The sequence below is a fragment of the Sarcophilus harrisii genome, chromosome 4 (genome assembly GCF_902635505.1).
Source record: "Sarcophilus harrisii chromosome 4, mSarHar1.11, whole genome shotgun sequence".
NCBI lineage: Eukaryota > Metazoa > Chordata > Mammalia > Dasyuromorphia > Dasyuridae > Sarcophilus > Sarcophilus harrisii.
Window position 1 is genome coordinate 415,438,165 of NC_045429.1, and position 72,089 is coordinate 415,510,253.

Consider the following 72,089-nt stretch of genomic DNA (forward strand, 5'->3'; position numbering starts at 1 on the left):
TTTAAATTTTTTCTTGTGTTATTTCTTGCATTGTGTTTTTCAGGTTTCTCATCTGACATGTTCTTCTGGGAGACCAATGATTATCTCTTTACGTCCTGTCTTCAAGATCAGTATGGTTTGCTTACATGCTTGTTAGAATTCTTACAAGGTGCTACGTCAGTGGAATTGATAGAGACAATGGTTGTTGAACAGGGTGCTTAACAGTTCTCTAGACTCACACCTTTAAGAGAGCATATATAAGGAGCCCACTAAGACACAAGCCCACTCTCGGAGGCAGAGACAGATTCATTCCATCTTCCACCTTTGTACTGGCTGGAGGCTGAAGCTGGCCGAGGCAAAGGACTAGCGGCAGGAGCTCTTGGAACCAAGGAGAAAGCTAACTGGCCCAAGGAAGACAATAAAGGATTTTGGACTTTAACTCCTGGCTGCATTTGAGGTGATTATTACACCGAACTGAAACTAAGGCTGCCTCCGGAAGCCCCCCAAGGACATTATATTTTAGAGAATATTATACATGTTGAGCACATTTTCTTTTAAGATTTGTTAGTGGGTTTTTTGCATCTTTTCATCTAAATTATTCTTTAATTCTCTGTATTTGCATTCTCAATAGTTCTCTTTTGTTTCTTTGGTGAGAATTGCCATCACAATTTTTGTTTAGACCATGAATTCTTTCACGATTCTTATTTCTTGCTTGAAATCCCCAGAAACAGTATGTGTTATGGTTCTCTTCCCATTCTAAAGGATCCTCGGTCTGATAAAAATGTTGTGTTTCTTTCCTGTATTTTCTAGTATTCACAGCTGCCTGTTTTCTTGAGATCTAGAGGCTTAAAAAAAATCTTGTATTTTTGTGTCCTTAATGGTTTTTCTTACTGATTTACTTGCTTATTTCAAGGTCTTTAATTCTCTTCTTCCTGAGATCTTTGGCAATTTCAGTCCCCTTAACTTCCCCTAATCATTTTGTGATTCCTTCCCCCAAGTGGTATTTCCTTGGGAGGCTCAATTGCAAAAGCATTTCAGACTTCTTCCAGGCTGGGGAATTTATTCATAGTTTCCACATAGCTCACTTTGGGTGTCATCAGTGGGAAGATGGGTAGGGTGAGCTAATATATTAACTTTTTATAATCTACTTTTGGATTCCGTATCCTAAACCATGGAGACAGATGAAGTTGCACATAATTTCCATTTTGGAAAGGTTCCAGAGATTAGACATTTGTCTAATCTACCACCTCGTTGGTCTTGTGATCTGGACGTCCACCTTAATTTTCACTTTATTTTCTGCTTTTGCTCTTCTTTCATTATGCGAGTTCAGGAGGGGAAGAGAATAAACATTTACCTAGAGCCTAATATGTACCAGGCACTGTGCTAAGCTCTTTATTTATATTAACTCATTTGATCATAACAACCTTGTAAGATAGATGCTGCTAATCCCATTTTATAATTCAGGAAACTGAAAAGAGGTTAAATGAATCTTAATGATATTTTTATTGTCCTTGGTTGTAGTATTTGTTTATCCTTTTTATATTTTTGTTACAGATGTTTGAGAAGCAAATAATTTCTTCCAATGTGGTTTTATTTCTATGATTGTTTTGAACACTTTTTAAAACTTTAATATCCATCATTTTTCATTTGTTGGGATAAGGGCATTTGTTTGCAGGGCAGACCACTCTGGATTGCATCCTTTAAAAATTTAAATTCATTAAAAAGTTTATTTTCCATTCCAAATTCTCTCCCTTTCTACTATTCCTGCTATCCCTCCTTAAGAAAGCAAGAAAAACAAAATCTATTACAAATGTGTAGTCACACAAAACGAATTGCAACACTAGCCATGTTAGACCACTAGCCCACCACCAGAAAAAAAAGGGAAAAAATACACTTCAATCTGAACTGAGTCAATTCTCTCTCTGGAGTGGGCAGTAACTTCATCTTGAGTCCTTTGCAGCTGTAGTTGGTTATTAGAGATCAGATTATCAGGTTATTAGATTATTTAGGTTACTAAATCAGAGTTCCAAAAGTCTTTTAAAATTGATTAACCTTACAATTGGTTATGTAAATTGTTGTGGTTTTGCACACTTGTCACTTTATCAATACAGGAATCCTCTTCATCATTTCTTATAACACTATTGTGGGGTATTCTATCCCATTCACATACCATAATTCGTTCAGCCAGTCCCTGATGGGCACACTCCCTCAGTTTCCAATTCTTTGCCACCATGAAGACTGTGGGTCTGTTTTCCCTTTTTTGGATCTCTTTGTGAACCAGATCTAGTAGCAATATTGCTGAGTCAAAGGGTAAGCGGGTAAGCAGTTTAATAGCTTCTTGGGTAAAATTCCAAACTGCTATCCAGAATGGTTGGATCTGTTTAAAGCTTCAAGCCATTAAAATACCTATTTCTCCCACACCCCCTTCCAGCATTTTGTCATTTTCCTTTTTTGTTGATTTTTACGATCTTTGGCTGATGCGGAAGGTCATATTTTCTATTATTAATCTCTTCCCTGTTGGGGAAGTTTGTCTGCTTATTTTCAAGGTCTTTTTTCTTACTTCAGGACAAAGGAAGTAAACAAAACTGACCCTAACTGGGTGTTGGGCTTTCCCTCAGACTTTGTGGAGTACCATAGAGCTACACAGACCTTAACCCAGTTTCTCCTGTTCTTCAGTTCTTTAGCTGATTTCCTTCATAGCACTTTTGCTGTGGCCTGACCAAACGTCTGCCTTTTGGGTTTAAGACACTGAGGAAGAAGTAGACTGTAAAACAGTCTGGCTGGAAGCCAGTGGATTGGTTTATGCAGCCCTACTACCAAAATAGGGTAGGCAATAGGGTGAAAGGCAGAATGAGCAATTAGGGATTATCCTCCTTATTTTTGTTTTTTATTGTTTATTCATCTAGCTTTTACCTAATTTGAGTTTTTGTCCCAGTGAAGTCAGTTGAAACGATGTTGTCTCCTGCACATAATTCCTATTTTGGAAAAGTTTGAGAGGTCATGAGGATCAGAGAAAATGGCTAGGCCTTCATTTGGTTTTGGTTATGTCTGTAAAAAAACTCTCACTTGGGTCTCTCTGCTTTCAATCTGTCATATGTGGGTGATGAATTAGAGGCAGGAACAAAGTCTTCCTAAAGCACAGATTTGACCATGCCACTCTGGTTCAAAAATCCTCAGCAGCACCTATTGTCTTTAGGCTAAAATGAAAACTATTTATTTTAATAGTTGCAAGTTCTCACATCTGGGTCCAACCTACTGTTTAATCCTTTAGGCATCCTATTCTAGCCAAGCTGTACTTTGGCATGAAAATCTCTCATACACCTGGCTGCCACAGCCAAGGGTCAGGGGATGTACTCAGAATCCTTTTCCCACTTCTTAGGGAATCAGCTCAGGTATCACATCCCTACTTTCTTCCTCTCAAACCCCTCTCCACCTCCTATCCCCAAGTTGTTCTTCCTCTTCAAACTGCCTTGTCTTTCTCCATCTAGATACATGTAGCATATTCTTCCTTGCAGAAGTATAAGATAAGAAGTATTTTTGTTCTTAGAGTCTTAGGACCAGTAGGTACTTAAAAATGTTCAATAGTGTTATTTTATAAACACAAACTAGCTCACTAGGAAACTGATGATATTGTTCTGCAGCAACCAACAACAATTAATTCTCTTAAGAGGACTCCTATAAATGTAAGACATTTATAATAAAGGAGATCAGTATAAGCATAGATAAATCAGCCCACCCTGACACAACTATATCCAAATATATTCCCTCCAGCATAGAGTTCTGGAGCCAAAGAGGGCAGGCATTTGATCATTTAAACCAAAACTTCTCAAACTATGGATCTTGACTCCATACAGCATGATGTAATTGAAAGTAAGGGTTGCAAAAAACTTGGCAACAGAACATGCAGAAACCTTTTACTATCTATGACCTGCAGTATCAAATATTTGGCAAGATTTAATTCTTTATGTAAAAATAAAAGAGCACATCTATTCCATTAGTATGAAAATTTGCTTTCATCTTTAACAAATAATAAAATTATATGCATACTAAAAAATCATTTTACGATTTGTTATCAATAAATGTTTGATTTGTATATCTAATTTTAAATACCTATATGTCTGGGATCGTGTAAAAATTTCTTGGGCAAAAAGGAGTGGTGAATGGAGAAAGTTTAGGAAGCCCCGATTTAAACTTTTTACTTTGAATTTTCTATTAAAATGATTAACTTTAATTCAATTATTAAAATTAAACTTTCATCAATGTTTTAAAATTAATTTAAAAATTTTTAAATTAGAAAAGTCTGCCTGTAAGGGCGGTGTAGTCACTCCCCAATGACTTAGCAGATTTCATCATGTCATTCATCTGCTTATGAAGCTTAAGTCTCCTCGCAGGTAGGGGGCGCTTCACAATGGCTACTCTTCCAGGATTCCCATACCCTTACAAAGTCTGGCCCATTTTCTTTACATGATAGTGCATGCCTATGTACAGCCCATCCCATATGTTGGAGAGGGATGCTCTCTGCTCATAGCCAAGGGTTCCTCTACTCCAATTCTCCTGATTATTATTTTCTCCTTTTCTCCTACTCATAGAATGTAAGATTCTTGAAGCTAGGGAATGGTTCCTTCTTTGAGTTTCTATCTTTTGTGCCTAGTATTTAATACATTAAGACCTGTGTTCACAAGGTTTTGTTAGATTTTGTTAGATACAGAAAGAGTAGGTAGTTAGATCTACTTTGGGTTTCATTAAATTTTTTAAGAGCTATAAAATTCTGTGAACACTCTCTAGGTGGAATATTTATTCTTTTGAGTGAATATGGCTGTAACTTGGCTATGATGACTTTGGGTAGGCAGAAGGAGAGAAGTCATGTCAACAGCTCTCTGAGTAGTAGCCCAATGCGACTGCACAGAACTATGGAAAGTGCACTGTAGCTGGGAGTCAGGAGACCTGGGATCAAAATGTAGACTCTACTCTATTACCTTTGTGACCATGAGCAAGTTGTATTGGCCCCGATTTGCCATTGATAAAATGAAAGAGGTTGGTCTTTATTACCCCTCACATCCTTTCCAGCTCGACCATTGTCCTAAGCCTAGCAAAAAGTCAGTACCTTGTGGTACGTGACTCAGTTTATCACACTGTGACCTCTCGTTTGGGCTGTTGTGCTAGCATTACTAAGGCCGGATGTCAGATGCCCACACTTGAGCATGGTAAGCCTTGGTGGGAACAACCTAAGCTAGGTCCTTGTTATGAAGGCATCATTTAGCATTGAAAAAAATGGATACAACACATGTACTAATTATTGCTAAGTTTATTGTATTGTGTGAACTATTTACTAAGGGAGAAAAAAAACCTACATACTTTTAACTAAAACATAAAATCAATACCTAGTTTACAAGTTCAAAATTCAATACAATAAAACACTGTTTCATACAAAACATTAAATGGCTTTAAAAAGCAAATACCCTAACCCACAATGTCCTTTTCCTTTTGTAAAATTTAGGAAGACAACAATGATAAAAATACACATATTTATATAAATACAGTACACATATAACTAGTAACCCAGTCAGCCATCAAGACTAAACAGAGAATTATTCACATTACACCATTTAATACTGGTCAAGCTTACACATTTCAGGAATGGTCACTCAATGAGAATATCTCTGGATTTTTCATAATTTTTTTTTATCTTTTCCTAAAGAATTTTCTTGTACAACCTAGTAATTTGTATTGGTAATTTCTCATGCTGAATTTATTAGAAAATTCCAAATTTCTGTAGAATTCAGAATAATTTGTCAACAAAGCTTGAAACTTTTTTTTGGTTGTTGTTTTAAGCTAGAATAAAGAAAATTGAAATAAACAGTTATTCATTCAGTGAAATAAAATGACAGATTTTCCCAAAATCCTTTAAGAATTTTTCCTTAGATGAATGATTCTATCCTCGACTAATTTCAACTTTACTTTGTTCTTTTTTTTTTTTTTTTTTAAAGTTTACAAATTTTACTGGCATTTAACAGGCATGATTGGTAACTCGATCCCCACCCTAGGCATGGAGATGAGAGCCAAAGAAAGGCTCCTGGGATTTCTCTTTAGATTAGCACTGCAACTACAAATCTGCTTTTTAAAATATGGTTTATGAAGAAATGTGGGAATGAAAAAAAAAAAAAAAAGGATGAAACAGACATAGTAGAGACTGTGCTTACACATCTTGTTCTCTGAAAGCAGCAAGCAATAGTCTGTGAAATGCAAAGACGACATGAGTGGAGGCACAATAGAAAGACTGGATTGAGAGCTCCCATGCTGGCTGCCAGCCATAGGGCAAACCCCCTAACTTCGGGGGCCCTGTATGATTGGCTGATCTCCACAGCCCCTTTTGTTATGAAATGCTATGAACATACATTGCCACTGTCACTGTTATTATCTAGTCATACATCTCTTATCTCGGCTTGCAGAATATATTAAGTACCTCTTTGCATACAGCTTCCTCTCCCTCCAATCTCTTGATCTTTTTTTGTGAATTCTAACAAAAATTATATCATACACTTTTTGATCAATTAAATTGTGTTTCTAAACACATGTTCTGGGTTTGGGAAGATGGACCATACAAATACATTTTACTGGAAGAGTTCTGCATCCTTCCTTGAAAGCTAAGTGATCTGAAAGCTGTTGAAGTAAGAGGGGAAGTTAAGAAAAAACAAAACAAAAACCCAACCTTTTGTCTGCTTGCCTTAAAGTAAGGAGACCAAAGAATGAAGAAAATGAAGGACACCAACCACATAAACAAACTTCCAAGGCACATCAAAGCAGGCATGATTTGGTTTAATATTAGTGACACTGGAACTTGGCTATTAAAAAAGAAAACTCAGGTTCCTATACACAAATCAGAGTTAGGTGAATTATTTTTTTAAAAAAATATTTATTTGGAAAAGTTAGCTTTTTTTTAAACAAAGTTTTGAATCGACACTTTCACTATGTCACTTATTCCAAGTTAATTCTATTCACTGAATGGCTTTTTATCATAAGAGTAGGGCATAAGAAATATTAGGGCAAACTTTTTCCCTCATCCCTTATCTCCTCAGACAACAATTTTCTAACTTGAAGTGAATAATAAATAGGCTCACAAACTCTTCAGATTTCTATTGGGAAGAGAAGAAATTGAATTGTTTCTGACTGATTATCTTAATTCACTTTAAGGTCTAATGAGGAAGACTGAAAGTCTTCACTGAGTATTAACAGCCACAAATTCTTTCCCATCTCCTGAAGAGTCTGCATGGACAAATTCCTCTGGCCTGGTTTAATTTCCAAACATGGAAAAACTTTCAAACAAAATAAAACCTTACACACATTTCAAGCTCAGAGCAGAGTAAAAGGCAACCAGGGTGAAGAAAGGAAAAGTCGGGTTGCCAGAAAAAATGCTTCCCATAGTCACACTAAGTTTAACTGGTGGGTTTTTTGGAGGGTGGGTAAGAGTGTGTATGGGCAGAGGGGAAGAGGAGATGAGAAACCTGAGCTTAATTCAGTCATTTCTTCAAATGCCGCTCTACATTTAACAGAATTCAGGATGTTTACTAAGGCAATCCAAAGACAGAGACTTGTTTAAAAAATAAAACCACTCTACTTTATAATATTAAAAAAAATAAGGGAAGTAATACCAAGTGATTTCAAAAGTGGGATTAAAGTACAGAAAAGAGCTAAAATTACCCACTTTACACTTCTAAAAAAACAAAAGGATGAATTTTAATAATAGTGTTTTAAAAAAAATTCCTGTGGACATTTAACTTCTACCAGAAGAAAATAATAATAACAAAAAATAATGAGAAATGTTTTTACAACTATATTCTGAATGACAGAGATACAGTTAGGAAATGTGGATGGGAAGCAAAAAATTATACAAGGAAAAATTTTAACAGTTAAAGAACTTCAAAGCTGTCCTTCCAACACAAATCCCTGGGATAATGTGCCTGAGGAAAACTGTATGACATGACAAAGTACCAAGGAAAAGTTTCAGACTAGGATCAACACTCAAGATTGCTGCCTTAATCATCTCATAGGGTTCTGTGTATTTTTCTTCCAAGTATGTTTGCTGCCTGATTTTTAAAGAATTGAGATAATTTTAAAGTCAAAATAAAATTAAACTTTTACAAAAGTTAAGGCTTTATGAGGAGGTCTACAAACAAACATTTAAGGCACATAAGTATCTTCAAGTCACTATTAAAATCCACTATATAAAAACTAGTTCCTTCCCTCATCCTTGCTCTCCTCCAAAATATGGCAGATTTAATTTGTAATGATATTAAATATAAAAGGAAAGCCCTCAAAACTGAAAATTTTCATGAACACCTGGTACAATTTTGCAAAGAAATATCCTTTTCTGGATTAAGCACCACTGGTACCAGTCAGCCAGGAGACCATTTTCAGCTCTCTTCTCTATCACCCCACCTCGGCAGTGCTGCAGTCCTTTAAATACGATTTTCCTCCTCTTTGGCGCCTTCTAGGGGGCCCTGCTGGGCTGACCCCACGGCCTTATTAGCTTCTTTCTGCTTCTCGATATTATCTATGTTGGTCTCCTCCTCTTTGCTTTCCTTTTTCAGTTCCTCTTCTGCTTTCTGCTCTTTTGCCAAAAGGCGGTAATTGATACCCATGCCAATAAAGAGGTAGATGCCCGAGATGATCAGAATGATGCCACAGGCCCAGTAGGTGTATTTGTAGTTTCCATACATATCATTGAGACGACCTGAAGAAAGCCAAAGAGAAAGAGACGTTCCTTGGTTAGCAAGATGAGACCTTCCCCATCTCCCAAGACGCTAACACCAAACTTGGGTTTATCTATATATTTCAAAGTTACAAACTCCAATCTTCAAGGCAGTAAAATTCAATTGAGGACCATGGATCACTTGGGCTTGAGGTAGATTCTACAGGTTTCTTATTTCTAGAAGCTTTAGGAAAGATATGGAACTGAGGTCATCAGCCCCACAATCTCATTTTTTAAAGAATAAGAAGTTAAGGCTTAGGAAGAAAAATATCTAAAGAGCATTCTTCTTGTCAGTAAAATAAACAAAAGCCAGGAGCTTTAATTTGTCAAATTAAATTAATACTAATTAATAAGTCTAGTATTATTTCCTCCTTTACTACTTACTTACTTTCCCAACATTAAAGCCAAAATAGCTCTATAGGCATGAAGCATTCTCAGAAAGATCAAGTTCTTCCTTTAAGTTATATATTTTTACCAAGTCTTAGAATTTATGAGATCGAAATCTTATCATAGGCCATCTATCTAAGCCACACCCAAAAGCAATCCCCATTAGAATATTCAGCCTCTATATTAAGTAACTTAATGAGAACTTAGTATTTCTAAAAGCAACTCACCCCAACTTTCATAAACAGCTTTAATAGTTAGCATAGTTTTCCTGAAGCCCTATCTAAATATTTCCCTTGTGACTTTTCAGCCATTACTCCTAGTTCTTTCCTTTAAGGACAAATAGAGTAAGTCTAATCGTTTCCAATCCTCTTCAACCATCAAATTATTCTGTATTTATTTTATATATGATTTGTAAATACTAAAATACATATTATCTATCTCCTTCTTGGTAGAAAATACCCACCACTCCTTGAGGGCAAGAATTGTTTCATTTTTTATCTTTGTATCCTATCATCAAATTGGTACACAGTAGTTGTTTAATAAATGTTTGTTGATCAATTGATTATTAAATGACAGCCCTTCAAATATTAGAAGACATTTAAAATGTCTCCCTCCTGAGTCTTCTGCTAAGCAACTCCTCTCTTCTCAGCTCCTTCTGGTGATCCTTATTTGATAATCCAGCCTGTGTAGTGCCCACCCTTTAAACATTCTCCAGATTACTAATGTCGTTCAGAACTGAACACAGCATTCCAGATTCAGTCTGAGTTGACAATAAGGGATTATTATGCATCTCTTAATGCAGCCCTCTTTTTGGATGCCTTAACATACTGTTAGCTCATAATAAACTTGGGCCACCAACACACCTAGATCTCTTTTGGACAAATGGCTTGTTTGACTGTGTCTCTCTCATCCTGTATTTGTAAAGTTCTTTCTTTTTTCTTTTTTTTTTTTTTTTGATATTCACTTAAATCTACATTTACAGACGTTGAATTTTATCTCATTAGATTCAGCATGATGGTGTAGTTTATCAAGATTTTTTTGAATTTTGATTTCGTTAAGTAATGTGATTCAAATTATTCCCAAAGGATTATTATGAAGCTAATGATAATTTCACTTTCTCACTTTAGAGGAAATTCTACTTAAGCTTTAAAGTAAAGTTAAAACAATTCTCCATCTACTCACAGTTTAGGTAGAGTTAGTGCTTTATAGAAGTTAGGGTTTATAAGTATTTATGCATATCATATTTAAAAACAAGACATACTATACCTAAAATCGGTGGCCCCAGGAGGACAGGACAGCACTCCATAATTGTCAACAAACCCACGGCACTGGAGAATCTCTGGGTTCCAACAAGGTCCATTAGTGTTTCAAACAATACTGAGCTGAGCCAGCCAAATGCAAATCCAAAGAACGCCGCATAGACACAAAATCCCACATAAGTGGTGTTTAAGGGTGCCAATAGGTGGCAAATACCATTACAAATTATTGAGAGAGCAAAATAATATTGCATTCGAGGTCTCACCCACTTTGTGTTGGCTACAAGTCCCATAGAGGGTCTGGCTACCATGTCAACAAAAGCTAAAATGGAGAGCAGAAAAGCAGCAGACTCTTTAGATATATTCTGACTCTTGGCATAATTACTAAGAAAAACTAAGGGAGCAAACAATCCAAAAAACATGATCACATTGCCCGAGAGGTACAGTAAAAAGCCTCTATGCTTAAAAAGAGAAAAATCTAGGAACTTATTAATTGTTTGGAAGAAAGAACGTTTCTCCTGCTTACTGTTTCCAGCAATAAGATCTGTATTTGCATCACCAGCACCTTTCTTTGAATCCAACTTCCCTATTTCCTGCAGGGATTCTTTAGATATTTCTTTTGATGCTCCTGGTTTGGGTCCTATGGGTCGCATAAGAGATCCAGCCACACAGCAATTAAGTAGCAAACCACCAAGAATTAAGAAGCTGCCCCTCCAACCAAAGACACCAAAGAAAATCTGATTTACAGGTGCCAGGGTAGAGAGAAACACAGGACTCCCTGCCATGGCCAACCCATTTGCCAATGGCCGCTTTTTGAAGAAATATTTGCCGATCATGGTTAAAGCTGGATTTAAGTTGAAGGAGAGTCCAAGTCCTGGAGGTGAAGGGAGAGGGAAGAGAAAAAAACCAATTAACTTTAACACCTCCAGCTATATAAAGTAGTACTTTATCAACCAATTAACAAGCATTAATTCAGGCTTACTATATGTTAAGCACATGCTCTAAATCTGTTAAATGAGGATATCTGCAGGATTAAGGACAAATGATAAAAAGAACATAATGTTTGAAAAATTTAAGACATTACATAATTATCAATTAATAATTTCCTTCATCCACAATATCAGTAAAAATATTTTCCAGCATTATTTAACAGGGCCAAAGATAGATCCCTAGGACACTCCATTAGAGAGAAATCCCTCTAAGTTGACATCAATTAGGACTATTTTTTGGAACCAATCCTTCAAACATTTGAGTCTTATCAAGCCTATATTGTTCCATCTTGTTCAAAAGAGATTTACAAGGGATTTTGGCAAATGTTTTGCTAAAATCTTCATCTACAATATTCCCTTGATCTACCAAAGTCAAAAAAATGAAGTGAGGTTCCCCTTATAACAACTCTCTGGGTGTTGGGCACATCATTCTTGCAAGATTGATATGAGCATTTTATTTTTCTACTTTCATTAAAGTTTCATCGTATCCATGTCAAAAGACCCTTCTTAAAAATATTGGCAGGTAGTTGGCTGCTGAACAACCAACGCTAGGAATTACAGCACATGGACTACCCCCAACCTACCGCCAATGACGCCAACACAAAGGTACAATTCTTGCACAGTGTTACAAAATGAAGCAGCAATCAAACCACATCCTGATAGGAAGCCACCAAGCATCATCACTGGCCGGCTGCCATACTTGTTCACCAGGATACTGCTAATGGGACCTAAGGAAGAAAACAGCAAGAGCCATATAGAATATAAATTCACTTTTCTCTCCTGCTATGAGAGCTCAGGTGCCTATGTTGAAAGGCAATATTGTCTCTCACCAAGATAATCATTCTATGAAGTATTTCCTTCTCTTAACACTTCCCAAGAAGCAATACATCTACTAAAAGTGTATTGACAGGATCTGTTTCTGGTTCAAATTGCTGAGAAGGAAAAACAATTAGGGCCTCTTCATAAAGCCCAAAAGAAATATTCAAACTAAAATGTCATGACAACTATAAAAAGGATACACCATTCAAAAAATTAACACATGGCACACTAAATGAAACAAAGTCTCATTAGGAAAATTTGTTTATCAGGTTCATTAGCTAAGGAGAAGGATGGCATCAATAAGCTTTTTTTTTCTTTAAATAAAAGGGTTATAATTTCCAGACCTTTATACTTTATAATACTCATTCAGAGAAATATGCTAGTCACTTCACCTCACTAACAGGACAAATACAAAGAAGGAACTCTTTCCCAGAGGGAAATTTCTTGTGCAATTAGACCACAGACGTCAGCTGCTTTTGATGCAAAATGCAAATGGATTTTAAGTTTTCTGCCAGACCAGACATAAGCTTAGTAGTATTAATTATAGGCACAACCAAGTAACTACATGGGAATGACTATCCTTAGGTCATATTACTCAACTTCAAAAATTAAGCAATACATATCTCAAAAGATAATAGCGATTTTTACATTATTAACATCTGGAACAAAAACATCTGAACTTTGTTATAGAATTTGAGATGGTAGATTACTCCCCAAAATAAGATAACAGAAGTTAAATCTTGAATAAAATGAGGAGATTTTTGAATAAGATGAGGAGAAAATTTACTCTATCAAATCCCATAAAAGTCTGAAGTAGATCTGCCAGGGCTTTGCTACAAGACTAACTGCTGCAGAAGTTAAGGATTATGGTAGTTTGATTTTAAAACATTAAAAAAAATGCCACTTCATTCCCAGAGGTGGCACAAGCACCACTTTTATTGGTGCTTCATAAATTACTCTGAAATGGCAATATGAAAAGTAATAATCCTTCTTTTATACAATTCCTCCAAAAAATGTAGGAGGATAAATGAGCAAAAACTAAGTTTGAGGTCTTGTTGAAAAGCTTCTGATAGTTATTAGATTTATGAGATCACAAACACAAAGGGAGATTATTCAGTTTTGATAATGTACTACCATGAAAACTTTTTATCTGAAAACATTTCATGGAAACCAAAAAACTGAGCCTGAATTTCAACTCTTCCAACATCAGGAAAAACAAACTCAAACTTAGAATTTGTCTTGAGAAAGTCTACTTGATAGCAACAGTAAAAAAAAAAAAAAAAAAAAACTAGCTACCAGCATTTTTTGATTCAAAAGCAGTGACACTCCAAACTAGAGTTCTCCAACCAAATATGGCTTCCTCCCCTAGCAGTTTCAAGCTCTCCAATTTCTATATTAGCACTGTATGTTGGATTAGACTTTAAAAAGTTCAAAATAGCACATAGCTCTTCTAGCCAATCATTGTAAATAAAACACCAGTCATACAAATATTGTTTCAAACACGTCACTATCTAACCAGGAATCTTCCCTAACCTAATAAAGGTAAATTAGGGCCCTCTGTGGCCTGGGTACTCACCTCCTCCATATGTGACAGCCAACATGATGGAAGATATCCATGAGACTTCACTGGAAGTAGCATTGAAAATGATTTCAATCTCTTTGAAGAATACAGTAATTGATTTGGCAAATGCATAAGAGAAGCCAATAGAGATGAAAGCTCCAACAACTACGACCCATCCCCAGCCACCTTCTGGTGGGGTATACCCCATTGGACCTCCAATTGCTGGTGCCATTTTATTTGAAGACAGATTTCAAAGTTCAGTTCAATTCCAAAGATCTGCAAAAAACATAATTAAACACTGTTTAGCAAGTAAGCTTTCCCCAACACTTACTTTTCTAAGTGTCCTAGTTGCTACTTAGATAAACTACCCCTAGGCAGGTAGATAAGAGTAATAATGTTCACCAATCATTTATAGAGTAAGCATTGATATAACTAGTAATATTTTACAAGTATAATCTTCATATTATTAAAGATTTCTTAGAAAGTCAAGGTATTATTCCCCATAAAATTTAACAAGTTTAAAGAAAAAAGATTACCATATCCCTTTAGAAGCATAAATCAACTGTATATAAGACCATTATTAGTCTTTTCATTTCACAATACCTATATATTACTCCCTTCTATTCCAATGAAATTGGCTTTATTAGTGGTTTTCAATAAATAACATTCCAAGTCTCACCTCCATGCTTTTGTACAGGCTATCCTCAAGGTCTGGAATATGTTACCTCTTTACTTCTATCTATTAAGACAGATCCCAGCTTTCACAGTATAACTCCTCTACCACCTTTAAATATATACTATATTTATTCAAGCTGTGCTGCTGCTGCTCCCCAAGTAGAATGGAAGCTCTCTGAGAGAAAGGATGATTTTATTTTGTATTTGAATCACCAGGTCAGTGACCAGTTTACAATGTATATTTTCTGACTTTAAGATTAGTCAAATAGATAACTCTGTGTTCAAGTTCCCCCCAAATAAACTCTTAGATTTGAAGGTAAAGACTTTTAAGGTAGAAAGTTTGCTCAGCAGTATGTAGTTTAAGGGAATTGTGTATCACTGGGGAGACTAAAGGCACATGGGGCCAGAAGAGCTAAACTTTACCAACCATCTATGCCATTTCTATGATTGTTCAGGTGATGCAAATGAATGAATAATGATTTGTCTAGCAGTCCAATGAAAAGGTTTTACCTTCCTGCACAACAGCCTTATGGGCTATTATTTTAGCGCTTTATTTTCCTGTATTTGTTCATGGACTCTGAGTCACTCAATTATCTGACAAGTATTTATTAAGAGCCTAATATATCAGAGGCATTATACAGAGTAATGGGGAATCTAAATATAAAAAAATGAAATCATCTCTACTTTTGTGTCATACATTTTTTATAGTAGTGAAATATACAGAGTTCCTATGTAGGCATTTTGGGGAAATCAGACACAAGTTATATTTAAGCCTTATTTTTCTGTAGTCTTGCTTCAAGGTGGGATGAGTCATTGTGGGGAAAGGAGGGTCCTGACCATAGTAAACTCAGAGAATATTGAGCTGACACAAATATCACACAAACATCCAAAAGTCCAAAGATGACCAGTGATAAGTTTTTCTCTTAGGACCAGTAAGAAATATCCTATGAAGATTTGTTCTTAGGAGCCACCTATCATAGAGATATATGCTAAGATTCTGAGGCAGAATACTTACTATATATATAGTCAGTCCAGCAATAAATTTAGAAATTGCTAATAGCATACATAACTAGGAACTAAATTACTCCACAATATTAAAAAGTTATTAAAAGAAGATATTAATTCAATTCAACATTTTTGTTGTATTTTATATAAGGCCAGAGCTTGTGAGGTAACAATAACAGACTTTTTACTTGAGAAAGGATAAACTTCTGGAAAACTTCCTCTTACAATCAATCAATTCAATCAATATTTGAGTGCTTTTTTCTAAGTTCCAGTAGCATCTAGGGATCTAAATATTCCTCCCTCCAAAAAAAAGCCCACATACTCAGTCCATTCCTATTCTAGTAATGCTACATAAATTGGACAACCTCATTCCAGATTACCCTGTTTCTGAAACTATATGAATCCCAGTTTCACTGTTATGGCCAAAACAGATAAATTTTAAAAGAAGCAAGCTTCTCCCAACCATACATTAATAATTAGGATCATAGATCATAGGTTTATTTGTATTTCATTTCTAATGCAGAAATATGAACTTTCTGGAGGTGTGAAGGAAACAAGCCTTAGAGAAAGTCCATTTGAGGAAATGAATGCGGAAAAATGTTTTCTCCTGTGTTAATCTCCAAGGTGTTGTTGAGCTCAAAATCTCTGAGCCTATATAAATTTAAGAGACAGCATTTGGCAAGAAAACACGTTTAACATTAAATTAGAAACTAGCCTCTACATTTCACCACCAGAATTGAAACTGGAGCACAAGAACTAGAAGTAACATTCCTTTAAAATAAAAGATCAAGCAACCCCTATCATCTCAGGAACAGGAGATTGTTCCTGGGTTTTTTTTTTTTTTTTAATAAGAACTAAACCTATTAGGGAGAGATCTGGCCAAGGTTAGATAGCTGTAGTTATTCAAGTTAAGTTAAACTCTGTCAGCAGTTCCTCTTTTGACAAACTTTCATAAACGTTTCAATCCAATTATGTGATTCCAAAGAAGCCGATTTTACAGAACCAAGTTATGTAATATCACAAGCAATGAAGACAAGTGCACAGGCCAATCCAAATTCTTAGACCCAAACACATATTTGTGTTGTCAAGGTTTATTATCTCCACTGTTAAAAGGTTAAGCTATCCCAACCCAGTATGAGATGAATGATCCATGCTGCCATTTGTATCCTGCTTTAAATAATGCTAATCAAGATTTTCTCTAAAGCATATAAAACAAATCAGTGAACTGTAAAAAACAATGGTAAGTCTTAAATTAAGATATTTCAAGAGTTTAGAATACTTAATCTCTTTGATTCCTCCATTCAGCTTCACTGAACTTCCAGATATGTTTCTTCCTTTACTTAATTAAGCCTCCTGAATTTCTCAACTTTTTTCAAGACAGCTAAAAATCCAACTTCTGCAAGGATCCTGATTAAAAATTAGTCTTTTGACCTCAGAGAGCTTAAAATCTAAAGAAGATTCTTTTTTTGAAGATTCTTAATTATAAAAAATATGGTACAAGGTAAAATATGATTAACTGCAAAGAAAGGGCTGATGAAGTACAATAGAATATCTGATAAATAACAGTTATAATGATCTAAAAGGACTGATGGAGAAAGACTTCATATAAAAAATGATCCCTGAATCAAGCCTTGGAGCTGATTTCAACAGGCAGAGAGGTGAAAGCAGTACACTTTAGGGAGAAGGAACAATTTGCCCAAATGTGCAGAGGCAGTAAAGTAGGATTAGGAAAAAGCAAATATTCTGGTTTGTGCAGAAATAAATTCAATTTAACAAGTGTATATAAAGTACCTATTACCTATCTTGCAAAAAGCAACGGGGTATAGGAAAGCAAAAAAATTAGTCTTTGAAATAAAACTTACTTGTATACACACACACACACATACACACACACACACAAAACCTCACATCATTTCAAGAGGGATGGTGGGCTAGTAAGTTGGGGGTGGGAAAAGTAAATTATTTTTCAGGAAAGGGCTCAAATAGAAGATGGTAGCACAATTTTACTTTTGAAGACATAGAGGTAAGGACAAAGTACATTCTAGACATGGGGAAATTCATGTGGCAAAAGAATGACAGCAGAAATGAAATATTACAGACGGGATACAACCAGAAGGCCTGTTTGATTAGAATAGAAAGTTCATGAAAAGTAAATTGAGATAAAGCTGGAGATGTTAAACTGGAGCCAGACCAAAGAATCTTTAATGTCAAAAAGATTTTGTATTTTATTAGATAGGTAATGGGGAACTACAAATGATTTTGAAAAAATTTCCTGCTCAAAAGCCCATGACCTAGCTATTTTCTTTTTTTTTCTCCATAATTATAACTTTTTATTGACAGAACCCATGCCTGGTAATTTTTTACATTATCCTTTGCACTCTCTTCTGTTCCGACTTTTCCCCTCCCTCCCTCCATCCCCTCCCATAGATGGCAAGCAGTCCTATACATGTTAAATATGTCACCGTATAGCCTAGATACAATATATGTGTGCAGAACCGAACAGTTTTCTTGTTGCACAGGAAGAATTGGATTCAGAAGGTAAAAATAACCCGGGAAGAAAAACAAAAAAAACAGACAGTTTACATTCATTTCCCAATGTTCTTTCTTTGGGTGGAGCTGCTTCTGTCCATCATTGATCAATTGAAACTGAGTTAGATCTTCTCAAAGAAATACACTTCCATCAGAATACATCCTCACACAGTATCATTGTTGAAGTATATAATGATCTCTTGGTTCTGCTCATTTCACTTAGCATCACTTATGTAAGTCTCTCCAAGCCTTTCTGCATTCATCCTGGACCTAGCTATTTTCCAAAATTCTTTGGGTAGTGGGATAAAGAGTGGCCTGGAAAAATCAGAGATACTCATTGGGAAGCTATACCACAGCACAGGGAAGTGATCATGAAGCCTGGAAGAGAAGGAGCAAAGGGAGTGGAGAACCAGGAGACACATGCCAGCAATGGTGCCAAAGTTCATGGCCAAGACTAGCCCCTTTAAGGAGCTTAGCCAAGCAATTCTACTGCTGCTCCAAGGCTCATGCCTCCTCTTACTTTTCTGCTCTAGAGCTCCTTCCAAAGTAAACCTTCCTTCCTTCCTCCCCTCCCCCCCCAACCTTATCCCCGTCTAATGATTGGTCAGTTCCTCCTGGAACTCCCAATTTAAGCAAGTGCCCTTGTCAGCCATATTCATTCCTTCTTCAGACCCCTTTTTCCCATTCTTCAGGGGCCCTTTCAACCCTGGAAAATGCTTTTGCCACAATTCCCTCACGGCCTTCCTTGAAACCCACTAAGAATTCAACTTCATATTATATAACAATGGAATTGTGTCTTACAGTTCTGCTAAAGAAATCTGTCTTCCCCCTAAAATGCTAATTTAAAACATTCTAAGCCCCAGTTTTACAAGCAATCAAGGCTAATTCATCATCAAATAAACATAAAGCAAAGCTCTCTAACATTTTAAAATGTTTTGAAAAAACTAATACATGATTAAACTTTGGGATTAACTGAAAACTGATTTGTTGCAATTTGATTTTTAAAAAACCATGCCATTAGTATTTAATACTGAGTCTAAACAAAACACATTTTTTCATCCTAAGTACTTTTCTGTATTTAAAACTTCTTTCTTTAAACATATCAAAATTATCAAGTGAATTCAGAAAATAACTAGGAGAAAGAATGGTATGGAATCATGTGCTTAAAAAAATTGAGAAAGGAACCTTTTAAATTCAAGCACAATTCTGTCACAGTCTAACAATAAATTTGGCTGCATCTATTTAAAGTTCTCAAGGCAGAGAATAAGAAATATCATTATGTCATTAATGCAAAACTGCCATTTTAAAATTTTATAAAATTTTACTGGAACACATCAAATTTCAAACTATCAGCAAGCATTATATGTAATGAGGATGAGCAGAAGTCTTTCTCAATAAGATCATGATTGAAATAAGGATGCCCATTATTACCAATATTGTTTAATACTATATTTAGAAATGCTAACATAGCAGTAAGAGAAAAAAAATAAATTGAAGAGATTTGGGATGGAAAATACCACTTGCATCAAGAGAGAGAGAGCTATGGAGACTCTCTAAAAATGGATTGAAACAAACTATTTTCATCTTTTTGGGGTAGGGGAGTTTGCCATTTTTTCCTCATTGTTTTTCTCTTTTATTGTGATTTTTCTTTCACAACTAATATGGAAATGTTTAAAATAATTGTACCCCATTAGCCTATATCAGATTGCTTGCTGTCTTAGAAAGGGGAATAAAGGAAGAGGGAAAAAATGGGGCTCAAAATTTTACAAAAGTGAAAGGTGAAATTTTTCTTTACATGTAGTTAGAAAAATAAAACACTATTAAGAAAAAAAATTAAATGAAGCAAACATGAAATAATGAAGAGTGAAATGAACAGACCCAAGAGAACATTGTATACAGTAACAACAATATGCTTTGAACAACTGTAAATGACATGTAAAAAAGTTAAGAGTATTAAAAAATGCTCAAATAAACTACAAAAAATCTATGAAGAAAGATATTATTCACCTCCAGAGAATAAACCAAGATATATATAGTGTGGTTTTATAGTTAAAATGCATACATGAGTGCTCACACACAGACACCCCCCCCCATGTCAAATTCAAATGGTAACCTTCTCTAGAACAGGGTGTATAGTATTTATTACATAACTGGGTTTTTTAAACTGTGAATATTGAATCCTCTTTTTATGTTATGCTACATACATGGAAATGCCTTTTTCCCTTTTTTGTATTTAAGTTCAAAAAGAATAAATTTTTAAAAGAACACATAAATAAGTCATTTGCAAAATTTCTAGACTAAAACCCTTTTCATAACTCATTTAATAATCATTCTAAGAAAAGGGAATATAGATACTACTAGCATGCTAAAATCCAAAGACTCAAGTGGATTAAAAGTTAAGATTTTATCCTATATTGTCCTGTTCCTATTAGTCCTACTGTTTAACTTATCTATGACTGCCTCATAGTATTTAGGCTAAAAGTGATGAAAAAAAAACCTCATTTCCGGGGCAGCTAGGTGGTGCAGTGGATAGCGAACCAGCCCTATAGTCAGGAAGACCTTGAGTTCAAATGTGATCTCAGATGCTTCCTAGCTGTGTGACACTGGACAAGTTACTTAACCCCAATTGCCTCCTCCCCCGCCCCCCCAAAAAAAGAAAGAAAGAAAGAAAAAGGAAAAAAAGAAAGCTCATTTCATCTTGTGAAAGAAAACTCTGGGTCTGGGATTTTTTGGTTACCCTATGTACTCTAAAAGTGTAAGTAAGTAAAGTAAGTAAAAGTAAGACATGATACATCTCCAAAATTTTCTGAATTGTTTTCCTTTTTAATGCAGTTATCTGGCTCTGTATAAAAAAAAAAAAAGAGATTGAACTAACTCTCCAAATAATTGACTGCAAAGCAGTCACTTCTCTGTATTCCCCCCAAAAAAAACTAGTTACAAAAGAGCCAAGAACACTGAGAACAGTCTTCATTATGTTTTTTATGTTTATCCTCCTCCACCCAAGTCTAACACAAAGACCTTTATGTGATGTTTCCCAAAGTGATAAGGATGATCTGTTTCTGAACTTTAACAAAGACAGAATAGGGTCCAGAATCAATAAATTTAAAAACTTGTTTCTATAATGTGGGAAATACAGTGCAAAGTTTGAGGTTCACTTGGAAACTTTTAAATCTTTTTGATTAAGTTCTTTTCTAATAGAAAAGCTGTTTTACTGGAGAGTTTCCATTTCAAAGGTAGCTGACACAGCTGGTTATCTCTACAAGTGGCCTTTGCACTAGCTTCACAAAATCTAATACTACTCAACCCAAGTTAATTTCTAAAACTTAGCCCCATCCTAGTTTTTTTACTCCCCCCCTTCAAGTTACAGGGTAAAAGTAAATGGAACATATATCTTTGTAGGAACATAAGCAGAATTGCGGACAGAGGAAAGAAAATAGAGCTTTTTATCATACTTAGCTGGCAAAAATCCAAGAGCTGTAAAAGCCATTAATTTGATCATAATATTAATGATTAGACTCAAAAGTTCTAATTCTGGCTCTGCTATAATAAGCTTGTACAAACTGCTTCATGTCTTGAAACTCACAGGGCAGTTAAATGATAATACTAAGAAATGTTATTTGGAAAATACTATAATGTACTTTCTAGAATACTTAAAGCATTTTAAAATCCATACTTTGCAAGATGAATTTTTAAAATGTTGATTTTAAATGAAAGAAAGATCTATCACTTATTTGCAATTCAAAAATCTAAATTTGTTTCACAGGTAGCAGTAAGTAGGTTTTAGTTACTATTATCTAAATAACCAAACAGCCTTATAGATAACTAGGGAATATATGTTGTTATACTTTGACTTGCATAATCTCAAAAAGGATAGACTGTAAGCTACCACTAGGGAGTTCCCAATACCTTTCCTCATTGATTTGCTAATTACCTTTAAGACATTTTTTTTGAAGTCATATACCCTAAGGATTGTGATTTAATGATTCAAGAAAAATAACCTTTCTCTCCCTCCCTATCCCCCCATATTTCTATTTAGATGAGGATGAGACATTCCAATTGAGATACAAAATCTGCTATTTTAGTTAAAATAAAAAATATAAAACCTAAGCAAAAATCCTATTAGTCTAGTAATAAACCTAATAATTGTAAATATATTTCATCAGGATCAGAGATTTAGAATTAGAAAGGATGTTAAAAGGTTTTCTAATAAAGATGTTTGCTTATATGGGAAGCAGTTTACCCACCTCCAACATATCTATTCCAGCAAACTCCTAAAAGTCTGCACTAGAGTGAATATAGACAAAGAAATCCAAAGAGAGACTACAGGCTCTTCTACGAAAAAAGTGAAGGAGAAGGCGATATGAACACTAAAGTGGGTCACCAGCAAAGTCAACGCTAGTGCATTGATCCACCTCATCACCTCACACCAGAACTATCACACTAGTCTGCTGCTTTGGGATAAACAATAAAGTTGAAATCCAAATTATAAAAACTTAAGGAGAGAGTAAAGGAAGTTAAAACACCTATTATAGGCAATCTTCTCAAGTTTGGTCACAAAAGAGAGAAAAGAAATGGGATAATGTCAGGTGGCAAGTGATCAACTGAAGGTTTGGGTAAAATGAGGAACACTAGGGGCATGTTTTTGGCAAGAGGGAAGCAGCCAATAGATAAAAGAAAGTACAGAGATGGGAGAATAAAGATGAAAGAAGAAACAATCTGTTGGAGAATTGATCATTTGTGCACATAGTCCATTTGTCTTGGCAAAAAAGATTGGATGAGAGAAGGCATCTGGGTGATGTGACAGAAAGAAGGGAAAAACCTCCATTTTTTTCAGTAAGATATAAAGCAATGTTGTCTGCTGAGACAGTAAGGAGAGAGAAAAAGAAAAGCAATGTGGTGGGCAGGATAGTAAGTTCATTATTTAGAGGTGTCAAAGAATTGTGCAGGATTTTTGAGATCATATAACATAAACTGGTAGTAGATCTATTCAACAAAGAATTACATACCTTTGTAACAAATGCAAAAATGAATTTTCCACAAAAACTCAAATACCTATAATTTAATTGAGAATGTAAACTGAAATAGATCAAAGAGAAACAAATGATATGAGACAGCAAAAAATAACAAAATAACATTTAAAAAATACAATAGAAGAAAATATATGATAACACTGAAAACCACGGTACCAGAAAACTGATTAAGGAGAGATAATTTAAGAATTTTAAAAAATTATTTAAAACAACCCATAGGAAATAAAAACCTAAACAATGTTTCAGGAAATCTAGATAAAGACTGCTCAGATCTATCAAGTAGCAGAGGAGGTGGATAGAGTGAGGCTAGGAAGAATTCATCAACTGCATTCTTAAGTTAGAACTTCATAATCAAAATCCAAAGCTTTCATATCAAGAGGGGAAAAAACACTACAATTATGCATAAAATTGTTCAAATATCAAGGGAGTATAATCAGGATCACAAGACTTAGTAGATTCTACTACAAAAAAGTTGGGACCTTGGGGGAAAATATTCCAAAAGGCAAAAGAGCTAGGCTTGCAATCAAGAGTAACTTAAAATGCTGAAAAACTGAATATAATCCTAAAGGGAGAAAATGAATCTTTAAGAGAATAGAGGGCTCTCAAGCATTTTTGATGATTGATGATGATGGAAAGACCAGAAGCCAAGATTGAATTTTGAAGCACAAATACAAGGTTTTCAGTAAAACATAAAAAAGGTAAATTTATCTGAAAATCGTTATGGTGATGCAATGCTAACATTCTTTCAAACAGAGAAAAAGAATTAAGAGTTCCATCAAAAATTTAATATTTTCAAGAAGAATTGAAAGAGTAAATAAACTTTTTAAACTTAGGGGATAAAGGAACAAACCCCAGAATTCATCTAGCCCAAACTTTTTATTTTGTAGATGGAAAAAAAACCCATCCCTACCAATGCTCAGGTTAAGTGATTTGTTCAAGGCCTCAGATTACCAGTGTGTCCAAAATTTCAATTCAGATTTTGCTCTCAAACCAGCTTTATTTTCACGATACAAAGCAATCAATGAAGTTCAGAATTTGAAACAGGGTTTCATGAAGTAAGCAGGGAGCTGAGAAAATTTGCCTAGAAAATGTTACACCAGTCACAATTTAGTACTGAGCTTGAACACAGATTCTAATACTATCTATGAGACTCAGTTTCTCTTTCTAATCCTATTTCTTCACCTATAAAATGGATTATAAAAACAACACATTTATAGCTGGAAAGAATGTTAGATGCCAGCTACTCCAAACTTTTCATTTTAAAGATGAGAAATCTGAGGCCCAGGAATTAAGTGAATTGCTAAATAATAATACTTCAACCTAACCTCTTCGTAGAATTGTTCAAGAAAAAGGAGTATTACACTGTTGATGAAGTTTTGAACTGATCCAACCATTCTGGAAAGCAATTTAAAACTATACCCAAAGGGCAAACAAATTGTGCATATCCTATGATCCAGCAATACCACTACTAGGTCTGTATCCCAAAGAGAACATAAAAGAGGGAAAAGGACCCATACGTATAAAGCTATTTATAGCAGGTCTTTTTATTGTGGCAAAGAACTGAGGGAATCCTCATCACTTAGGGAATGGCTGAACAAATTGTGGTATATGAACGTAATGGAATACTGTTGTACTGTAAGAAACAATGAGCAGGCTGATGTCAGACTTACATAAACTGATGCAGAGGTAAGTGAGCAGAACCAGGAGAACATTGTATATAGTAACTGCAACATTGTTAAATTAACAATTTTAACAGACTTGGCTCTTAGCAATATAATGATCTATGACAATTTCAAAAGACTTATGATGGAATATGCTATCCATATTCAGAGAAAGAACTATGGAGACTGAATGCAGGTTGAAACATATCCTTTTCCACTTTTTACAATTTTTCTTTCTCATGCTTCTTCCCTTTTGTTCTGATTTTTCTTTCAAAACATGACTAATATGAAAATGTTTAATATGACTGTATATGTATAATCTATATCAGATTGCACACTGTCTTAGGGGAGGAAGAAATCATTACAAAAATGAAATGATGAAAACTGTCTTTACATATAACTGAGGGAAAAATACTTGTAGAATGCCGCATCTTTAATTTCTGTAAAACCATACTCTTGCCCCTACCATCTCTGATACCATTACAGCCTCAAGTAATCATTTCATACCTTTCTGTTATTCCTGGTACAGAATATAAGAAAAACTATTTATATTTACTTATTCTGAAAAAAAGTTTTTGGTAAAACATTTTGCTTTTTTGTTAAGATAATTAAATACTATGAAATCTACCCCGCTCAAAAAAAGAAGCATTATAAACTTTGAAGTGATAAGGATGTTATTATAAAGCCTCATAACCCATTCATATTTTAACTTTCCCTTTCCATTGGCCTTTTCACATTCATCTACTCAATTTTTTTCAAATGTAAAAGACTTTTCCTCAACTTTTTTTATCCTATCTAGAAATTATCCCATCACTTCACCTTAAGGGTCAAACTTCTTGAAAACAATTAGATATGACACGTTTCTTCCAATTCTTCACTTAAAACTCTTACAAGTAAATTTCTCTTTCCAATCTTAATTGTTTCTCTACAGCCAAGATGTCCACACACAAATTCTGCATTCATATTAAAATTAAATTCTATGCAGAATCCTTACATTCTTTATTGTGGTTTAAAGTCTAGATCCTTTGCCACATGGAATATCCACATTTCAATCTGTCCCATTTCTTTATAGAGATGTCTGTTAAATGTGTGGTCCTGATTGTGGCTCTTCTAATATTGCCACCCCTACTCTCTTTCCAGTCTTTTTTTCTTGACCAGGAAGTTCTAGATTTTGGCTATATTTCTGGAAATTTCCATTAAGAAGGCTCTTTCAGAAGGTGACTATTGCATTTTTTCATTTCTAATTGTTATCTGGGTAAGTTTTCTTCTATGATTTCATGAAATATTTGGTTCTTTTTTTAGCTCTTGGCTTTCACATAGTAAATGACTTTGTTATGAGAGGCAATTGGGGTTAAGTAACTTACCCAGGTTCACACAGCCAACAAGTATGTTAACTGTTTTGAACTTAGGTCCTCCTGAGTCCAGGATGTTTATCCACTGTGCCATCTAGCTGTCCCTTTTTTTTGTTTGTTTGTTTTGTTTTGCAATAAAATGATTCTTAAATTATATCTTCTTAGTATGTTTTCCAAGTCAGCTAGAAATAGTTCAATTTTCAGTCCTTTCATTTTGCTTTACTAATCTTTGTTATATTATGGAATTATTAGCTTCCATTTGGCCAATTCTACTTTTCAAAAACTTACTTTAGGTGAAAATTTAAGTGTTTTCTAAGCTATTCTTAAATTTCTTCTCTAGATCACTTTTTTCCCATTTTTTTTTTCCTTTATTGCCCCTCTTACTTGGTTTTAACTTAAAAAAAACTTTTTAAATAACTTAGAAATCCTTGTTGGATTTGTATCCATGCTGCACTTTTCTTTGAGTCTTTGTAAATGTTTTCAAGTCATTATCTTCTGTGTGCTTCCTTGTTGCCATAATCTCTTTATGGTAGGATTCTTTTTTTAATTTGTTCATTTTTCCAGTTCACTCCTTGACTTGACCTCTAAACTCGTGTAGGGCTATTTGGTCTGAGTGTCTGTCCTCATGCAATTTTTCTGCTTTCACACCTCAGGTATAGAGGAATAAGGGGAAAGGACCTGAAAACTTTCTGTCTTCCCAAACTGGTTTGATTTGGAATGAAGTCAATTCCACTGCCCTCCTGGTCTAAGCTCTGCAAGTTCTTGACCCAGATTTAGATCTATCTCTTATCCTGGGTTTGAAATTTCAGTAGACCACAAGTGCAAAAATGCTTGTAGCAGCCCTTTTTGTAGAGGCAAGGAACTGGAAACTGAGTAGATGCCCATCAATTGAAGAATAGTTGAATAAGTTATGATATAATAAATAATTGTGGAATATTATTGTTCTATAAGAAAGGATCAGCAGATTGATTTCAGAAAAGCCTGTAAAGACTTATATGAACTGATGCTAAGTGAAGTGAACAGAACCAAGGGAACACTGTTCATGACAAAAAGATTATATGATGATCAATTTTGATGGAAGTGGCTCTTTTCAGCAGCAAGGTGATTCAAGCCAGTTCTAATAGACTTTGTGATGAAGAGAGCCATCTGCATACAGGCTGTGGGAACTGAGTGTGGATCACAACATAGTATTTTCACTTTTTGTTGTTTGTTTGCATTTTGCTTTTTCTTTCTTTTTTCCTTTTTGATCTGATTTTTCTTGTGCAGCATAATTGTGGAAATACATATAGAAGAACTGCACCTGTTTAACAAATATTGTATTACTTGCCATCTAAGGGGGTGGGGGAAAGGGAGGGAGAAAAAATTTGAACACAACAAAAACTATACATATATTTTGAAAATAAAAACTTTAAAATATTTCTTCTACCATTAAAAAAAAAGAGAGAAGTTTCAGTAGACTAGCTAGACTTGAACATTAATAACTCTGGGAGGCTCTGTGTATAGAGCAACTGAGTTGCCTGCCACTCTTTGTATTGGAACCCCTGCCAGGGTTATTTCCACTGCAGGCTTATGTGCTAGGCCAGAGACTAGAACCGAGTTGCTGCTCTGCTCTTGGGATCAGAGCCACATGGTTACTGTTGGCTTCCAGCTCAGTGTATACAGAGTTAAGGACAATACTCACAACCATTTCTCTCTGCTCTGCGTTTATGACCCACAGCTGAAGAGAGGGTCAACAGATCTGCTAGATGGAACTCAATCCTGAATTCAGACCTTGTAAAAAAACTCCTCTGGAATCTTTATTCTCCAGAGCCCTGCTTTGTCCCTCTTTAGTTCCCAAACATTGAAATGATATTGTTCCATCTGTGAATTAATATTCTCTGGTTAAAGAAAAAAGCAGTTAGCATGCAGGTAGTCTGGCCACATGCACTGTCATCCAGATTCCTACTCTCCTTGCATGGGGGGAAAAGAGAAGGGGAGAAGAACAGTTTAAATTTCTAACAACATTCTCCCTTCCAGGTTCTTGGGAGGAAAGTAGTATATCAACGATAATATTAAACCTAAGCTACTTTTAACCGTTTCAGCGAAGATAATACTAGGTCATGAGAATAAGACCTGCTAATCTTTTATGGTAGGAGAGAAAGGGACAGAAAAGGATCCTATCCTAGTGCTTAGCATATAGCAGGTGCTAAATAAATACTTGTTAGGAAACCTTGTTAGTCAAGCGAAGTTTTAATGACCGTAGGTACTGGAGAATCACAGGTTCTCATCATTTTTTACTTCAGAGGTCTATTTTACTGCCTTGTCCTTTTCCTACTAATATCAATATAGTTTCTGAAAAATAAAATATGCATAAATTGCCAAGGTAAACAGTTAATCAAGAAGTTTATACTTTTTTCTTTTAAAAACTGTTATAAGAACTCTTACTTTTCAAAACATGAGTCACAGACCTCCATTTACTTTTTCAACTGTGATAATGAAAAAATTTGAACAAAAATTAAACCACATGACCTTTCAATAACTTGAAACTAAATTTGAGACTTCATAGAAAAAAATTTTTAAATGCTTACATAGAAGAAAATTATGCAAGCTTCCAATGTTAATAGGATTTTTTTAAACTTCCCAAGCCCGATAAATCAGTAAAAGTTAACAAAATACAGCAAGAGGACCTAAGTTATTATAACTATAAGGTTCTAGTTCCAAGACTGTTAAAAAAAAAACTTTCGATGTTTTAGTTATAAAGTTAACTATTTTGGGGCATTAAAGATACTGTGAACTAATCTGCCACCTTTATCACTATTAGATTTTAAGTATGATCTGATTAATACAGATTGGGTTTATGATCTAAGAACCTGATCAGCTAAAGTACAGAAAAAGTGACTGCCATGAAACAGATTTTTCAAATACTGTGATAACCAGCAAGTTACCTCTCATGAGAAAATTTAAATCATTAATAATTCTATAAATTCCAAAGATTTATCATCTATATAATCTCTAGAAAGCCATAATCTGATGTAATGTTTATCTTGTATACATGACACAGAAAAAGTGTTCCTTCATGGCCCTCATTTCACCATATAAAGATTAAGTGGTCTATAGAAAAAGGGACCTGGAATCCTGAATTCTGCCTTGGACATTTTTAATCTGTATAATCCTGAACAAGTAGTTTATTGACTTTCAACTTCTTCCTACCTCATAAATGAGAAGTACATGCCACAGCTTTATATTCATACTCTATTATCTGACTTTCCCTCACTGGGATGTCAGGAGATTTTCCTGATATGCTATGCAAAATGTTTTGCAAACCTTGAAGTGGCATATGAATGTTAGCTGCCATGTTCGCTCTTCTACCTTTTTATAATTAAGCACAAACTGCAGTTGATCCATTAAACAGATCATAAGCCTTCTGATCTCAAAGGACAAAGATTGATCAATACAAAATTGCAAGTTCTTGTTAGATCAACAAAAGGAAAAAAAAGTATACTTATATATAAATTGATTTCTGTATTAGACAAAAATCAAAGAATATGGCTATTTTGCAATAATTAAAATTAATGTCAACTATGGAAAAACCTTAAGGCTATCAAAAATTTTGCTGGTTTAAATTGAGTTAGAAACTGACTAGAGTGAGAGCATTCCAGTTTTAACCACCCTCTCTGAATGATTCTGAAGAGTATTTAGGTAAAATCTCAATCTGGAAAGAAGCATAAGAGATTTTTCTTAAAGAAGTATTCTATAGATCTTTACAAAAGGGGAAAAAAATGAGGAATTCAAGAAATAGCTTACAAGTCTGGCACAGAGGCATGATGTGTATGGAAAATTTGAAGTATCTCTACCAGCTGAAATTATTCTTGTCAAAAACAGAACAACTAATAATGTCTCGACTTGTCCTGAAGATAATTTTATCCTTCAAAATAAACAAGGGGAAATTTTGTTCTGGATTTGAGGCTCATGAAGAGAGGCCCGGCTGCTGGTTTCAAAATTACTGGGAACCTTAAGAAGTGCCCACTTCCTCCTAGAGTTTGTGATAGAGGAGAAAAAAGCTAGTCATAAACCCTAGATTTTAAGAAGTAAAACTTTTAAGGGTTCAGAGGAAAAGCAGGCAGAAATAAAACAAAATTCCAGAGGAAGAAGTTAGCCAGGAATTATAGTAAATTAAAGAATGAAATTCTAAAGATAGAAGAATAATTAATTTCAATAAGAAAAAGGGGAGTTATCTGAAGAGACTAATGTAGATACACAAGGAACACAACAACCAATTAAGATTCACAAAGAAATATGTAGAAAATGGAGATAAGGCCAGGTAATAGAGTATGAATATAAAAGTATGGCATGGTCTTATAAAAATATTATTGGATAAGCTGAGACTAGTGAGTAAAACTAAAAATAACAAAATGTCCTCTGTGTGTGTTTTAGTTAGAATGGAGGGAAAAGGAGACCCATAGAAGGGCTTCTTTGTCCTTCAAGACAGTTAAACATTTGACTTATAGAGAAGGCTGCCACACCCAACAAGTTAGAATATAAATTCATTTCTAAAATCTTACAAAGAAGGATGATAGTCAGTTAAAAACTACTATTTTATAAGAGATACTTAGGTAGCACAGTAAATTTGAGTGCCAAGCCTAGAATCAGGAAAAATTGAGTTCAAATCCACCTTAGATAGATTTGTCAGCTGTGTAACTTTAGGCAAGTCACTTCAATCCTGTTTGCCTCAGTTTCCTCATTTATAAAATGAGGCAGAGAAGAGCATGGCAAACTACTTCTGCATATTTGTCAAGTAAACCTCAAAAGAGGTCCCAAAGAGTCAGATACAATCATGTTACAGAGCATTAAAGTAATTCAATGTAAGACCAATCTGAAGAAATCAGAGAAAGATATGCAAATTTACAAAGTCATCTTGAGGGTATTCAAGAATAAAAACTAGAAAAGGACAAAAATAGAAGAGAAATGGAAAAGATATGCAAAAATTACATGAAATCTTTTTCCCATCAAGAATAGTAGAACCACATGTATAGCATAGAGGAGCTTGGATAAAAAAGCGGCAGCCCACACAAAGATAACTGTAACTAACATTGCTACTCACAAGATGAAGAGAACAGTTGCTAACAGGGACAGTCTCAGTGGGTGTCTCCAGGCCAGCTGTAATTTCCAGCAGTGGGCAGCATATAGGTAGGGGTAGTACCCATGCTCTGATTCAAAGTCCAAAGCTCTTCACGGTCACACTTAGTCTCATTTGGGACAGTCAGTATGACACCAACTGAGACTTGCCCTATTGTGCATAGAAGGAGCAAAGTGAAAGTATTTGCTGAATTGCTTAATAAGAAGTGGAGAAATAAAGAATAGGAAGTAGAGGAATTAACCAATCTAGCATGATGCTGAAAAGGGTTATTAGCCTTGGCCCTACCAGCCTCCCCAGAGGCGGGGAACACACGGGTCAACATCACCACAAAGCCCAACATCACAGGCAATCTTGACAAGTGGAAATAACATTAAAAAAAAAAAAATCAAAAGCAGGAAAAGTAGCTAGCTTTGGATTCAAAACAGAGGAGATCTATGTTGGAGGCAAGAAAATGATAGTCACCGATGGACCAAGTTACGAGGTAGCTGAAGATGACAATGCCAAAGGTATAGGGGGGGCCCTAAAAGATAGTTATCCCAAAAAGGTTAGCGGAGAAAATATCAACCACCACCAATCTGAGTGCGTCCTTTCTATATAAAATCTTTATGAGGGTCATCTAATCAATCACTAAGAACATTCAAAATGAAGTATACTCAAGAACAAGTGGGCTTTCACAAGCAACAATCAGCAATGGACCATATTGTTACCACCCTCAAGTGACTGAAAGGTATGGAGAATGTGTGGGATGGGTGCTAGACCCCTCACCCAAATAAACTACTCAGAGGCATCTTCAGATACAAAGGGGAAGCATTTATTTGGTCTGTGCAAGGAGAGGCCCAAAGCCTCTCAAGCTCCCATCTCCCACCATTGGCCTAGGGAACCAAAATAGTAAATTTGATTAAATAGCAAAAGACTTGGGTTCATTGGATAGACTGAAAAGTAACCACTGACCAATGGTCAACTATGTTGTCTACTTCCTGAAGCTTAGGCCTAGGTTCTGACCCTTTCTGCCCTATAAACCTCCGAGAATAGGGATCATGTGGGATTTAGGCTTAGGGCCTGATTTACTCCATCTTATAGACTTTTGAGAAATCTTCACCTCCGGGCAGCTAGGTGGCACAGTGGATAGAGCACCAGCTCTGAAGGCAAGAGGACCTGAGTTCAAATTTGATCTCAGAGACTTAACACTTCCTGTCTGTGTGACTCTGAACAAGTCACTTAACCCCAATTGTCTCAACAACAAAAAAAAAAGAGAGAAATCTTCAGCTGGCCCAATCAAGAACATAGGATGTCACTGTTTGTCAGATTGGCAGATGACAGGGGGATGGTCAAAGAGATTCACCACTGTGACAGATGAGACCTAACATATTCCGGGTCAAAAAGGGATCCCATGTTGATGGAGAGTCCTCCAAATACTACCTTTTCCCCAGATGACTTCTACCTACCTACTTTATCAAATCTCAGGATACTGCAAAATCTGGAAAAAAATGTATAATAACCCAAAGGAATTTGGCTTACACAGATTTTATTACACCTGTGAATGTACATCTAATAAAGTAGGGGTTCTTAGCTTAATCTTAAGTGTTTTATTTGATGCATTTTAAAACATTCTTACAAGAACAAGGTCCACAGGTTTTACCAATTGTCAAAAAAACTTAAGGACCCTGACAACTTAGTAACCAAGAAAGGCAACAACCTTAGTGTTCCTTTCCCTGCATGTGTAATTCTGTTGAAACTGGGTATGTTTAATCTAATAATCACCTATAAGAGATAGGCTAGCTCTCTTCAAGTATTTGAGGACCCATCCTGCAGACCAGGGATCAGACTGGTTCTGTTTGGCCCCAAGTCTGGCTTAAAGTCAACAAAGTCTGCTAACAATTAGAGGCCTCCTCAAGTGGAAGGGCCTGCCTCCAGGAGTGGGTTATTCCTCATTAAAGTTATGTATACAGAGGCTGAATTACCATATGCTGAGTATGTTATAGCAGGCATTCCTTTGTGGAAATGAGGTGGAATAGATGACCTCAAAGCTCCCTTCAATTCTGAGATGTGAAAACATTTCGGCCTTAGATGGTACCAATGTTCACTGAACAATGTAAGCCTTAGGGAAAAAGAAGTCTCTGTTCTACTATATAGGGACAACTTTTGAATATTCAAGACTCATTATTTATAGGTGGTCAGATAAAAACCCCATTACTTCAACTAACGGTTCTCATTTTACAAAAAGCTGAGTTCTAAAAGCTCATTTGTAAATTGGTCTTGGGGAATTCTGATGGCCTTTCTCTCCCCAGAAATGTTAACTCTAGGCCTTGAGGCTAGCCCACAAGCTGAAATCCTCTACATTTAAAAAAAATACTAAGCATACTATTTTTCAATAGTAATAATTAAAACAGAAAAACATAAGCTGAATGAGAAATAATTTGTGAAGTCAATTAAAAGATGAGGAGGTAGAAGAGAACTACTCAGAGCTAAGGAAGGACAATTATTATTTCCAAGGGTTTCAGAAGATGACAAAACTGATTGTATTGATTTTCACCTCAAGAGTTATAGTGTTCGAACTGATGCTGAGTGAAATGAGCAGGACCAGGAGATCATTATATACTTCAACAACAATACTATATGATGACCAGTTCTGATGCACCAGGCCATCCTCAGCAACGAGATCAACCAAATCATTTCTAATGGAGCAGTAATGAACTGAACTAGCTATGCCCCGAAATAGAACTCTGGGAGATGACTAAAAACCATTACATTGAATTCCCAATCCCTATATTTATGCACACCTGCATTTTTGATTTCCTTCACAAGCTAATTGTACAATATTTCAGAGTCTGATTCTTTTTGTACAGCAAAATAACGTTTTGGTCATGTATACTTACTGTGTATCTAAGTTATATTTTAATATATTTAACATCTACTGGTCATCCTGCCATCTAGGGGAGGGGGTGGGGGGGTAAGAGGTGAAAAATTGGAACAAGAGGTTTGGCAATTGTTAATGCTGTAAAGTTACCCATGTATATATCCCGTAAATAAAAGGCTATTAAATAAAAAAAAAAAAGAGTTATAGTGTTCCTTTAATTTTCCTTTTTAAAATATTTTATTTTTCCCCATTTACACATAAAGACCATTTTTAACATTAAAAAAAATTTTTGGATTCTAAATTTTCTCTCTCCCCCTTACCTGCTTCCCTCTTTGGGATAATAATCAATTTGATATAAGTTATACATGTTATGCAAAACATTTTACCCATTCCTTTTCTTTGATAACATTTTATTAAAATATTTTGTTTAAAAACAGAAGGGGAAAGGGCAACAGATTTTTTTTCTTCCATTAGCTGGGCTAAGAAATTTCAAAATTCAATAGGACATAGGTACAAATGAACAAATTCCAATTTAGACAATCTGTGAACTGTAAACAATGAAAAGGAAAAAGGGTGAAGAGGACATGTTTACTAACTACGATTCCCTCCAAAGGTGAAGAGATACTGGGCCAGACAATTGCCTCTGTTGGTCAACAGGTGACACTATTGATTGGCTGGCTCTCTTCCCATTATTGCTCAAACCTTAGGACAGCAGCATCCTCTCCCTACCTCCTTGAAGAAGAGAGCCTTATTATGTGCTTAATGGACTAATTACTTCTCACCTATGTCTTTAATAATATTCCAGCAGTCATTTCTTCTCCCACCTCCAATTTCTCTCCCATTACAGATTCATTCTCATCTATCTAAATATTCTCAAATATCCTCAATCCTAAAAAGGACAAACAAGAGCGTGAGTCTGAAGAAAATTTTACTGACAATCTTTATGATAAAGGTTCTCTTCTTAGTTTCGACTTTTCTACTGAGTTGCAGATCTACATATCCAACACTGTATAGACATTTCGCTTATACCTCAAACTCAACAAGTTTAATAACCTAATAACTCATCTTTCCCCTAAACCTGCTCCTTTTTCAGATTTAACTATCTAAATTTTTATCTATGAAATCGTCACCTACTGAGTTTCCAAGTTTAAATCTTTGAAATTGATCTTGGCTGTTCCTTCTCCCATACAATTAGTTATTAAATCCTATTGCATCTTGGTATGTCTTGTACTTCTCTCTTCTGTTCCCAATACCACCACTTAAGTTTAGACCCATATATTGCATTTATTGGATTCGGCATTAGTTTCCTTTTAGGTGCTCTTATCTCCAATAAATTTCTGATACCACTAACAGACTAATCTTCCCTATGCACAGATTTAATCACTTTTTTCAAAATCTGATTCAAAAATAACTCCCCACTCCTCCCCAAAAATAATCTTCTCTAATAACACTAAAACTGAATCTTGCCTTTGGTCTATATTAAGAGACTTGGATTCTGACTCTTGGCTCAGCTGCATCACTTAACATTGAATCACTTTCACTTGTAAATCAAAGTACTACACTACTAGTGATCTTTTACATTCCCCCCACATACCCTATATAACATTCTATTACTCTATCCCACTAGAAATTAGAATGAGACAAATATATGAAATATCAAAGTAAAGTGAAATCCTTCCCATTGTATATTTTTGGCCAACATCTTTGCACACATCCTCCATAAAGGAATTACTCAAGGGCACTTAAAAGTCAGATTAAGGATACTAATCTTCCTGATCAGATTTATCTCCTACCAATCTGAGTAGCATTCCACTTCCTTTTCCATTTATGAACATTCTTAATATTTTTATGCTATTTCTTATGCAAAAGTTAGGGTTGTATATTACACAGCTTATATTTACCATGTTGTCTCTTCATTCCCCTCTGGTTTATATTACAGTTTTACAAGTGACCATATTTTTTATTGTAATTAATTGTTCCCTAATTGTTTCCTGTGTGTTATCATAAACAGCTAAATTTTAAATCCCTAAAAGACAAGAATTACTTTTGTATTCAGCTTATTGATGTGTATATTCATATTTAACAATAAACTTTTAAAGAATCCTATTTTTTACCAGCTTATAAGCAGCAAATAAAACACGGAAAGGAGAAACCATCAGCACTATAAAGTTTTTTCTAAAAATCTATTAGTATCAAAAAGACAGAGAAAGAACTTTGAGGAATGAAGCTGAAAGGAAAAAAGCAACAATTTTTGTCTGTATGTCTCATTTTCTGATTATGAATAGTTTCTGCTTCTTATGATGTATTTTTGTCATCTTTTTAGATTTCTGAAAACTGAAGGCCTGCCTGGATTGAACTAAATTTCTCTACCTTTTCACTTCTTAGTTTATTGCTTACATTGCTGTATTTCTAAATATATAACATTTCATACACTGTAGATAAAGGTAAGAGGCAGTATGTGTTCTAAGATACATGTGGCAGAATCCCAGACTTGATCCTGGAAACATTTGAAAATAGTCTTTATTTTTTACAACATTTCAACACACCATCTTTGACCTAGATTTCTAAGTATGGTATAAGTTTTGTAATCCAGTCAAATTCTGTACTCAATAAAATCATCAATTATATGAGATAACATGGCAAAGTAGAAAGGAAAGAAAGGTTTGCAGGCCTCTTTTCTTCTAGCTTTTGTTTCCATCTTTCTTGGAGCCAACCTACCTTATTACTTATTACATTACTATCTTAGAGTCCAATCAAACTGGTACTAGTACAAGACAGACAGACATATACACACATGCACGTACGCACAGCTTTTTTGTACAGCTGCCCTGGCTTGGAATGCATCTTGCCTCATCTATAAACCTTAGAATTCCTAGTTTCCTTCAATGCAGTTAAATGTCATGGGACACAAACTGTCTTCTATGTGTTTCTAAACTGAACACAAGGATGATTTCACTTTTATGTTTCAATCATCAATACCCAGCACATAACAGGCACTTAACACATGAGGACTGACTCATCACTTAGTAGCAATATGACACCAGGCAAATCACTTAATTTATGACTCAATTTCTTCATCTGCCTGCCTCAAAGGTGAGGTATATACTAACTTCTTTGGTCCCCAGTTTTATCTGTAAAAGAGTAATAACATATGCCCTGTTTATCTCACATCCTTGTTGTCAGGACAAAATAGATGAAACAAATGTTATAGTGCTCTCTATACCGTAAAATGCTGTAAAAAATGAATGGTATCAGCCTGTCTTTTAATAAAGGTCACTTTCTTGGAACAAGAGGTTTGGCAATTGTTAATGCTGTAAAGTTACCCATGTATATATCCTGTAAATAAAAGGCTATTAAATAAATAAAAAAATAAAATGGGGAAAAAAAAAATAAAGGTCACTTTCCTCTTAATACTGAGGTGTCTTATTAGTTGGATAAGAAACATTCATGTAAGAAGTTTTTATTTACTATGTACGTGAAGTATTATGTGTATGTGTGTGTGCTGTGTGTATATGTGTGAATTAAGTAGATCAAAAATCACCAAAAAGAAGTTCAAGAGCAAAGATGGCACTGGTTACCTCCTTTTATGCAAATGAATGAGGAATTATATCTTATTTTTCTATTTGGGAGTTGTATTATACAATTTGTTGTTCTGGAGCAGCTAGATGGTGTAGTGAAAAGAGCACTGGCCCTGGAGCCAGGAGGACCTGAAGTCAAATGTGATCTCAGACACTTCAAAGTTCCTAGTTGTGTGACTTGAGTAAGTCGCTTTTCCCCGACTAAAACACACTCACACACACACACACAGAGAGAGAGAGAGAGAGAGAGAGAGAGAGAGAGAGAGAGAGAGAGAGAGAGAGAGAGAGAGAAAGAAAGAATAATACAACCTGTTTTGTGTAGAAAGGAATTCTAATGATCTAATATATTTATGTCTCCCAAGTCAGTCATCCTCTTGTGTAATTCTAGAAAGCATTTTAGAGAACAAAGGAAATGAACATATATTATGTTATTCATCAACCTAAAAAAAAGTAGTTAATTCCACATTTCCAATACTCTCCACTTCCCTCCAGTATCCAATGGGAGGAAAAGGGTTGGCAGGTAGGGAAGGTTTTTTCCTCCTATTTTTTCCTAGTTTTATTTTTTGGGTCTTAGGAGTCCTAGTTGTACACACTGAAGTTTACAAATGTTGAATGAAGTTGTTAATTTTGAATGTCACTCTATTTCTGACTCTTATTACCAGTTAATCAACAAGAATTAAGTGGTGTTTTTTTTTTAATACCATGTAAAAAGTGAGTAATAAAACCAGACTTTGCTGGCACAAATCATTATTTTGGGCAAGTGGTAATGTACAAAGTTAGTTTTAGAAAGCATTCTTTGGCAGGGTGCAGTGGCAGAAGCCTGTAATTCTTACTACTGGGGAAGCTGTGGATTGTGGATCACCAAAATTCCAGAGTTCTAAGCTGAAGAACTTAAAAGCCTGATCCTGTGGATCCTGTGACAGAAGGCCACCATGTGGCCATGGAGGGCTTAAATCAGCCCAGGTCAAGAAGACAAAAGATTCCATGCTGATGGCCAGTGGAATCAAACCCAGAAGGAGCCATTCTATTTCCAGCCAGGGTAAGAGTGAGAGGCCAAGTCTCAAAATAAATCGCAATATATCTCTCTCTCTCTCTCTCTCTCTCTCTCTCTCTCTCACACACACACACACACACACACACACACACACACACACACACAGAAATTAAGGCATTCTTTGATAGAGGTACCAAATTTATATGGTTTCCTATATAAATAGTATAATTTCTCATTTTAAAATGCTAACAATAGGACACCTAGATTTTGCCAACATTAATAAAAATTAGTATGTACTTTCTTTATTGGAACTGTACCTAGAAATTTAGACAAATTCATTTAATATTCTTAGAAACTTTAAAAAAAAAAAAAACCTGTTGAATTCACTTTCCCTCTGGATGTTTTCCAGGGAACATAGATAAATACAGACAGCAATATCACAGAAACACAACCGACTGAAATAAAGCCACCCTACTCTAAAAAAGCACATTGGGGTGCTTACACTTCACCTCCACAAAGAATATTTCTTTTCTTCTAAGGTTGCTTATAAAATGTGTGGAATAAATTAATTTCCCCAGAGCAATGTCATTCTCCAAACTGAAAAATCCTCTTCAGAAAAATAATAAATTAAAGCCATTCATATGTATCTACTGACTTTTACCAAATAAGCTTCACCTAAAAGCCTTCCTTAGAATAGAAGTAGCCTAAAGCTTTATTTATTTTGATTAACTTGCAGGAATACATACACAGGCCTACCAGATAAATGATTGTTATTTCTTAACTTCAGGAGGTGCATGATTTCACTGGCATGAGTATTTCCTACTTTCCTCTTCCCAGGCATACTAAAAACCCTCTGCACTTTAGAAATCATCTTCATAAAATTCTATGGCCAAATATTTCACCTTGGGGAGAAGAAGGTAATAAACATCTCACCAAAGGCACGAGGGTCCTCAGAGGGCAGATACACAAATGAGTCACCATACCATACCTGTAGAAGCCTTTCCAGCCCAAATCACCTTCATATCAGCCAGATTCATAATCTTCCACATAAACCAATGACCAATGAATATTTGCATAACAAATCTGTATGGCTCCCAAATGACTGCAAGTCAAACTTTTCTGGGTTGCATCATAGCCCAGAGCTAACTTTACAAGGACAAGAGCGAAGAAGGAGCTACTATGAGCTGGATGGAATTTAATGAAGTAGAAAAGGAAATAAGGTAAAATATAGGCTGCTAAATTTTGCTTCTTAATAATTACAATTGTTAGGAGGTTCGAGTCCACTTTTAGATTAAAAATAAGACAGAATGTACTATGATGAAAAAGATCGGTCTTCAGCCCTATCCTCCCTAGGCTCCCTGGAGGCCTGCAAAAGGTAATTAAAAGATCAGCGGTTTAAAAGAGAGGGGGAAAAAAAAAAAAAAAAAAAAAAAGACCTATCCTATCCCTACATCCTGGGAGCATTTCAAGCCTTCAAAGACCAAGTGACTTAGAACATCCACACAAAACTTTAAATGAACTTTTTAAAGTGAACTATCACATTAAGGCACATCCAAAACACTTGAGGAGCTCACAGGGAAACTGTGCGCTAAAGGCAGCTAATACTTTCTGAATGAAGATGTTTAGTAACCTGATCTAGTAAGAAAGGAAATTTTAAATAGAAGTCAGGGATGGGGATGGGGTCCATTTCCTCATTTGTAAAATTTGAATTTGGACTGAGTTTACCCTTAAGTATATTCAAGATTTGAGACTCAATTCCATTATTATTCTGATTAAAATTTTATATATATATATATATATGCTAAAAGAAATAAATATTGCTACTAACAAGAAGCTTGTGTTTAAAAATATGTACACTTTAAAATTAGCAAAGCACCTTATATTGGCATTCTCACTTAAGCCTCACAAATCCTAACAGTGGCTGTTATCACTACTACCATTACTATTATTATTACTACTACCACAAGCAGTATTATCTTAATCAAGATAATTTAATAAAATAAATTAATTAAAAGTAACTTACTTAACCAACTTACCCACCACCTAAGTAATGAATAGTCCGAATCTGAACCCATCTCTTCCTAATTCCAAGTCCAGCACCTCATCTACTATGCCATTTAGAGTTTATCCTCACATGATGTTGAGACATTTTAAATCTTTCTTCAGGTATTTTTGTGGTTGAGACAAGCTTATTACAGCAAAAGTGTAACTAACTAGATTTTGAAACCTTATTAACCTACCTGAAGGCATGTAAAGTTACATTTACCTTAACCTAACCTCCCAGGTTGCCCGGCCCTCATAGGACTTAATATCAGCTATACTAAAACCTAGCTAAAAACACATAATTTAAAGCCCTGCTCGTTATTACTAAATTGCAGCAATCAACTGGAGTTTGACCTCAATCACTATTACCCCCAAACTATGCTATGAAAATGGTATCATTCCTCAAGCACAAACAACCCTGAACAAAAAGCACATAGTGTAGCTTATGGAAAATGGTAATTAAGAAAGGAAGCTCAGAACTATCTCCCAAAGAAAGGAAAATGGGAACTTTAAAAAGTTTCATTTCCATTAATAGTGTTAACTGATTTTTAGCTAAATGACACAGCAATAACAATTCCCCTAGCTGTTAAACTCAACTAGAGAGGCAAACACCTCACCTCAGGAGAGCGGGCAGTAACTACAATGGCAAAAAGCTACCATTTCTATTAAGGAAAAGGGTTCTATAGCAAGCTCGAGACGTAGGGCTGACTCAAATCCTTTTGACGTGGGCAGGTATTTAGACATTACAATCACGGAGTATTAGGAATAATCGTGGCACAGTGGACTCCGGGCAAGTCCCCTCGGTTTCCCCCCCCCGGTCAAACGTGAAGGAAATGGCCAACCTCTGCAGCGTCTTTGCCAAGAAATGCCCCCAACGGAGCCCTCGGTCTAGCACCACGACCCCGGCTCCGGGCCAGCAGAAACGCGGTGCAAACTACAAAACTGCAGCCCGCGCCCGGATCGGGGCGCGCCGGTGAGCCGGCACAGACGGCAAACTCCGTCGGACTTTGCAGTGACCCCTCGGCCGCTCATTCCCAGGATGAGGCCGCCCGTCCAAATGTACCTCTGCTCCTTTACTGCCCGAGTGACACTGCGACCCTAATTCCCCGGCCGTGAAGGGAACCGTCCGATTCTTTCATCTTTAAAGCCCCGAGCTCCCGGGGCGGAATGGCACAAGAAGCCCTTGGTAGACATCGCGTGCTACGTGAGAGGTTCCCCCCTCCGCTCGCCTCGGCGCCCAACTCGGGCCGAGATTCCCTCCAAACGTCGGGGCAGGGAGCGCCCGGAACCCGCTGGGCGCCACGTGGGGCAGGCCCGCGGGGGCGAGCCCCGATCCCGGCCGGGGGAGCACCGTCCCGCTCTCGTGAAGGATGCTAGCGCGCATTCCGGGGGGTGAGGGACAAGGGAAGGCGGGGTGCAGCCCGGGGGGCGCGTTACTTCTGCACGGGCCCCCGCCACTCCACAGGTGCCCGGCTAGCCTGCGTCCCCCTAACCCCCTTTGTGCGTGGGGGGGAGGGAGGCTGCGTGCGCGAGCTGGCGGGAGCGCACCCCCCCACACACACCATTTCCTCTATTTCCCTCCTTCGGGGAGCCGGGCCTCGGCTCCCCGCTCTCCGAACCCCCCAGTCCGCTCCAGGCTGCGCGGGGAGGAGCGCGCGCGCGCTTCCGAGGTGGCCGTTACCCAACTAACCGTTATGTGCGCGGATCTGGAGAGAGCGTGGGCGCGGGTGGGCGGGGAGGGCTCGCGCTCTGTTGGGCTCAGCTCCAGGCTCGGGTCACGTCACGTCACGTCACGTCGCTCGCTCCCTCCCCCGGCGGCGGCGGCGGCGGCAGCAGCCCAGAGGCCCCAGCGCCCTCTCCCCTCCAAAGCGCCCGTTCTATTCTGCCAGCGGAGCTTCTCGCTACGGCCTTATAATGTGCCCGGGGCGGGAGCATGCGCGGGGGGCGGAGCTTCCCCGGCCGCTCCGCCCCCTTGCACCCCCACCTCCGCGCCCCCGCCCAGAGCGGCTCACACGTCCACACGCACCCTCCCACGAGTCTCCCCACGGCCCCGCCACGTGATCCCGCTTACTGCTCTGCGTGGACTCCTCCGCGGAGGAAGGACACCCCAGCCTCCAGACGCCGCCTCCCCCTCCGAACGCGGAGTCGCTTCAGTCTACACCAGCCGGACCCCGGAGTTTCCCCTCGCCGGTAAGGCCCAGCTCCGCACCAGGGAAGGGACGTGTGCATTGGTGATGCTCAGAAAGAAGCGCGGCGGGGGAATCCCTGAGGGGGGGCTCCGCGGGGGCCTCCGGGCTCTGGACGGGCTCCGCCGGACAAAGCGCTTCCGAGGTGCCGGACTCCGTGCTCGGCCCCCGAGGCGCACAAAGGAGCAGCCCCTGCGCGGGGGGAGCGCGCCCCTAACGGGGGACCTCTGCGTGCCCATAGATGCGTGCAGGACGTGATCCCGGGCCCATCCTTCCCGACCCCCCCGGCGGGGGGGGGGGGGGCCTCGCAGGGCTTGTCACCCGCTTCTGCTCGTTACGGGCCGGGAAACCGAGGCGCGCAGGGCGCCTCCCAGTGAGCGTCCGAGGTCAGCCGAGGAGAGAAACCCGAGAGCGGGAAACGCGGGCCTGGGCGAGTCCGCCGCAGAATAGCGGCTCGGCCAGGCTGGGAGGATGCGGGGCAGAGGCATAGCCCCGGCTGGGGGCGCGGCGTGACCCGTGGCGCGGCCGCAGAACGCTGGGAGCTCCCGACGCGGGAGAGAGCACTTCGCGGAGTGGTCGGACCGGGGCTTGCCCCTATATCTGGGGACAGACCAGTTGGAAGCTTATTCCTAGAAGGGAAGCTGGCGCTCAGTGTGAATGAAGAGAAGGGGTTCTGGGTAAGAGGGATGTGGTGAAGGGGCGAGTGCGAAGGAGGAAGAAAGCGTGGCAGACCTGAGAAGTAGGGGGAACCCGTGAGCCGTTTCGGACATGTGGCATTGGAGAGGACTACAAGGCATCCAGTTTAAAATGCCCAAAAAGCTCTTGGTGGAGGGAGAGAAAGCGGGAGAGAGAGGAAGGCTAAAAAGTAAATGTTAACCCTGGGCCCCATCTCAGAATAATGTTTTTTACATGCACGAAATGAAACACAGGATTACAGAGGAAGTCAAGCGCGTTAGCGTTGTGTTGGGGAAAAATAGATTTAGAGAGCACCGAACAACCTGAAAGGGGACCCGTAGCAAAGAGCCATGACATAAATGGAGAATCAGTCAGCAGGAGCGTCACCTCTCCACAGGCGTGTCTCTGGGTGGGAGTTTGGAACCAATAACTGTTGTATCACCAGCGTTGGATGCTCCGGGCCAGCAGGACTTCCTCGAGAATGAACGAGTTACAGTGAGATGAGCCAGATCAGTTCCACTTGTTCAATAATGAAGAGAAGCAGCTACACCCAGAGAAAGAACTCCGGGAAATGAGGGCGAACCACCAGATGGCATTTCCACTCCCTCCGTTTTTGTTTTTGATTTCCTTCTCGGGTTAATTTTACCTTACTTCTAAGTCTATTTTGTGCAGCAAAATAACTATGGATATATGTGTATATATATTGTACTTAACATATACTTTAACATATTTAACATGTATTGGTCTGCCTGCCTTCTGGGGGAAGGAGGGGGAAAGTTGGAACAGAAGGTTTTACAAGGGTCGATGCTGAAAAATTTCCCATGCATATATCTTGTGAATAAAAAGCTACAATAATAATAAAAAAAGAATGGTTTCCCCATTTGATAAATGGCCAAAGGACATGAACAGAGAATTTTCAGATGGTGAAATTAAAGCCATCTATAGTCATGAAAAAATGCTCTAAATCACTATTGATTAGAGAAATGAACATTAAGACAACTCTGAAGTACCACTATATAATTCTCAGACTGGCTAAGATGACAGGAAAAGATGATAAATGTTGAAGGAAGACGTGGGGAAAACTGGAATAATTAAGTTGTTGGTGTAGTTATGAAATGATTGAACGGTTCTGGAGAGCAATTTGGAACTATGCCCATAGAGTTACAAAATTGTGCATATCCTTTGATCCAACAGTGCTTTTGTTGGATCTGTATCTCAAGGAAATCATAAAAAAGGGACCCACATGTGCAAAAAATGTTTGTAGTAGCAAAGAATTAGAAAACAAATGGGTGTCCATCAGTTGGGGAATGGCTGAACAAGTTGTGGTATATAAAAGTAATGGAATATTATTCTATAAAAAGTGATGAACAGGCTGATTTTAGAAAGGCTTGGAAAGATTTCCCAAACTAATGCTGAGCGAAACAAGCAGAACTAGGAATGTATCCTACACAGTAACAACAGGATTGTGCAATGATCAATTATGAAAGACTTGGCTCTTCTCAGTGCTTCAGTGATCCAAGGCAATCCCAATAAACTTTGGATAGAAAATTCTATCTGCATCCAGAAAGAGAACTATGGAGGTTGAATATAAATCAACACATGCTATTTACTTTTTTTTCCTACTTTTTTTTTCTCACGTGGTTTTCCCCTTTTGTTCTGATTTTTCTCTCCTAGCATGATTCATAAAGAAATATTTAGAGTCACCTAGGTGCTGCAGTGGATAGAGTACCACCTCTGAAGTCAGGAGGACTTGAGGTCAAATTTGGCCTCAGACACTTAACACTTCCTAGCTCTATGATCCTGGGCAAGTCACTTAACCCCATTGCCTCAGAAAAAGGAAAAAAACCATAAATATGTATTTAAAATTTAAGGTATACATATAACAGAAAAAAAAACAATTTTTTAAAAAGCTGATTTCTACCCTCAGGTACAATCTCTTTTCCAAAGGCTTTTTAAACATTCAGAAGACCCCTGAGGTTTGTTTTTAAGAGAGAAAGCCAGTGACCATTTTATTAATTACCTGCTAGCTATAATTAATATAATTATTGATTACCCAGAAGAGTGAATGAGTTAATGAATAAATGAATAAAAAAGCACTACCACAGGCCAAGCTATGCTTTGGGGATACAAACAGTCACCTGTTCTCTAGGAGTTCTCACTTTAATTGGGGGAGAAACAGGGGAAAAAAGGCCTGGGAACTCTGAAGGTTCCAAAGTAGGTTGGATGATAAGAGCCTTAGGTTACATAAATTAGATGATATGTACAAGGGCTCTTCAGAAGTTAGAGAAAAGAAGGAGTGGTGGTCCTTTATCTCATCAGAGTTAACTCCCATCCAAGCCAAGCCCAAGCAGCCTGATCTAAGAGATCAGAAGAAGAGAAGGAGCCCTGATAGCTGCTCCCATGGATTGTGAGACTGCTGAAGGAGATAGGGAGAAAAGGGGCCTGGCCCTTGGCCAGGATAAGACCTCCCTTGATCTCTTATAGGCTGATTGTGGCTGGAGGAATGGGGGCCAGACCTAGGGGAGCTGGTCTCCTCGACCTGCAAAAAAAGCCAGTTTTTATAACCATTAATAAGTTGTATCCCACCAAGCCCACATAGATGAGAAACCTTGCTAGGAGATTGCTGTGGAAGTGAGCACCTTCCCAGATTAGCTTCACCCTGGCCCTGCCAGCTTCGTGCCCATCTCTAGCTAGCAACACTATGGTTCAAGGGCAGGGGATTTCATCTGATAGAAGCCTTGGACTCAATAACTTTCATCATCAAATTATCTCCAGTTGCCTCTGTAGGATGCCTGCCATAATAGAGGTCCTGGCACAGTGCCTCTTGGCAGGGCAAAGACTGGGTTCTTGAAGATGGACATGATAATAACCTTTACTCCCAGAAATGCTACCAGAGTCAAGTCCGTGTAGATGAACCATGAGGATCTTTCTGGAGGAAAAATAACCTGGTAATCAAAATGTACTGTTTGACCAAATTCCTCTTCCTCCCCTCTCCTCCTGCTGCAGACTAAATAACAAAAGCTGACTCCACTGCCACCGTCCATCTTAGGCTGACTTTACAGAACTCTGCTGCATCAGAGCCCACAGATACAACACCAAACCCACAGCTAGAGTATTTCCAGCCTAACTTGTCCTATGGGGACTGTTTGTATCCTAGAGTCCATTCAGATGCTGCAGAGCACTGCTGTCCAGCAAGCAGCATCCTTTCAGTTTGACCTTGAGCTCAGTTTGTGTAACCTTCTACCACAGGATCTGACCAGTGGGTGAGATCCTCCCTGAGCTCTCAAGGAACTCAGGCTCAGAAATTCCTCAACACGACAAATGTGGATTTTAATGTGAAAATCTTGTCAGCAGAGCCAAGTGACTCGAGCCATTAGGAATGATGGCAATAATCATCTAAGGCCAGTCCAGGCTTGCTGTTCTCTGATGGTCAGTCAGTCAGGTCCCACTCTTCATGATATCACTGTCTATGAGGTTTTCTTGACCTTGGAGGGATCTGCCATTTCCTTCTCCAGTGAATTAAGGTGAACAGAGTTTGAGGGATGTGCCCAGGATCATACAACTAGCCAATTCCTGCCTCCCCAGGCCCTGGGCTCACTAAGCTGCCTCTGGATGTTAGAGCACCACACGGCACCTGTTTGCCCATTTGTAAAAGACTGGCTGGAAAACAGTCCCAAGGCCTCACCCAGTCTGGGAATGCTGAGTACCTGGTACCCCGCTGTGGATATCAAAAGTTTCTCCTGGTCCACAGCTCTAGGTCATTGTGCAAAGACCAGCAAGAAGGGAATACCACCCACCGGCTGATTCTTGTATGGATTTGGTCAGATTCTATATCTTTTTTTCTATTCATGAATCTTGAGTTTAGATTCAAGTACATGGAGTTTAGTTCCCTTTTTAGGGTCAGAAAAACAGAAAACTTGGGCAACTGGATGGAACAGTGGAGAATACTACAGTACTTAAAGACAGACCTGAGTTCAAATCTACTCTTAGACACTAGTTGTATGTATGAACCAAAGGGGAAATCACTTGACTCCCCAGGTATAGTTTCTTCCTCTTGAGAATGTATAAATAGGTACAATAATAACACCCACTATTTATGGGATATAAAATATTTATAAAGTCTTTGCAAACTGAAAAGGACTGTGAATGCTAGCTATTACTACTAGCTTTATTGGGTCTTTATATGAATTGTGTTAAATAAATTAATTGTTTAAAATCTAAACAAATAAGAAATAGAAGAATTGGATATGATATGCTAAATAATAGTAATTTTTTGGTTTCTACATTTCCTCAAAATCAAGAGCTACAGGTATAGAAACATCCTTCATTTCTGAAAATTGAACTCCTCTATAACTTAATTTTATATTTTTACATTTTGATAATAGCTTTTTATTTTCAAAATACATGCAAAGATAGTTTTCAACATTCACTGTTGCAAAACCTTGTGTTCCAAATTTTTCTCCCTCTCTTCTCATCTCCCTCCTCCTCTGGACAACAAATGATTCAATATAGGTTAAACATATACAATTCTTCATAGCTTATTTCCACATTTATCATGCTGCCCAAGAAAAATCAGTTCAATGGGGGGGGGGGGGAAGCAAGCAAACAATAGCAAAATAAGGTGAAAATACTATGTTAAAATTCACATTCAATCCCCATGATCCTCTTTCTGGATGCATATGGCTCTGTCTATCACAAGTCTATTGGAATTGACCTGAATCACCCCATTGTTTAAAAGAACCATGTCCATCAGAATTGATCATCATATGATCTTGTTGTTGTGTACAATGTTCCCTTGGTTCTACCTCCTTAACTTAGGATCAGCTCATGTAGGTCTCTCCAGGCCTTTCTGAAATCATCCTGCTAATCGTTTCTTATAGAACAAAATATTCCATTATTGTAATTTAACTTTAACAAGTTGCCTAGGACACAAACAGATTTCAGAGATCCCCCTAAGATCATATGGCCAATTTGTCACAAGAAGCAGTTGGATGCTGCTTGTGTGGCCCTGGCGGCAGAATGTCTATCCACTACTGCACACCTTTTCATAGAGAATGCCTTTATAGAGATCCTTAAAACAGAGCTGGGCTTACAAGGAAGACATAGTTCCAGGAGTCCAGATGCAAAATAGAAGAGCGAATTCTTGCCATTAATGAAAATATTTACAATAAAAGTTTATCCATTGCCTGCTGTGTGTAAGGCTTTTCATTAGGCATTAGGCAGTGGGAGCTCATAATCTATCTCAAAAGTCAGATAAAACAGCAACATGTAAGTATAGGACAAATGAGAGTGTAACTGGACTAGGTGCAGGATGCTCCCAGAGGGGTTGGCTGGTGGGGGGCAGGTGGCAAGCATCCTAGCAGGTTAGGCTGGTTGAGGAAGCAGCCCAAGGAAAAGATCAAGATCAGCAGCATAAACGGTTTGGAGGAGCAGTTCTGGCATCTTCTTTCTAATTAGCCTCTTCTCCAGCAAGTATGGGAGGCAGATCTGACCGCAAGGGCTCCTGACTCCAAGCCCAGGACTCTAACCACGATTCAGTGGTCTACTTGTGGTATCTCATAACCCACATGGCTTCATCTGGACTATAAAGGTTTGATAAGAGATTTCCTGAAATGTGCAGCTAACATCTAAGTAAACTATACTCGAAGCATTCTTGTGAGTCAAGGATTGCTCATCAAAAAAAAAAAATGAAATTAATCTGTCAAGACCTGTCCTTAAACATTTATTGCTTCCTCTTCTAGAATTTCACTAATCATCTTTTTAAATATTCCAAAATTTTGCCAGGAATTGAATCAAGCTCACAGATCTCGAATTTACATATTCTGTTTTCTATCCTTTGGGGGGAAATTGGAAATTTGCCCTTCTCCATTCCTACAGTATGTGACTCCTTCCTGATTTCTCAAAGCAAACCAACAGGGATGCAGTAATCACACCTTCCAATACCCTGGTCTATGGGCCTGCTGACTTGAATGAGAGCAACTAAGTGTATTAATATTCTCTGCCTACTTATCTTGTGCTTCAGCTATCTATTATTCCTTTTTATTTGGTCTTTTAAGAGATTTTCTCCTTAGAAATAAAAGCGAGTAAGATTCGGGTAGTTCTAACAGCAGTCATCTATAAACATTGTGCCATCCACTCCCACCTCCAAGCCCACCCCAGTCCAGTATTCCTTCTTTTATTCTCTCTCTGCCTTTCCCCAAGAGAGCTTTAAAAACAAACTTCTGTTGTCCTGAACTACATATATTTAAATGCCTCCTAATACTTCCATTAAAAAAGTCAGAAATACAGTAATACTCTGCATAATGTTACCACACAACTATCACAGTTTCCCAATAACTAATTAATATATCTTGTTACATAAAACCCCTTTATATCACATGAAACCTCACTAGGATATCTTTGCAAAGAGTCAAGATTCCTAGAGAAGTTAGTCACTGGAGGTTTCCACATCTGGGAAGCTTTATTCCTTCTCCAGGGTACCTATAAAGAATATTAGGACTTTTTTTTTGCCTCAATTTTTTTTTTAAATTAAAACTTTTTATTTTTCAAAATACATGCGTGAGCAATTCTTCAACATTAGCCCTTGCAATGCCTTGTGTTCCAATTCCCCCAACTCCCTCCCCTAGATTTGCCTGGATTTTTTGGTTGACAGGTTGGTATGAGATCTGGCCCTGAGGCACGTTAGCGATGTATTACTGTGTACAGGAATACTTTTTTGAATCAAGTAAAGCAGGAGAGAAGTTTCACAAGAGGTAGAGATGTCATTGCCATCAGACACACACCCCACTCCCATCCCCCTCTGCCTACCTCTTCCACCTCCTTAGCTTCCTTTAAGCCCCAACTAAAATCCCTTTTACTGGAAGCTTCCCCACTATCTATTAATTTCTCTTAATTATCTTTACTTATCTTGTGTATATCTTGCATTGTGTGTTTATTTGCTGGTAGACTCTCTAATTAGATTGTAAGCTTCTTGAAGGAAGGGGTTATCTTTTGCCTTTTTTTTTGTATCCACAGTTCCTAGCATAATACTTGGCATACAGTAGGCACTTAATAAATGTTGATTGATTATTGAGGGCATATGCAGTGTGGATAAATACTTAGTAGCCCATGAGAGGTGAGAGTGGTGAATGTCCAGTGTGGAAAAGTGTTCTGACTTATACAGACATACGTGGATAGTTGGATCTAGTGCTGTTCAACATGGAAAAATATCAGTATTTTGAGAATTGTGAAGACCAACTTTGTCAAAGAGAGCATAGTTCTGCTCCCCTAATAATGGGAAAAGAGGAAGGAAGAACCTGTCCACAGAGAAGCTGACAGTTGTGAATATAATTAGTGAAAGGTATGAGAAATGTTAGACTTGGATGTGTTGTTCCAGGTCTGTAAATATTCCCTCTCTTCCATACTGGTGATATATCTGGATTTATCAACAAAACATTTGCCCTTTTTATCTTATCACACAATATAGGGGCCCAGACCCATGTTTTAAATTTTACTGACAAAAGGTATGATAAGACCAGAAAGTTGCTCCATATCCCTCCATCACATTCCTTCAGTTTACAATTGAAAAATGCAATCTCTTCCCCAGGCATTCTAACAATTATCTACCTATTATCCCAAGAAATTTCTCCTGGCTTTTGGCTTTCAGATATTTTGTGACATTAAAGTTTTTAAACAAAAATGTGTTTTGTTTGTTGCCATGTAATTTTATTTCCTTTTTTATAATGGTTATTATTATTATCCATTTCTTACTCAAATGTGGGAAGCATGAGGATGTGGAATTTTTCTTAGCTGAAGCTATTTGTCCATTTAAACTAGGCAAAGCTACAACCACATCAATTGGTTAAGAGTTTATCAGGGGGAGCAGCTAGTTGGTGTAATGGATAGAACACCATACTGGACCTTCAGGAACTACTGTGCTCTTTGACTGTTGGGTATTGGTAAGTTCAGTCAGTCAGAAAACAGTTGCAGGGAAAGGAATAAACATTTACATAGTACCTATGGTATACCAGGCTCTGTGCTAAGTGCTTTCCAATTCTTATCTCATTTGACCTTCAAAACCTTTGGAGAAAGATGCGGCTATCATCCCCATTTTACAGTTGGGGAGACTGAAGCAGACAAGAGATTAAGCTCCTTGCCCAGGATGGCACAGCTAGGTAGCTCTGGTCCCCTTCAAATCATTCTAGGGACCTACCTACCAAAACAACAGAAATAAACCCAAAACAAAACAAGCTGAACTGGAGATACTTACAGAACTCAATGTTCCTGGTTGTCTTATAAATCATGTAGGAGACAAGACTGAAAATGGGCCAGGTGGGGCAGTTGCAACCTTTTGAAGCTTTCCACTAATAACCAAAATCACTGTACTTCCTTTGCCCCTACTCAATTTGACTGTATTCTCTTGTGTGAATCTTTTTGAATCTCAGTTTGTTGTCCATTGTTAGCTAGCTCTCCGAACTGTATGTCTGCTGCAAACTTGATTTTAAAAAAACTTGCTCTCTATACCTTGATCCAACTCACAGAGCCTACCACAGATCTTTGGGAAACCTCATAAACTCATTAATGACTCAGACTTTGGGGGTCTAATTATTCAGCCTATTCCAAATTCATTAATTCCAAATCACAGCCACTGTGGCTCCACAGAATTGTTTGTGTCTGCAGATCTATGGATTTAGTCTTTTTATTTATTTATTTATTTTGAGGCAATTGGGGTTAAGGGACTTGCCCAGGATCACACAGCCAGGAAGTGTTAAGTGTCTGAGATCAGATTTGAACTCGGGTCCTCCTGACTTCAAGGCTGGTGCTCTAGTCATTGCAACATGGAGCTGCCTGTAGTTATCCTTTTTAAAAATAAAATTGTTGTTGTTGTTTGTCCTTGGTTCCCCGAGTTCCCTGACATCAGGGGGTGACGCCATGACATTCGAGTGAATCTGGTTTAAGTGGGGGGGAGGGCCATGCAAGGTCACCTGCCTCACTTTCCCCTCCAGAGTCACCTGGGCTGGAGATGGCCCTGGATGAAATAGGAGACCTTGACTTTTCTAAGCTGAGGTCTTCCACAGGTCTGTTTGACTGAGGCTGAACCATTCAGTGATTAAGGCTAAGTAGCCATGGAGACAAAAGAATCCCGGCTTTCACCTAGTCCAAAAAACCCAAAACAAAATAAAACACCTTAATAAATAAATAAATCTGGAGGAAACACCCTCAGGGTTTCTGGCCAAAGCAGAACTGACAGCTGTTTACTTCTATCTCAGTCAACCCAGACCCAAACAATGACCAAACCGGTATGGCCCAGCAGCTCCTGGGGGCCAATGAGAATCAGACTGGAGTTAATTATTCTAGGATGGCCGGTTTTTCATGAAACCAGTGACAGCTTTTACCTGTCACCACTTTGTTTTTCTAAATGCTCACAAACCATCCCTTTAATAAGGGCTTCCAAAACTTTGTCAGGAAATGAAGTCAAGCTCAAACACCACAGTTTAATGATTTCATCCTCTTCCCTTTTTGGGGGAATTAGGACAAAATTAGCCTTCTTGAAGCCCATAGCACCTCCCTAAGACCCTTCAGACATTACTGATAGTGACTCAATCGCCAAATTTTTTAGTACCTAAAAATCTTGTCTTCCCTGGTGACTTGTGTTCACTGAGAACTCTCTCTTATTATAGAGTAATTCTGCTTTCTCTCAGAGCCTTCCAAACAACTTTCCTATCCCGGCTTGCTCCCCTCACCCTCAATCCCTCTTTCCCCTTTAACGTTGTCATCCACCTCTAATACATTGTTGGTGAGATTGTGGACTGATTAACCATTCTGGAGAGCAATATGGAACTCTTATTTAAAGGTTATCAAACTATGCATCCATCCCCTTTGATCCAGCAGTGTTACTACTGGGCTTATATCCCAAAGAGATCTTAGGGGAGAGAAAGGGACCCACATGTGCAAAAATGTTTGTGGCAACCCTTTCAGTATTGGCAAGGAACTGGAAACTGAATGGATGCCCATCAATTGAAGAATGGTTGGGTAAATTGTGGTATATGAATGTTACGGAATATTATTGTTCTATAAGAAATGACCAGCAGGATGATTTCAGAAAGGCCTGGAAAGACTTACATGATCTGATGCTGAGTGAAATAAGTAGAGCCAGGAGATCATTATGGCAACAACAAGACTATACAATGATCAAATCTGACTGACAGTGGCTATTTCCAACAATGAGATGATTCAGACCAGTTTGAAAGATCTTGTGATGAAGAGAGCCATCTACACCCAGAGAGAGAGACTATAGGAACTGAGTGTGGATCACAACATCACATTTTCATTTTGTTGTTGTTGTTTATTTGCATTTTATTTTTTTCCAGTTTGATTTGATTTTTCTTGAGCAGCAAGATAATTGCATAAATATGTATGCATATATTGGATTTAATATCAATTTCTACCATGTTTAACATATATTGGACTAGTTGCCATCTAGGGGAGGAGATGGGGGAAAGGGAGAAATTGGAACACAGGTTTTGCAAGGGTTAACATTAAAGAATTTTCCATACATGGTTTGAAAAATAAAAAGGTTTAATAAAAAATTTTAAATATTAAAAAAACATTGTCATCCTCATCTCATTTTGAATGTTAATGTTCCTGATGTTATTATAAAATGGTACTGCTCTTTTGTAAATGTGTATATACGTACATACACACACATATACATATATTTTGATTATCCATTGTTAGGTACACTCCATCTCGGACCAAAAACCCTATTATGCTTGGTCCATAAATCTAAATTCCATTTTTAGGCACTATCTTCTTAACCAGCTAGTCATTTCCCAAAGCTATTTTTCTGCTCTGATTTAATTAACTGTTTATTAATTTAATTAATGTAATATAAAATTTGTGGGAAATTAATTAATTAACTGCTCATTTAATTAACAGCAGTGATGAAAAAAACCCCCACCTATACCCTTAAGAGTTTCAGTTTCTTGCCTAAGTGTTCATAATCTCTTGCAGTGATTTCTGGGTTTCTTCAAATACTATCATCTGTTCTTCTGTTGTGGTTTGTTCAGGATTTAAGATAGACATAGCTGACCTAGTTAAAATGTATTTAAATCAAAACAAAGGATATATGGGTCAGTCTGTGATAAAATCCCACAGATCTTTTTGGCCTTGATTTGAGATACACTAAGGCACATATAACAGTCCACCAGGAGTTGAATCAGCTCTCCTCAGAATTCAGATTGGTTGTGAAACACCTGAACATTGGAACTTTCTCTGTTATTTATTCAAGAATAAACAAAGGAAACTGTCATTCTTTACAAATTTACTGATTTTGAGAATATTAATCATAGGCACCTTTGAGCATACCAATTAGAAAGAAATAAATTAGATCTGAATGCTCATACTTGCATAAGTTTCTCATCTATGGACTCACTCACTCTAGCTATTAATGTCTTTATCTTCCCTTCACTGTTAGGGGGAAAGAGCCAAGTATGATCATAATGGCCTCTTACATGAATCACCAGAAGTGGGCAATGATTATCAGATTTGATATGACTTCATGAAAATTTTCTTGTGAACTTAGAAGATAGTCTTAATCTGTTTCTTTTGATTTTTTTAAAAGACTGTAGCTTAGAGAATAATATAGAATTGATATCCCTTCTTGATACAAGGTCCTTTGCTTATATTTTAAACTTATTGGAAACATTTATAGGTTTCTGAGCAGTCACATTTTCATATCCAAATATAGTCCTGTCCCATCCATTTTTAACAATGCTATTTATACCACTTGGTGAATGAAGTATAATGAGTTTTTATTTATCAATTAGGTAATAAATTGAAGGTTATTATTTGCAAGTGCCCCATACAACATTGTATTACCAATAATTGGTAGTCACTGCTTCTTCAGTGCATACAGATTTTAGTATCATATCCAGAATATAACAGTGAAATGTTTGTTAATTGATGCCATAGCACTGAGTACTGAAGTGATTTGCCTAAAGTTCAATCCAGTTCCATTCAACAAAAATTTAAGTACTTATTATTATGGTCCAGATACTAAAAGTATAAAGACAAAAACAAAACAGCCCCTGTCCTTAAGGAGTTTTTATTCGTACAAATTACTGTCATCTACAGAACACAAGAATTCTGTTCAATGATATTAAAATATTTATGTATTTTATACAAACCATATGTGTGTGTATGATTATACCATATATAGGATTTATAAAATGTTTTCCTCTTTACAAATCTATAAAATGGATAGATCAGACATTATTCCCATTCTATTCTATAGGAGCCTGGAGTACAGAGCTTAAAGTGGTTTGTCCACAATCATATATTCATAGGTAACAGTGCCTGAATTAAATTGAATTAATTTTCCCTTGCACTATGCTTGCAACTCCTCTTGAATAGTGTGCACCTGAAGCTCCACTTAAATTCAGGTCTTTGACTCCATGGCCTATGCTTTTTTCATTACACATTGCCTTTTACCTTTCCTCAAATGAAATGCAGAGAGAAAATCATATTCCATGTACTGAGAGGTTTTTTTTTTTTAATCAATAGGAAAAATAATAATAAAATCTAGAAGAAGAATGAAAAGAACCAAGAAAAGCAGAAAGAGGTGAAGGGGATAGTGAGTTTTATATATAACGATTGTTTTGCTTCTCCCTACTCAGTGACATGAAAAGATTGTTTTTCCAACTGAACTTTCACCTCACAGGACCTGTGTATTCATTGTTGCTCTTCTGTAATGAATTCTAAATGGTAATGTATTTTTCCATAGTTCAAATGATCCTTTTTTCTCATTACCCAGTGATGAAGGTAACATTACAAATCAATTGTTCTGATCTCTTTACACCTTATTGCCTAGCCTAACCATCCAGTGTGACCAATAGAACAATTTGCTAACAGGAAAATTCTTTTTTCTGAATTAAAAAAAAAGCCAGACTTCTAATATGTACAATCAGATTTTAAATAGAAAAGGCCAAAGTATGTCACAGTTCATCTAGAGAGGACAATGTGAGCATCATTCTTCTGCCATAAACATGGTGACTTTGAATCTTAAAAAGACCTCTCTATACCTTGCCATGTCTTTAGGGAGCATCATAGCAAAAAGCCTGAAGATTCTTAGAATCAGAGCTGAAAGGGATTTGGGATCTTTTTCCTCCAGGGGATGCTTTTTGCAGATGACAAGTAAAAGTGACTGCTCTGGAGGCCAGAGGAAGGACATTTTATAGCCTTCAGAAAGAAATGAGTAATTGGTTAATGGAGGAAAACAGGGAGCCAGGAGCTCTGTGTCTGTGACCTAGTTCTGCCACGGATTGGCTGTGACTTCAGGCCTCTGTTTCTGAGTCTCTGTTTCTTCAACAGTAAAATGGTTGGAATGAGATGATTTGGGGCATTTCCAATGATCTTGTGATGAAGAGAGCCATCTACACCCAGGGAAGCTGAGTGTGGACCACAACATAATATTTTCACTTTTGTTGTTGTTGTTTGTTTGCACTTTGTTTTCTTTCTAGTTTTTTCCCTTTTTGATCTGATTTTTCTTGTGCAGCATGTTTGTGGGAATATGTGAAGAAGAATATGTTTAACATATATTGGATTATTTGCTGTCTAGGGGAAGTAGTGAGGGGAAGGGAGGGGAAATATTTGGAACAGAAAGTTTTGCAAGGGTGAAAATTGTCCATGCATATATCTTGAAAATAAAAAAAAACTTTAATAATAATAAAAATAAATAAATAAAATGGGGACTCCCTGATTTCTAAGATGCCTTACAAACTGAAGGGCCAGTAATTCTAAAAGAGATAAAAAGCATACAATCAGCAGAGAGAGGCAATTCAGACCTCAGAGGCCCCAGCCTATTTAGCATGTAGAGATAGAAAGAATGGAGCTTGTCATCAAACAGTGGAGAAAAAAATCCCTTTATCAGAACAAATTGGCACCTCCCCTGCACGACCTGGAGGCTGATTAGAGCAAAACAGAGATTGAAGTTCTCTGAATCAGTTAAGAACGCCTGAGTTCAAGATGTCATTGAAAGAGAGACATGGGTACAGAGCCATACAGAGCCAGAGATCACAAATGGTTCATGAGGGTGTTTCAGTAGCTAGGGCAAACTTAAATATGCATCTTCCAAATACTTTATATCAGACAGAAATAGGCAAAAAGGTTGTCAACTCAAAGTTGTACATATTTGCCCATATTACTAAGAGCAGGAATAAATGAATTAAATGAAAGAAAAGTCATTTGTTAAGCATTTATGTGCAAAATATTATTAGGTGCTGGGAATTCAAACAGAAAAATAAGAGTGCTATTTTCAAGGAACTCATGTATCAGGCATAGTGTTGAAAAAACAATCCCTCTCCTCAAGGAGCTTACCATTTTATTGAGGGGCAGGGGATGATGGTAACACACAAAAGAAGCTGGAAAGTGTGAGGAAGGGGATTCCAGGGGCACTGGTGGGAAGGTGCTCCTTCTACATCCTTCCCCCTGGAGCTCCACAGAGTCGAAAAGCCAGACAGGGTAGCAGATTTAGAAGAGGCTGAGCCCAAAAGTCCAGTTTCATCTCCCTAGAAAGGAAGGAAGGCACTGGGGGAAGGAAAAGGTGCTGAGGGAGGTGATATCAGTCAAGGCTTCAGTTAATAGCATGGCAATGCTTAATTTTAGTACTTTCTCTCGTTAATCAACATATATAAAAAGGCCCTTTTACTTAATATATGTTGCCTCCAGGGCCATCTCCACTCCTCCTGACCTATATCTGGCCACTGGACCCAAATGGCTCTGGAGGGGAAAGTGAGGCAGGGGTCCTTGCACACCCTCCCTCACTTAAATCCAATCTGCTTGCATGTCATGACATTTCCTCCCTGATGTCAGGGAGCTCTTGGACAAAGGAGCTAACAGAAAAATTGAGTTTCAATCAACTGGTTGCCCCAAAACAGCCCAAATGCTGAGAGTTCATTGAAGGCAAACAACTATGGACTTGTGATGTTTCTGATATACTTCATTCCTATGAGGCAAACTTGCTTCTTCACTCTGGGTACTTACTTCCTCCACCCCCACAAATGACAACCTCACATCAACTCCCTCTTTGGCTGAAGCCAAACAAAACTCATCAATTAGTGAGGAGCCTTCTGGTGATAAATCTCATGCAGATTCTTTTTTGAAAAAATTCTTGGCGATGTCAGATATTTCTTGGTTTTAAAGCTACATCAGACATAGAATTATGAAGCGAGTAACAAGGTTCAAACTAGAGACGTTTTTAGAAAATAATAAATTAGAAGATAATTTATAAAGCCCTTTCACATTTTGTTCTTTCAACACCCCTGGGATGCACTGTATCAGTGAGGAAATGAGTTAGGACAGAGGTGAAGCAGCTTGCCCAGACTCTCAGAATAGGAAGGAGGTCAGAACTGAACTCTGGTCATCCTGACTCCAGGTCTAGCACTCCAGCCATTGGGCATCTATCTGATCACCAGACGATGGGGAATTTATGTTCTTGGAAAGTTTGGAGAAATATTCATTAGCATTAAAGGTTGTATTTGATAGGAAGCTTCTTGAGGAAAGGAAAACTTTTTTTCCCTCCTTTTGTATCCTTAGCACATAGTAGGTACTTAATAAATGTTTGATTGAAGATTCCATTTTGATTTTTGGTCAATTACTGTCTATCAAATTTCAATAAAATTAGCCAGAAACCTGAGTCAATGTCATACTTAAACAACAGGTTTTTCTACCTACCTTTCCATAAGCAAAAGCAAGAAAGGTCATCATTTACTGCCTTTGGGGAGTGGGGAGAGGAGATAAGATAGTTGCTCACCTGGATTCCTAAAAGCCAACTATCTCTGTGCACTCCAAAGAAAAGAGAAATACTTGGACAGCTGCAGAGAAATAAAACAGAATGAATTCAGCTATGTAGAACCTAATGTTCTGACAAGATTCTGGCAACAGTGCCATCAAATTTTTTTTCTTCAATCCAGGCTGTGCCTACCCTATTTGGCAAATAAAAGACTAGATTTTTAAAAAGTCTCATATTTAAAAACAGTCTTCCTCAGTTCAGTGGAATTTCCTTAGAGGAAGGAGGATAAAAAAAAATAATAATAAATAAATAAAATTAAAAAATAAAAGAGGATCCCCAATTTTGACAGGATTTTTAGAGTTGCTTGGCACCCAATCTGAATTACTTTGCAACATGATTAATGTCAGGATACCAAGCCATCCGAAGAGAGATGTGAGCTTGAACTTCTATGTACACATATCCTGAGGTTGAAATCACAAACATTTCCTATGTATGGTACACGGTGAATGGGGTGAAGACTTCAGGAAGAAATGTCACATGCAGCTGCTGCTTTTAGCCTTTGGCTGGAATAAAGGAAACTGTCCTCCCTTCTATCCCATTCCTTTCTATGAGAAAGTCAAGTAGGGCCCCTTAACTCTTAACTCTAACTCTTAACTCTTTCTTGTTGATTTTTTGGATGGCTTAGGATTTCTAGTCTTGTAATTGGCTAAAAAAAAAAAAAAAATCATGATAATAAAATCCTAAGTAAAATGAAGGGACTGGACCAAATGGCTTCTAAGATCCTGCCAGTTTTAAATACTAAAATCCTAGTTTATTTGTCCTTTAATCCTATTTGCCTCAGTTTCCTTATCTGTCAAATAAGCAGGAGAAGAAGATTAGCAAATTCTTTCAGTATCTTTGCCAAAAAAAAAACCCAAATAGGGTTATGGAGAGTTGGATCCAAATGAAAAGACTCAACAACAATAGGAAAAATGAGAGTGAGTGAATAAATAACCCTAAATTCAGCTCATTTCTTTTTTTTTAAGTAACTTTTTATGCAAAGATAATTTTCTTTTTCTTTTTTTTTTTAATTGAAGCTTTTTATTTTCAAAACATATGTAAGGATAATTTTCCACCATTGATCCTTGCAACACCTTTTGTTCCAATTTCCCCCCTTTCACCCTACCCCCTCTCCTAGACGGCAAGTAATCCAATATATGTTAAACATGGTAAAGATATATGTAAATTCAAAATAGGCATACATATTTATACAATTATCTTGCTGCACAAGAAGAATCAGATCAAAAAGGAAAAAAATGAGAAAATAAAATTCAAGAAAACAACTCAAAAAAAGTGAAAATACTATGTTGTGATCCACCCTCAGTTTCCATCATCCCCTCTCTGGGTGTAAATGGTTCTCATCATTACAAGATTATTGGAACAACTGAGCTCATTTTCTGCAAACTCCGTGCTAACACTTGGTATTCATAATTTCCCAAATTACGTGATATAGTGGAAGAAGCATGGTTTGCCTACCATTTGACTGAGTGAACTTGACATTTTCCTTTGGTGAACCTCATTATTTTCATTTATATGATGGGAGGATTGGGCTAGATGATCTCTAAGGTACCTTTCAGCTTTATTAGTCTGTCCTGTGGAACATTACTGATCTATGTTTCTAGAATAAGACGGTTGTTTCAGTTTGCTCTTTAAAACAAGCGGTGAAAGCACCAGAGTGACAAGGAGGCACTTCTAGACCTGGCTTTTCTTGAGCAGGTCTTTGTGCGCCTCAGGTGTTTCACCTGTACAGTGGCAGGGTTCAATCAGATCACCTTCAAGGGCTCTCCAGCTCTCTAGTTCTAAGATCCCGATCCCTTTCATCCCGGAATACTTGTCATCCTTGACTTTCCTAGAGCACTGATCACTATTAACCACTTCCTTCCTTGAAAAAACTCCCATAGTTTCCATGACTTTGCACTACGAAATTCTCTTCCTAGTTTGCTGGACACAACAACATCAGTTATGTTTCCCATACATTAGATATTGGCATTTATTTATATTCAGTTGAATATGATCCACCTAATATCCCTATGAGATGGACACTTCTATCTGATTTCTCAAGGAAATTGCTCATATTTTTAAGGGTACTGTCATACTTTTAATCTAATTCTAGTAATTGTGTTACATTCCTCTTCTGTCTTAATTGCCTGATCTCATGTCCATCCAGTCCTTTAGATTCTTCCTTTGAAACCTCCCTCAGAATATAGATTTTTGATTTTTAGAGTTGGCTATGACTTAAGAAATCATCTGTTTCAGCCCCACACCCCCCCTCGCCTGTTCATTGCTTCCTAAAATCTCTCTGACGGGGAATAATTCCATTATCAGTTGTTCAGCCTCTATCATAATGACATCAAGTTTTATATTTAAAGCCTTGATCACTCCCCATACTCCAGTCCCATATTTTCAACTGCCTTCAGGAAATTTCCATGTAAATATTTAGTCATCATTTGATATAGTATCCCAAATGAAATTTAAGATCTCTTGCTCTTTTATATCAGTTGCTTATATTTATCAGTGATACCACAATTCCCGCATTCACCCAGAATTAAAAATTGAGAATCTTGGGGGCTGGGAGAAAAAAAGATATTGTTGTTTTTAGGAGAAAATCCATAGTACCATGGATGCTGCTATACTTTCTGAATATCATCTCTTAAATTTCTAGCTCTCCCTCTTCTATTCCCCCACATTTTGAGAAGGGTAGCAATTCAGATGTCTGGGCCCAACCTGATTCAATCCACTGTCTCAGGCTTGGGATTAGGACAAAAATGAAATACTTGTAGATCATATATGACCTTTAACAAAAGGAATTTTACTCAACAATAGCATGTGAAGGATATTCAGCAAAGAAATAACATTCCAAATGCAGTCTATGGCCCTTCTTTCTGCATTTGCCATGATGGCCACCTGGTCAGAAGGGTGTGTAAATTAATAAGGCAGTGGGGAAGTACATTCAGCTTTTATGGATAGTTATGTCAGTAATTGTAGTCTTGGTCTCTTGGTCCAATGAAATCCAAGATGGTTTTGTTGCTTTTTTAGGAAAAAAATCTACTACTACTACTATCCTATGTGGCAGATATCTTCCAGTGTTTTCAGGTGAATTTCTAGAAGTATACTGGGAGTCCCAAGCCCATCAGTATCAGATACTGATTTTACCACATCAGGTCAACCTCCATCCATCCTAATAAATGGATTGCTGTCAACCAATTAGACATTGGGATCTGTTTAACAATAGGATGATTAGCTCTGGCTATGTTCCCATCCCTGAAACACACAGTACTTAGAAGTTTGTGGAGCTACTGGGAATGAGGAGTGGATGGATGCTGTTGGTACACTTCCTTGGCTATCAAGGAATACTTAAGTTGTGATGGGATGAGACAGAAAAAGGAAGACAAGAGCAGGAGTTTAGTTTGACAAAGCAGGATCAAAGGCCAGGAGCTTTAAATCTTAAACAGAAGTTTATGTTTGTTCCTACAGTTGATAGGGATACACTGGAGAGTTTTAATTTGCCTACTAAGAATTTCAATCTGAGGGCATAGGAAGTTAGGAGAACCCTTCCTTCTACCGATAGCTTCCATCATCCCCTTGGACCTAGACCTCCTCCATGACTTCAGTGGTGCTGCCCTGCTTGGGGCTCTGGTCAGGGGGAGCTGGAGTTAGGATGCCGCTTCAGTCAGTCAGACCTGCCACCTCATGGTTCTCCCCCCACTCCAGCTCTGTCTGGGATCTAGCTTTTTTACTTGCCTTTCTAATGCCTTATTCCCATTTTTTTTCCTTTCAGAGTCTCGGACATAGTCCTCTTTCTATCCTTAGCACCCTGCAAGGAATACTTCCCTCCCTGAGCCCTCCACCTCAAACCAGGGAAGAGCCCTGAACAGTCACCCCTCAGAAGGCCCGTATCTAGCAGGAAGGACCTTTTGCAGTCCCCATATCACCAGTTATTGAAGGAACTAATATATAGTCCAGTAAGTTCAGTATCAGGGAAGGTGTAGGGAATAAAAATGAAAAGAATTACTCTGAAACTGGAGAGCAAGGCAGGAAACCCAGTTGCTAGAGACAGAGGACCAATTCCTAAGAAGTATCTTCACTGGCCAGCCTAATCCTGTGCTTTGCCCAAGAGTCCCCTCTGTCTAGGGACAGGATGGCCAGAGTCGGAGCCTGAATCGAATATAATAAAGTAGAGCTTGCATGACTCCTGTTGTAAGGAGTAGAAGGCCTCAGGGGACAGAAATCCAAGCAGATAATTAAACTGGTCTTCTACTGTCACAGCTTGAAATTCCTGAAGGCTGCAGAGAATGGAGAAAAGGGGTGGGGGTGAGAAGCCTTCTCCGGCTTGAATTTCAAGGGCACCCCTATGGTAGCCTGACTGGAGTGGGGGAAGAGGCCCAGAAGCTACTTAGCACAAAAATGTTGAGGACCTCTTGGTGGACTCCCTGGTCCCTCAGGAGGGAATGGGGCCAAAGGGGTGATTAGAGGGAATTTACAGGACCTGAGAGAGAAAAAAAAAACCCTCCAGGGGAAAGGGGGCATGGTCCAAGTTGTGATCTGAGAAAGTAAACAGGAGGCCATGCCCAGTCAAGTTCATGGGGTGGCCAGATCCAAGGCAGGAGAGTTCACAACAACAGCCCAAGGCCTGGAGTCTGGGAGAACAGTGATGGGGGAGAGGCCGGTTTAGGTGAGAGCATGCTTTAAGTCACATGACTTTCTAAGACCTCGTTCTTGGATGAGAGCAGCAGGCTAGCCCACTCTGGCTGTCACAGACCCCCAGCATTTGGTTCCAAGTCTGGGCATTCTGAGCCTTCCAGATGACCCCAAAATCCCTTCCCTCTGCTCCCTAATGTTCTATTAAATTCAGCCGCTGTAGGAGAACACAAGGCTGGATCTCTGGTTCCCGGAACATACTCATTCCCTTTACTGGGACTTTGCTCGTTCCCCACCCTCCTCCCCCTTTCCTCTGCCTACCTTTTACTCCCCCTTCTTTTAGGGAACACTTCAAGTTACTCATCTTCTTTTTAATTTTTTACTTTACTTTTTAATTTTTTAAAAATCACTCATCTTCTGTGAAGCCCTACTAATAACTACAGACCAGGCTGATCACAACAGTATTTCTGCAAGGTAGATTTGGGGCACACGTGGGAATATATAATTTAACCCTTTACTGTATTGTTCTCTAATTGTTTTTTATCTGTAAACATCATCTTTCCATCTCTCCAAGACTGAGCTCCCTGAGAGCAGGGGCCACATCCCTGCTCACCCCCATGGAACCTAACACAGGGCTCTCAAATAGACTGAGTGACTAAGGTAAGGACTTTAGAAGGCTTCAAATCCAGGTTCTTCATCCCACAGCTGAGGAAACTGAGGCACAGAGGGGTTAAGTGACTTACCCAGAGTCACCCAGCTCAATTTGTAAATATTTGAGATAGGGTGAGAGGGGCTCAGACAACACTTGTTATTTCTTCCTGAATTCAGTATAGTATCAGGTCAGGAAGGCTTTCTCATTTCCCCCTTCTCTAAATAATAAGAAAACAGCTCTTTTTCTCCTTTTTTTCCCCTTAGCACACCCTGCTTGTTTTCTTTCAAGATGTATGATCCCTTAGGCAAATCTGTTTCATTTAACAGTGTCCTTGCAAAATCTTTAGCTTCACTTGACAACTCAAAAACATTCCATTAATTGTCAAATGTTGCTTAGCCTCATAATTGTTTGCCAAATCTATGGGGTAGCCAGCATTTGCAGCTGCTGATTCTTAGAGACCAGCTGTTGTATAACATGAAATCAAGTCAAAATATATTTATTGAGTGTCTATTTTATTCAGAGCATGGTGATAGATAACAGTTGGGGGGCAGGAGGGAGGAACCGAGCATGCAGGAATCCACAAGTAGAAGACATGATTCCTGACTTTGAGGGTCTTACGGTTCTGTTGAAGAAAGAATCAGTATTTGAAAAGTTAAATAAGAATGGAAGATTGAAATGGCAATTGGAAACAATCTGAGTGATACCACAAAGCAATGCACATGATATTTCCAAATGAATTTTATGAATACTAATTGCTAGAAGAGTTCAGAGGAGGAAAAAATCATTTCTTCCAGCACTACCCAGGATGGGAGCTCCTTGGGCCCCCATTTTTCTTCCTATCATTTTCCTTTCATCATTTTCAAATGATATGACCATAATAACTAATATTTAGCATGTTATGGTTTACAAAGTACTTTATTTTATTTTATTTTATTTTTTTGCTGAGGCAATTGGGGTTAAGTGATTTGCCCAAGGTCACACAGCTAGGCAGTGTTAAGTGTCTAAGGTCAAATTTGAACTTAGGTCCTCTTGACTTCAAGGCTGGTGCTCTATCCACCTCGCCTGCCCCTACAAAGTACTTTATAAACATTATCTCATTTTATCTTTACCACAACTCTGTGAGGGGAATGCTAGGAATTGTGTTATCTCCATTTTACAGATAAGGAAACTGAGGTTGAGAAAGGTTGAAGGACTTGGCTAAAATCACACAGTTAATTAATTTCAGGCAGGTTTCAAATGAAGGTCCTCCTGACTCCACAGTCAGACTTCTCTCTGTTCTGCCATAGATAAAGAAGCCATGTCCCTAACCCGTTTCCTGTACCACAGGGAGGCACTTCTTCTCTGGACTTTAGTCATTCATTAAATTCTATTAGTGTTTCTGACCTCGTGAACTGCTGATAAAACAGGTCTGCTACTATGTTTTCTCTAGCCGATCTCAAAATCTCCACAGTCAACTTTTTCTCCCAGTTTTCTAAACACAGTGATCATGAGCTGGTACCGAGCCACAGTGTCACCTCCGTCACTTACCATACATATCATGCTGATCTTGTTCATCTTGCCCACAACATAGGGCAAAGACAGGTGGAATTTCCTCTTGGCCAGGAACTTTGTTATTCCTTCTGGCTGGAATAGATCTCCTGTCCCCAATAAGCTTTTCTTTCAAATTAAAAACACTTTTCCCAGGGATCTCTTGAGGACAACAAAAGTGAGGAACCTTTGGAGAACTCCTCTCTCCTCTCCACAAATCTATGGCTCCTCCTTGAAAATCCTCTTCCGAATAAGCTCTAACTAACTCATTTTTTTTAAGCTAGATTGCACAGGGGCAGCTAGTGAGTGCAATGGATAGAGCACCAGCCCTGAAATCAGGAGGACCTGAGTTCAAATATGGCCTTAGACACTTAACACTTCCTGGCTGTGTGACCCTGGGCAAGTCACTTAACCCCAATTGCCTCAGGAAAAAAAAAAACCCAAAACCAAAACAAAACTCATCATTTCTGTATATAATTTGCATTATACCTTGTAGGTATCCTTAAATAGCTTCAAGATTAGGGACTGAGACTTCTATTTTTTTGTCAAGGGAGTATTTCATAGCATTTAGTGTGCTAGACTTGGAATTAAGAGATCTACATTCAACTTTCGTTGAAGACATATATCCCATGAGCAGAACTAGGCGGCCTCTGAGGTAGAGACTGGGACTCACAGAAAGTCCTGGGATACCCAAGTCTCTGATTGTGAACCTAGGACACAGTTTCATGTGGGTCATTGGTCTAGAACTAAGACTTCCCCCCTATAAGAAATCCCCTGAACTGAGATTCCTGCCGCCCCTGCCCTCCCCTAATGAAGAAACTTTTTATCCTAGAGCCATCTGAGAGAGGGACAAGTTAAATGACTGGTCACAGGGTTAGGAAAAGTGAGCATGACGCAAGGGGCTCAGGGATGTGCTGGGGGACGGTAAGGGCTTTTCTGCTTGCTGCTGCCCCTCTGACACTTTGTGTTTGGGACACTAGAAGCAGCCCAGGGGTCGGTGGGGCATTTGTTTCCCGACCTCATTTTTGCCCTTTTCCAGAGGCCAGGATTGGGTGGCAGTCCATCCCCAGCCGCCCTGAGAACATGAGGCATAGGGAGCTGCTCTGTGAGGGTTCTCTTCCCGGGAGCTGTGGGCCAGGAGAAGAAGTTGGGGGGATGCACCAGCAGACTTGACATTGAGAGAAGGCTCAAATAGACAGAATGGGGGGAACCTTGTACAAATGCCTCCCGGAGCAGGGGCAGAACCTCCCCATCCCATTCACCAGTCTGGGATTTTGCTTCTGCTACAGCCTTCTGAGAACAACCTAAGTCAGTATCTCGGCCTTTGCTCGCACACATGGGCTAAGGGAGGAAGGGAGGAAGGGCCTTCCTTTTATTTCCTGGCCTAGCCTCACCCCTCTGCAGGGACTCTTTCTGCCAGGATTGCCGAGCAGATCTGCTTGGAATACACCGCATTTCTCTGGCTGCCGCTTCTGGCTGTCTTCCTGTTGTCCAGTCTTAGCAGTAAATGGGCTCCAGGAAGCTCCAAGAGGGTCCAAGTGACAAGGGAGGAGCTGGATGCAATAACAACAGAGTAATACACAGTGAAGGGAAACATCTGTAAAAGCGAATCCCCTGAAAAAAATCAAGATCTGGACATCAAAGTCTGCCTTCGGTATTAGCCAATGAACGCTTTTGGGAGGGAAGAGCTGAAAAGAAAATAGGAGCTGGAGATGACACATGGGGAGGGCCCTCACAGCCTCAGTTTCATTCATCAATCTGGGATCTTGGGATTCATTCTAAGCATCCCTTTTCCTCTTGCCTTGGCCACGTCTGAGGCCATCCTCCCCTGGAGGCCCACTGAGCGTTGCCTCCTTCTGCTCTTGGCACTCTGTGGGTACGAGATCTCTGGTGGGCCATTATTTGTCTAGGAGATGCCAGAGCCTATTTATGCCCACCACACTCTTCTCCCCTGACCAGGTAAGCCATCGTTTCTTTTCTTGGGGCCTGGGGAAGCTCATGAGTTGCAGCCACAGAGCATCAGAGGAAGAACATCTGTCAGAAGGGTGGGCCTTTGTTTCAAGGGAAGCTTGAGGAGAATGTGAGCCACTTGAGGGCAAAGACTTTTTCACTTTGTATCTCCAACACATAGTGGATGCTTGGCAGATATGTCGGATTGGATTGAGGCCATTTTTGAAACTGCATCATTTCTCAAATGGAACACAGCCCACCCTTTTCCTCTCCTTCATTTTTGGGCTCAGACTGTTGTCCATCTGAAGTTCCTGATGAGAATGACTAATTAAAAGCTTACTTACATATGAAGTTCCTGAGAAGAGTGTCTCCTGAGAGAGACTAACTCTATGGGTATCTGTACTAGAGCTGCCAGTCTAGACCAGAGCTTCTTAAACTGTGAGCTATGACAACACATGCAATCACATAACTGAATATAGGAATCTTGAAAATTTGGCAACAGCCAAAGGTTTCTGAATTCAATGACCAAAAATTAATTGAGAATCAAACCAGTGATGAATCCGAGCGGTTCGGACAGCGACTGCCTGTGTTGCGTCCCACAGTCTCTGCAGCCTTGGTTCTGAACACACGGTGCTCACTTTGCACTGAGCATGCAGAAACGCTGCCAGAAACACCTCAGCTCTGATCCGAGACAGGATCGGGAAAAAATTTCTCGGGAAAGATGGGTCATGAGTGGAAACTGGTTGGGACGATAGGCATGGGTTGCTGCTTTTAGTTTCTTGCCAGCTCCTACATCACCTCTATAGCCTCACTGACTTTTTTTTGAATCATGAGCTAGAAGAAGAAAAATTACCAGATAGAGCCGAGACAGTCCAACAGCCTGTGAGTGCACCTGGACCTCTGGAGCAGCGCCTGCCCCTTCATGCTGGCAAAAGGAGCGGAAAGTCAAGAAAAGAGAGACATAATATAGGACCTTCCCAATGTGGCAGCCTGGAGAAATACTGCTCTCCATCCCTTCTTTCCTTCCCCCCATCCTGCCATGGCTGCAGCCAAATCATCTCCAAAGAAAAGCGCTGGGAAGCTCAAGGCTCCGTGTCAGCTGTGGCTGATAGCCCCCTCTGTGAGCTAGGACACGAGGGAGAATGGCAAAGGTGTTTGGTGTGAGTCCCGTATTGTGGGGCATCCTGCTCCATTTCACCGGGCTGTGCTCTACCCCTACAGAGATCCCAGAATCACAGATTTAAGAATGGGAAGAACCTTTTAATCAGTCCCCTCACTGGGAAAATGAGGAAGCCCAGTTAGATGGCTTGCTCAGGATCACTTGGGCCTGCTAGTAGGCAGCAGAACCAGGACGGTTGAGGTCCGATTCCAGATGCAGAGCTTGTTCTGAGCATTGGGCCGCCTCAGCAGCCAGACGCGGGGCCAGTCTCTTCCTGGAGAGAGGTTCTGGCTCCTGTTTCAGCTGGTAACACCAGGAGGCAGAAGCAGGAGTGCCAGGGCCCCCTTGCCACTTACAAGCTGGAGGACCGGAGACAAGTCACGTAACTGGCTCTCAGGGGGCAGGGCTCTCATGCGGAGCGGGATGAATCCTCCACGCCCACATGGCGGCTAGTATTCTGCTCTGTGTGAGCCTCTGCCCCAGCACCGACAGCACTGGGGACACGTGATTTAGAGAGGCGTTGTAGTGGAGTGGGTAGAGCCCAGGGCCTCGAGCTAGACAGGATAGCCTCTGACACCTCCTGGATGTGTCTCTGGGCAAGGTATTAACCCCTAAAAGCCCTCTGCAAAGGCCTCAGAGGCCCTGGGCAGCCCCAGCTCCGGGGTCTCACGATCCCAAAGCTTACGAGAATTCTGGAGACCTCGGCTCCCCAATCTGGAAGGTGGAGGGGTTCAGGAGGGGGATCTCTAAGGTCCCTTCCGCTCAGAAATCCTGTGGTACGTTGGAGACTGTTGCTAACAACCTGGAAACCCCGCAGGGATGGGGAGCTGTCTCCGAACAGCTGCCGCCTGGCTCCGCTGGCAAAGAGCCCACCAAAATGACTTCCTCCCGAGTCCTTGGCTCCTCTTGGCTGGCGAGCCGTGTAAATCATCCCCAGGCACGCTGGGCTTGCAGTAGCTGCAGAGGCGGCCTTGGTTATCTTTTCATTTGCAGCTGCTGAGGTGAAAATAGACTGGTTTTCTCAGTCTTTCTGGGCCCCAAGCTCACAAAGCTCTGGGATTAGGGGACTTGACAGCGAGCCTCCAGAGGGGAGGAAGGCAAGGAGCTCTTTCCCTGCTGGGCCCCTGGTCCCAGGCATGCGATGGTCCAGGGGCATTTGGGCACTGCCCAGCTCCACCCTCAATTGAGGGGTGGCTTCCATGACTTCTGCGGGCTTCCTTGGCTCACTTTCCCCTCCCCCTGATCCCAGTGCCCTCCAGGTCTCCCTGCTCACTCTTCTCCAAGCAGGCTCCTCTTTGGACCCTCTGGGCCTTTACTGGCAGCATCTCCAGGCCGTGGAAGGTGCTCCAACCCAGGTCCCTCCTTCCTGAGCCCTCCAGGTCATTCTCAGACTAGAAAGGCTGTTACCTAAATCTCTCCCACAGAAGACTTGACAAATGGTGACCCGTCCCCACCTTTCCACACAGACCCCATCTGGGGTTTTCTTGCAAAGATGCAGGAGTCTCCGATGAGGAACGGGAGCAGACACGTTGACGTGACTTGCCCAGGATCACACGGCTAGTGGCGTCTGAACCCCAGGCCCTGCACTCTGCACTGTGGGGGCCGCCCGGCTGCCCACCTGAGCCACAGCAAACACTTCCCAGCAAGGCTCTGCACTGAGCACGAGAAGGGCAGGAGGCACTCTGTCCTCAAAGAGCTCACAATTTAGTGAGGGAGACAACATGCAAATGGCTTGCACAAATATGCTATCTACAGGATCAGTAGGAAATTGTGCAAATGGAAGTTTTCCTATTTGTTGAGCCTAAATCTGCCTTCCTAGAGTCAGCTAAATGGCACAATGGAGAGAATGATGGGCCTGGGGGAGACCTGAGTTCAAATATAGTAAATCATTTAACTTCAGTTTCCTCAAAAGTAAAATGGGGCTAACACCTCAGATTTGTTATGAGGATAAAATGAAATTATATATATATATGTATATATATATATATATATCAAATGCTTAGCACAGTGCCTAGCGCATAGTAGTTATAAATACTTTTTTTTTATTCCTTCCCCACTTCATTTCCTACTCGTTGATACTACTTCTGACCTTCTCAGTCAAATCTAAGTTCTTGAGAGGATTAGGAGTAGCTGAAATAGTCCTGAGTTTAAAGGGAAGGACCTGGGTTGAAGGAACCTGGTTGAATCTACTATTTGGATTTTGTTCCATTTTATTTTTGGCCCAAACCTGTGATTTCATTGCTATGGAGACCTCCAAATGAGGAAACTTATCTCTGAGTTCTGCCCTTTTTGGTCTCGATCTGCCTGGAGGTACCAAGAAGAGATGAGTGACTTACCCCCTATCATAAAGTCATTGGATGTCCTGGCTGGAAGCTGAATCAAGATCTTCCCGCCTGGGAGCCTGGATCTTGACCCACTCTGCTGCTTTGCCTTTTGTACAGGAGTTTTTCAAAGCTAGAAGGGATTTCAGAGAATCCCTTCTTCATTCTCCAGATGAGGAAAATTAAGCCTAAGGTTGAAGTTACTCAAAATAAGAGCCAAATTTTGAAGCAAAGTCAAGGTCCTTTAAAGCCCTCTGTCCCTCCCTCAGTTCCACCTTCTCCATGAAACCTCTGATTGGCCTTCTTCTCACACTCTTCTGAAAGGGATCCGCCCAGATGTGATCATATTCTAACTTATACTTTACTAAATGCATCTATCTTCCCTAATGATAATTATTATTGCCATTTTACATGCTTTAAAGGATGCAAACCCATTGTACATACATTATTTCATTTAAGCCTCACAATAACCAAATCAGGTCCATTTATAGTCAAGAAGGAAGAAAAAGAAAAACTGAGAAAGAAAACAAAATGCAATTTTTGTTTTTCTTCCCAGGTTATTTTTACCTTCTTTCTAAATCTGATTTTCCTTG

At 38.7% G+C, this 72,089-nt stretch overlaps 2 protein-coding genes across 4 annotated transcripts; one reads left to right on the forward strand and one right to left on the reverse strand.

The window, feature by feature from the left end:
• Positions 1-5,266: 5,266 nt before the first annotated feature.
• SLC16A1 (solute carrier family 16 member 1) lies at positions 5,267-42,722 on the reverse strand. 3 transcript variants are annotated; one of them, XM_031967314.1, is made up of 5 exons: positions 42,271-42,373; positions 13,756-14,016; positions 11,945-12,088; positions 10,382-11,245; positions 5,267-8,710 (listed from the first exon to the last, which is right to left on the reverse strand). In XM_031967314.1, exons 2-5 carry the CDS (start codon positions 13,970-13,972, stop codon positions 8,436-8,438), a joined length of 1,500 nt encoding a protein of 499 aa, XP_031823174.1. In that variant the 5' UTR covers positions 13,973-14,016; positions 42,271-42,373; the 3' UTR covers positions 5,267-8,435. The 3 variants fall into 3 exon arrangements, with proteins under 3 accessions (XP_031823174.1, XP_031823175.1, XP_003769838.1); XM_031967315.1 differs by lacking the exon at positions 42,271-42,373 and adding an exon at positions 42,652-42,722 and having other exon boundaries at positions 8,236-8,710; XM_003769790.4 differs by lacking the exon at positions 42,271-42,373 and adding an exon at positions 31,073-31,293 and having other exon boundaries at positions 8,236-8,710.
• On the forward strand, positions 42,271-44,126 carry LOC116423412 (wiskott-Aldrich syndrome protein homolog 1-like). Its single transcript, XM_031967316.1, has 2 exons — positions 42,271-42,770; positions 43,887-44,126. The coding sequence occupies exons 1-2, from the start codon at positions 42,275-42,277 to the stop codon at positions 43,943-43,945; spliced, it is 555 nt and encodes a 184-aa protein (XP_031823176.1). The 5' UTR covers positions 42,271-42,274; the 3' UTR covers positions 43,946-44,126.
• The last annotated feature ends 27,963 nt before the right edge of the window (positions 44,127-72,089 follow it).

Bases quoted from the DNA above. Each gene is read 5' to 3' on its own strand.
- SLC16A1 (XM_031967314.1), bottom strand. From the start codon at position 13,972: ATGGCACCAGCAATTGGAGGTCCAATGGGGTATACCCCACCAGAAGGT. The intron at 12,089-13,755 runs GTGAGTACCCAG...TTTCTTCCTTAG, and splicing joins GGCTGTCACATATGGAGGAG to GTCCCATTAGCAGTATCCTG. The intron at 11,246-11,944 runs GTAGGTTGGGGG...CTTCACCTCCAG, and splicing joins TTGTGTTGGCGTCATTGGCG to GACTTGGACTCTCCTTCAAC.
- LOC116423412 (XM_031967316.1), top strand. From the start codon at position 42,275: ATGTGCGCGGATCTGGAGAGAGCGTGGGCGCGGGTGGGCGGGGAGGGC. The intron at 42,771-43,886 runs GTAAGGCCCAGC...TTGTATCACCAG, and splicing joins CCCGGAGTTTCCCCTCGCCG to CGTTGGATGCTCCGGGCCAG.